The 71678-nt window shown below is 36.5% G+C and overlaps 6 protein-coding genes and 1 long non-coding RNA gene across 7 annotated transcripts in view; 4 read left to right on the top strand and 3 right to left on the bottom strand.

Moving 5' to 3' along the window:
- The window catches only part of LOC142634280 (glutamate receptor 2.5-like), a 4443-nt gene extending 2776 nt beyond the window's left edge, over window positions 1-1667 (bottom strand). Inside the window, exon 1 of the mRNA XM_075808603.1 lies at window positions 468-1667. Coding sequence (XP_075664718.1) covers window positions 468-1667 — 1200 coding nt within the window. The remainder of the gene's footprint in view (window positions 1-467) is intronic.
- A 10696-nt stretch (window positions 1668-12363) lies between these two features.
- On the top strand, window positions 12364-16408 carry LOC142621929 (uncharacterized). Its single transcript, XR_012841847.1, has 3 exons — window positions 12364-12751; window positions 14641-14729; window positions 16043-16408. It is a non-coding gene; the product is annotated as an uncharacterized LOC142621929 (long non-coding RNA).
- A 5493-nt stretch (window positions 16409-21901) lies between these two features.
- LOC142634108 (uncharacterized) lies at window positions 21902-22693 on the bottom strand. The gene is made up of 2 exons (XM_075808416.1): window positions 22454-22693; window positions 21902-22348 (listed from the first exon to the last, which is right to left on the bottom strand). Exons 1-2 carry the CDS (start codon window positions 22691-22693, stop codon window positions 21902-21904), a joined length of 687 nt encoding a protein of 228 aa, XP_075664531.1.
- Window positions 22694-29941: 7248 nt separating this feature from the next.
- Window positions 29942-33080, top strand: LOC142639956 (protein DCL, chloroplastic). The gene is made up of 3 exons (XM_075814080.1): window positions 29942-30534; window positions 31682-31796; window positions 32755-33080. Exons 1-3 carry the CDS (start codon window positions 30113-30115, stop codon window positions 32929-32931), a joined length of 714 nt encoding a protein of 237 aa, XP_075670195.1. The 5' UTR covers window positions 29942-30112; the 3' UTR covers window positions 32932-33080.
- Window positions 33081-33510: 430 nt separating this feature from the next.
- On the top strand, window positions 33511-34631 carry LOC142633928 (uncharacterized). The gene is made up of 2 exons (XM_075808220.1): window positions 33511-33991; window positions 34087-34631. The coding sequence occupies exons 1-2, from the start codon at window positions 33511-33513 to the stop codon at window positions 34629-34631; spliced, it is 1026 nt and encodes a 341-aa protein (XP_075664335.1).
- A 14724-nt stretch (window positions 34632-49355) lies between these two features.
- LOC142622591 (ABSCISIC ACID-INSENSITIVE 5-like protein 5) lies at window positions 49356-54237 on the top strand. The gene is made up of 6 exons (XM_075796106.1): window positions 49356-49526; window positions 49667-50905; window positions 51666-51737; window positions 51855-51884; window positions 53467-53537; window positions 53921-54237. Exons 2-6 carry the CDS (start codon window positions 49694-49696, stop codon window positions 53949-53951), a joined length of 1416 nt encoding a protein of 471 aa, XP_075652221.1. The 5' UTR covers window positions 49356-49526; window positions 49667-49693; the 3' UTR covers window positions 53952-54237.
- A 3465-nt stretch (window positions 54238-57702) lies between these two features.
- Window positions 57703-63330, bottom strand: LOC142622590 (THO complex subunit 5A-like). The gene is made up of 8 exons (XM_075796105.1): window positions 62975-63330; window positions 62597-62887; window positions 61127-61463; window positions 60410-60747; window positions 60037-60296; window positions 59109-59712; window positions 58893-59027; window positions 57703-58512 (listed from the first exon to the last, which is right to left on the bottom strand). Exons 1-8 carry the CDS (start codon window positions 63221-63223, stop codon window positions 58246-58248), a joined length of 2481 nt encoding a protein of 826 aa, XP_075652220.1. The 5' UTR covers window positions 63224-63330; the 3' UTR covers window positions 57703-58245.
- Between the last annotated feature and the right edge of the window lie 8348 nt (window positions 63331-71678).

Genomic DNA, 71678 nt, shown 5'->3' with positions numbered 1-71678 from the left:
AGTAAGTGCACACAATAATTGAGCACCATGTGGTCATTTTCTATCCATTAAAATTTAAAAGAAGTGGAAGTCTAATATAATGGTTAACCACAAGGATTTAAAAAGTAAGGTTTGCTTGACTTTAGCCAAAAAATTAAGTGTGGTTGATGATAATCCATATCAATTAATAGGATTTGTTTGCACAGTTGCACTTAAACCATTATGAAATTAGTCTGGATGAAACAATTAATATTCCATTTCACCCATTTTATGGAGCCATCTTCTTGTAACAAGTGTGTCGGTCCTATACTTGCATGTATGAGATGTAGAGATTCTATAAGATCATGTGATATTTAGTGTAATAAAAATATATAATATCTATCTCACACGAGAATATGTTTCACAATTGTGAGGTCCATTGTTATATGTACTTGTTACACAAAATAAAAATTCGTACTCAAATGGAGGGAAGGGGTGTAGGAACATACCTTGTAATAAACCTGTTGCACCATTTCATCATATGATCCATAGAATGGAACAAAAGTATAAGGCAATTCATAAGGGAGACGCTTCACAGTTGCTTCGAACACATCAATTGAAAACCCAGAGACAAATGTTCTATTCAATTCCTGATCATAACTCACTCTCACAAACTGATTAAAGGCACCCTTGGCAGGAACACCTATTTGCAATGGTTTATCCTCATCATTGCTAGCCCATCCCTTTGGAACTGTCAGTGATCCACCTGGCCAAAACATTGGGCCCAAAATTCCACTAGAATTAACAATTTTTACTTCCATGCTATCATGTTCGATGAAGTTCTCTGAGAAACCCAATTTTGGTGACCAAAATCCTATCTCTCTGTAGCTTTTGCCAACCACATTTATGATCCGAAATATTGGTAATTGTGACAATGTACCATTCTTGAAACTTATCTTCCCACTTAGACCATCAAAATTACTTTCTAGTAATTTTTCCGAAGTAACACTTCCTAATTTGTTAATGGTATGAGCGATAGCCCAAGTTGCATCATAGGCTCTAAGTGCAAAAACACTTGGGTTAGCATTCTCTTCTTCAGGGTACTCTGATCCATACTTATTTCGAAATTTGGTTTTAAACTGTTTGAAAGCTTCAGTGGAATACACAAAATTGGTTTTAAAACCAAGTACACCTTGCATGTTATAGTTGATAGAAGAATCAAGGGAATCGAGAAGGCTTGCAATCTCATCAGTTATAATCCAAACGTAACCTTTCTTCATCATACCCATTTGGTTTGCTTTCTGAAAAAGCAAAATAGCTAGCTCTAAAGAAGATTGTACAACTATGAAGACCCTGTTGTTTTTGCTCCTTAGCTTCTTGAGCTCTTCCTCGACAGTTGCTTTCGGGTCTGACACAGAAGATAACGAAGGTATAGTTGAGTGGTGTTCGATTCTTGAGCCAACAGCTTGAAGTGAATCGAAAAGGAGAGTCAATGTTGCTGATTCAGAGGAAACCCCATTGTTGTTTTCATATATAGTTGTCACCTTTTGCCACTTAAACTGACCTACAATGGCGGCAATACACTGCATGTGGAGGGTGACATCGTTTGCCATTTGAATGAAAAATGGTGGTTGAAATGGTACTAGTGCTGCTACTATTGCTGGTGAAGTTAAGGATATGATAGGGATATTCTTAGTGGTTTTGCTCATGTCAGAGGTTAGAGCAGCTTCTTGAATTGTCAGTGCTCCGATGATGGCTTGGACTTGTTTGCTGTCAATGAGATCAGTTGCTGCAATGAAAATCGTAAAACTTTCACTACGTAGTCTTGTTGTGGTGCAACAAAATATAGATGGATTTGGGGCTTTAGCTAGAGTTCAAAATGTTAAAGCTTACCGATTATTATTCACATTCCGGTTTACTTAAAGAGTTTGGCTTACTTTCAATACTTTTTTAATTGGATATGTTCTTTTGTTTTAAATATACAATAGCAAGTGGTAGTGTATTTTAATTTCCATATTTTATTTAATTTGTGTATAATGTGACAGTTTTTCACTAAAATAAAAGGAGATTTTAATTAAAAAATTACTGAAGGTAAGCCAAACTCTTACATAAAAACATCTATTTTTACTATCTAAAACATTACCTATTATACCATTTCACTTTATAATAAACCCAAGATCATAATTTCTATTTTTCACTACTTCATTTAAATATTCTTTTTTTATTCTTTACTTTTTTTTTTTTTTAATACAAGATAAAAATTCTACTATATCTTAATTTATGTGTATATGTGTGTGAAACTTCCTCTTAAAGACTTGAACCCCGACCCTTACCTCTCACGCTTCACAAACACTTATACTAATGGAGTGATCATCACATCAAGGGTGCACGATATTCTTTATCTACTATGTACTTAAGGGAGAGAGAGAGAGAGAGAGAGAGAGAGAGAGAGAGTAATAGAAAAGGTTAATAATTGTTTACCAGAAAAGAGAGACAATAAAATAAAATATATTAGTTTTACCATCTAGCTTCAATAATTTATATATATACACACTTACTATTCATAGATGCTAAAAAAATTTAACAATACACACCGAGGTAAAACTCAATTTGAACAAGTATATTGCTAAAATAGCAATTTGGAAGATTTTTCGTCCCAATGCTAATGCTTTCGTCCCGGAACTCATTAGCAACTTTAATGACCTCATCAAGAAGTGGATCAAGAGGATTTTTTTTTTTTTTTTCTTTTGCTGAATACGTCAGGAAACATTAATTCGTGAAAATATTTTTTAGGGTATGATATATATTATGGCCTCTCTAAGTTTGGATGCTTGGTCAAGTTGGTCTCTCAAGTTTCAATTTGGCCAATTTTTAGTCCTACAATTTCTATATGTTGTCAATATATTCCTTTTATCCAAAACCAAAACCCCTAACCTCCCATTGGTTTAATTTCTTAACACATGCAGTAGGAATGTAAAGATGGAGTTACGGAGAAATACACTCCATTTTTAGAAATTGGTGAATTTTTTATTTACAACGTACAGTTTTAATGTTTTGATTTAATAATGAAATTGACATTTTCCACAAATAAATAATTAAATAAACCTTTCAGTTGAATACCACACAAAACTCAAAACAATGTATTTTTTGAGAAAAACAAATTGGGAAACAAATAATTAATTATATTTGGTACTAATAAATCCAGATTGGCAACCCCAAAAAAATATAGTTTTAGGTTAATTTATTAGGAACAAAAAACAATATAAATTAAAAAATTATAAATTAAAAAATTATAAATTAAAAAATTGTTCTCTTAAACAATCCATTTTTTGCCGTGATAAGTTTTTACATTAAAATTATATAGCTTTTAACTTATGTTCCATTTAACTGACACGTGGTTAACAAAATTAAATCAAGTGGTTATATTATTGGTGGAAATCACATTTTCGTTCTTACATTTTTAGGCGATTCCCACTTTAGTCCCTAAATTAAGTTTGACATTCCCTAAACAAAATGTTTATAAATATTCTACAGACTAGTCGTTGCACTCAAGGGGAAAAGGGGGATTTGATTGTTATTCAATTCCCCTACCCCTCCATCTAAAAATATGTTTAAAATAAATAAATTAATAACAAAGAGTCATAGTAATAATAATAACAATAATAATAATAATAATAATAATAATAATAATAAGAGAATATCATTGTTAAACGTAAATTGGTAAAATAAAATGATAAAATAGAGACCAAATTCTTAATGTAATAATTTTTTTTAGGTTTCAGGGTTATTTTGGTCATTTTTTAGGTTTTAGGGTTGTAAGGTCACAATTCACACCCGAACCCAACAGTATGAAGGGTGAAGGCCCAAAAAGCCTTATACAATGAAATTTGTAGAGTGTGGACTTGAAACCTAGGTTCTATGGATATTAGATAATAAAATGATGGGCTAGATCCCCAATTTACGTGTGTCGAACTGATTATGAGATAGAAACTCTCCTCGGACGTAAGCTGAGGATGACTTGTATTGTCTTCCTTTCCTTTAAAAATAGATTACAACTGAAGGTGGTGTATACAGTATTTTCTCTTTTTTCTTCGATACCCTCGCTTGAATGCCTTTCTCTTCCTTTTATATCATCCTCCTTCTTCCCTCCATCTTCCACGTATGGTTCAGATCACCAACCTAGATACTTGTCCCATCTACCACCCTCTTGAAGTCTTCAAACAATATCTGTAAGACTGATCACTACTGTTCAGAGGTCATTTCCCCATTAATGCAGCCAGAGAGGTAGGTGCAAAGTCTTTAATGCGGTGGTAGCAGTTTTCTATAAGATATTTCTCATTCACTCTTTCTCTCTGTGTCCTTATGGAACAGATCTTCATACACCAAACCTCCTAAAATTTCCTTATAAACATCACGGCGTATAGTATAGTCTTCACTTCATATAGCCGAGGAAATGTCCTTCCTCGAACTATTTCCACCAACGTCCTTCGCAACAGTTTACTTATGGGTCTCTAAGTATAGTATCGTTACTACTCTTAAACCTTCCTCGGACAATTAATCTCCTCGGATCAGGCCCCCAAGACCCAAGAACATATCCGGGCCTTTTCACCCACAAGATAGCCCCTTAAAAATTCATTTTCTCCCATCCGAGGAGAAAAGTGAAGTTTTGACTCAACACCACAGCCTTCGTATTCCTCTCAAACTGTCACACGTGAGAATGTCATTTCACTCCTTTTGAAACCGCCTCTGATGCCTCGAAATTCATAATGCCTCTATTAATTGCTCCAAGTAACGCCCTGTCCTCCACTTCCAACAGTGAGATGCATATCTAACGGTCCGAGTTCTTTCTCAAAATTTGGCCGGGATAACTCCCATTTAATGCCACCTCCCATATATCAAAACGCCTAGGAAGTCGCGACTCAACTCATTATTCCAGAAATCAATCAAATCCTAAGACTCCCTCCTTTTCTCTCCTCACAAGAAGCTCGCGAATAATTGTCTACTCATTTTCCCGTAAGTTTTTACTCTTTTAAATTCTTTTTCTCCTTGGCTGCAGTCCTCGGCCACTAACTGTACCCATTACCTTTCTAAATTTCTATTTTTACTCCAACCAAATGGGTAGATTCAAATGTCTAGTAGATACTAACGCTGGTATGAAGGGTTTCCGAACCAAATATCGCATCCCTTCCTCAGACTATTTCCACCAATGTCCTTCGGAACAGTTTACTTATGGGCCTCTAAGTACAGTATCGTTACTACTCTTAAACCTTCCTAGGACAAATTAATCTCCTCGGATCAGGCCCAAGGCCCAAGAACATATCTAGGCCTTTTCACCCTCACAGGGGTATTTCGATCATTTTTTAGGTTTCAGGATATTTTGGTTATTTTTAGGTTTCGAGGGTATTTCAATCATTTTTTTAGGTTTCGAAGGTATTTCGGTCATTTTTTAGGTTTAGGGGGTATTTTGGTAATTTTTTAAGTTTAGGGTGTATTTTGGTTATTTTTAGGTTTCGGAGATATTTCGGTTATTTTTAAGGTATTGGGGGTATTTTGGTCATTTTATAGGTTTTGGGGAATATTTTAGTCATTTTTTAGGTTTCAGAGGTATATTGGTCATTTTATAGATTTTACCATATTTCAATCATTTTTTAAGTTTATGGGGGTATTTTGATAATTTTATGAATTTCGGGGGTATTTCAGACATTTTTTAGATTACGGGGTAATTTCGTAATTTTTACAGGTTTTAGGGGTATTTTGATCATTTTTTAGGTTTTGGGGGTATTTTTGGTAATTTTAAGTTTTCAGAGGTATTTCGGTCATTTTTAAGATGTAGGGGTATTTCAGTCATTTTCTAGGTTTAGGGGGTATTTTGGTCATTTTTGGGTTTTGGAGATATTTTGGAAATTTTATAGTTTTGGAGGGTATTTTGCTCATTTTAGAGATTTTGGAGGTATTTTGGCCATTTGTGGGTTTTGGGGGTATTTTGGTCATTTTTTGGATTCTGGGGTATTTTGATCATTATTAAGTTTCGGGGGGTATTTTGGTCTTTTTTTGGGTTTTCAGGGTATTTTGGTCATTTTTTTGGGTTTTGGGGGTATTTTTGTAAATTTTTAAGTTTCAGGGGTATTTTGTTCATTTTTTGGGTTTGGGGGTATTTTGGAAATTTTTAAATTTTGGAGATATTTTGGTCATTTTTTAGGTTTGGGGGTATTTTGGTCATTTTTTGGGTTTGGGGATATTTTGGAAATTTTTTGATTTTGGAGGTATTTTGGTCATTTTTTAAGTTTCAAAGGTATTTTGGTCATTTTCTAGAAATTTAATTTTTATGTTATTTATTTAAATTTTAGATGAGTTTTAGTGGGTATTAATAGGTTTATCCATTAAGACCCATATAATTAAATGACCAAAAATGCACTCTAAGACTAAAAAATGACCCAAATACCTCGTAAACGCAAAAAATAACCCAAATACCCCTGTAAACACAAAAAATGATGAAATACCCCTATGCAATAATAAAGTTTACACACATACATCATAAGCCTAAAAAAATTAATATTGGAAGACTCTTTGTATGTACCTAATGTTCGTAGAAATTTAATTTCTGCAACTTATTTAGGTAAGCATGGATACTATGGGTCTGTTTGGATAGAACTTATTGCTGAAAACTGAAAACTGAAAACTGAAAACACTGTAGTAAAATAATTTTTTAATGTGCAAAAAGTACTGTTCATGCCAAAAAGTATTGTTCATGCCAAAAAGTATTGTTCATTGGCCTAAAATCACTGTTCATGGCCAATGAACAGTGACAGATGCGCTTGGAAAAAAAAAAAAAAAAGGGCCAGACGTGGACGTGGACCCGCAAACGCGCTATCCAAACGTCCTCTATGTTATCCTCAAAGACAATGTTGTAATAAAGAATGATAAAATGTTTATCTGTTCTGGCAATATTGTGGATGATCTTTATATTTTAACTCCTGACAAGCATGAATTATACAATTCTAAATTGGATAGTAACTCTCATGTAAAATCATTAAAGAGAAAGTTTTCTTCTAATGATGTATATCTTTGGCATTTGTGTTTGGGTCATATTAATTCAAAGAGAATTTAAAGACTAATCAAAGATGGACTTTTACAACTCATGGACTTTGATGAATTTTCAGTATGTGAATCTTGTTTAGAGGGTAAAATGACAAAACGACCTTTTAATGCAAAAGGTAGAAGAGCCCAAGAGTTGCTTGAATTAGTTCACACAGATGTATGTGGTCCTATGTCAACCCAAGCAAAAAGAGGTTATGAGTACTTCATCACTTTCACAGATGATTACTCAAAATATGGTTATGTGTACCTAATGTGACGGAAGTCCGAAGCCTTTGAAAAGTTCAAAAAGTTTAGGGCTGAAATTGAGAATCAATTGGGTAAACACATAAAGGCCATTCGATTTGATCAAGGTGGTGAATACCTTCTTAGGGATTTCAAGGATTACTTAATTCAAAATGGGATTATATCCCAATTGACTGCACTTGGAACTCCTCAACAAAATGGTGTAGCAGAGAGAAGGAATAGGACTCTTTTAAAAATGGTTAGGTCCATGATAAATTATTCAACTTTACCAGTTTCTTTTTGGGGATATGCACTAAAAACTGCAATGCATATTTTGAATTTAGTTCCATCAAAATCTGTTCCTAATACACCCAAGGAATTGTGGAGTGGGCGCAAGCCTAGCATGAAATATCTCCACATTTGAGGATGTCCTGCACATGTGTTGAAAGGGAAGTCTGATAAGTTGGAAGCAAAAACGGAAGTATACATGTTTTTAGGGTATTCAAAGGAAACTAAGGGTTATTTATTCTATAATCATAAGGACAATAAAGTGTTTGTTAGTACCCATGCCAAATTTTTGGAAAATGATTATGTGAATAAGTTTAATCCTAGGAGTAAAGTTGTTTTGGCTAAAATAGATAAACTTGTAGTTGAACAACCAATGGATGAAACTAGGGATGATGTGACTGTATTAGATACACCACAAGATACTACTCATGAGATGTCTAGTACACAAGTGCCTCATTGTAGTGGGAGAATTGTTCGGCCTCCTATAAGATTTATAGGTTTCGAAGAAACTTATGTAGCTATCTCAAAAGAGGCTAAATCGGATCCCTACACTTATGAAGGGGCAATGAATGATTTAGATGCACATCATTGGGTCCAAGTTATGAAATCTGAATTAGATTCAATGTATTCCAATCAAATTTGGGATCTTGTAAAGGCGCCTAACAGCATTAAACCTATTGGTTGCAAATGGGTTTACAAGAGGAAGAGAGGGATAAATGGAAAGGTTGAAACCTTTAAAGCGAGACTAATGGTGAAAGGGTATACACAAAAAGAAGGTATTGACTATGATGAAACTTTTTCGCCAGTAAGCATGCTTTAGTCTATCAAAATTCTCTTATCCATTGCTGCTCATTATGATTATGAGATTTGGCAAATGGATGTCAAGACTACATTTTTTAATTGCAATCTTTAAAAAGAAATCTACATGTTACAACTGGAAGGTTTCATAGCAAAGAACCAAGAGCATATGGTATGCAAGTTGAAAATGTCCATTTATGGACTTAAGCAAGCATCTAGGTTATGGAATATTAGATTTAATCAAGCAATCAAGTCCTTTGGTTTTGAACAAAATCTAGATGAACCATGTGTGTACAAAAGACATCAAGATAAAGTAGTGATGTTCCTAGTGCTTTATGTTGATGATATCTATTCATTGGAAATGATGTACGAATAATGTCGTCAGTTAAAGTTTGGTTGTCAAGCTAATTTGATATGAAGGACTTGGGTGAAACTAACTATATTCTAGGGATCAAGCTTTGGGGAGATCGCAAGAATAAGATGTTAAGTTTGTCACAAGTTGAATATATAGATAAAGTTCTAGAACGATTTAGCATGCAAAACTCCAAGAAATGATTACTTCTTTTCAAACATGGAGTTCATCTATCTGATGATCAAAGGCCTAAGACTCTTGAGGAAGAAAACATAATGAGACAAGTTCCCTATACTTCTGCAGTGGGAAGTCTCATATATGTCATGCTATGTACTAAACCAAATATCTGTTATTCAGTTGGCATGGGTAGCCGATATCAATCAAATCCAGGACTTAAACATTGACAAGCTATAAAACATATTCTCAAGTATCTAAGGAGAACGAGAAATTATATGCTTGTTTACCATAGTGAGGATTTGATTTCCATTAGTTATACAGATTCAAATTTTCAATCAGATCTTAATTTCAGAAAGTCCACTTCAGATTGTGTTTTCACCTTGGGAGGTGAAGCCATAAGTTAGAGGAGTGTTAAGCAATCTTGTATTGCCGACTCCACCATGTAAGCTGAATATGTTGCTGCTTGTGAAGCAACAAAGGAAGCTGTTTGGTTCAAGAAATTCCTTTCTGATCTTGGTGTTGTAAGAATTAAGCAAGTTTCTATCACATTGTTCTGCGACAATAGTGGAGCGATTGCATAATCCTAAGAATCATAAGAAAGGAAAGCACATAGAGAGAAAGTATCACATCATTCGAGACATTATTGTTCAAGGAGATGTAGTAATAGTAAAGATTAATAGTGCAAAGAATCTAGCGAATCCTTTTACCAAAACCTTGCCCCAAAAGACTTTCGAGTCACATTTGGAGGAGATGGGAGTTAGATTAGTGCACAATAGTCTTTAAGGCAAGTGGGAGATTGTTAGGATGTGTGCCCTTAAATCTTATTGTATGATTCTATGTATGACATTATGAATGACTTAATGTTATGATTAATAAAGTTGTTTTATTATTATCTAAAATAATGGTGAAATGAATATTGAGATATTATCATATAGTCCATGAGATTCATAGTATGTTATTTAGTCACAGAAGATATAAATCACAAGTTCTTTGCAAACTCAGAATTTTAGTTCGTAGTCGGTGATGAAATTGGGCATTTCATTTGCGAAGACTATAACATATCAACTAAGATGATTTGTCTTGATCATGGAAATGGAAATTTCTGGTTAGTATGTTGATATGTTTTAAGAGTTAAAACATATTGAACTAGACCGCTGTGAGGTTTATTATTCTCCTAACAACTGTCAAATGAATAATAAACTCACGACTTCTATTTACATGAACGCTTAATCTTGAGAGAATAATGGACATGATCATGAGGTGTAGGTTACTTTGATATATCAGGAGTGAGATCTAAAGTCACGATCAAAACCTCAGCATGTTGGGCAATCATATTTAGTGTTGATGGAACATATATTCTCGCGATGGAATCCATAGTCTTTTAACGGAAATATAAAATATTCCCTTGAGATAAGTTTAATGAGTTTGGTTATTCAGAGTGCTAAGCTTGACCACTATAGTAAGGAGTTACTAAAGTATATCTTTATGGAATTGGATTTCATAAATATATGATGAATAACTTATAGGATTAAACCAAGTACTCAAGGAATTAAGATGTAGTAATTTACAAAATGGTAATCTATATTCATAACTTTGTATTAGTACGAATACTTTATGAAGGGTTGCATGTATAATAAAGTCTTGCGACATAATTTATAAATATGGCCTAAAGTGCAACTATATTTATATAGTAGTATTAAATATAGTTAATGATAACTTTGAACTTGTCAAGAGTTGACAGAAAAGCCCAAGGCTCATTAGAACTAGTGTCTTATTGGTCCCTTTTGGTCCAACTCCAAGCCACACACTTAAGCTCAATTGGAAAGGCCCAAAAGGCCAACACAATTAAATAATCAGTTAGATATTAAGGGAGAAACATACAGAATTTATGTCTGTAAGAGACATAATTGTGAGTGTATGTAAGAGTGTAAGTCACTCTATTCTTCTCCCTTGGAAACTGATTGAGAGACCACACTTCTTGTGCGTAAAGTGGAATTAGAGTGAAGATTAAAAGTATTTCCAAGTGCTTCCAAGTGCTTCCGATCTTTGTTTTGAAATTCACCACACCAAGGTATGCTCTCTTGTTCTTGAATTCTGAAATTTACATCGTGCATGTTATCAATTGTGAATGAAGTAAATCAGTTTATTTTCCGCTGCGTATGTTTTGTATGAGATACAAACCATGATTATTCCAACACCAACTCCCTCCCAATTTTTATTGAGTGGTGAGTTGTGTCAGTAGATTAAACCAAATATTTGGTCTACAACTAAATCATCACGACATCAATTTTATGTATAGTTTGTGCGCCAACATTTAGACCGATTACTATTTAAAAGTTATGGATGTGCGGGTATGACTTATATCATGCCTTCCCGACTCCAACAAAAACTCGGCGAGGGAATTCGTTAGGGTGAGCGGCAATTGGCTTGTCGATGAGCTCCCATGTCCGCTTTTGCCGCGTGATGTTGGTCGGTACTGAGTACTTTTACTTGTTTTAAAATTTGATACTTTTGCTCGGTTCACTTACGTAGGTACTAACCAGCCCATTTATTAATTCATTGCAGAAGGGAAAAGATTTAAACTGGACCTTAGAGTCATGCACATGAGGGACCTCAACTTTGTACTTAGGTCAGAGATCTTTGTGCACACAGACGGACAGATCCGAGCATCCCATCTAATACTCGGTTGCAACCCCGTGTACTCTACCTAGCAGCTATTCAGCCTAACTTTGCTAGTGGACAACCCACTTCTGTCATATATCGACGTCCGGCACACCAATTTTCTTCCGCCTTCCTTGACAGTTGGTGAAGCTCGGGACCTCGACCCCAGATATACTACAGCAGAGGATCTTGCACCGATGAGGGACGAATCAGCTGAACATGTGTCTCAAAGCCGTAAAGTCTACGTTCCTATTGAACAGCCCGACGCTCAAGTCCAAGCAGCTGAGCCGGAAGCAGCCGAGGCCGATCAAGATGCAGATATGGTGACCAGGCGAAAAATGATCGTTGACCGGTTCTTGCCTGGCACTCGTCCTACAGCTCAGCCTCAAGGCAAGGATCGATGTAACACCCCGACCCAATTTTATAGTTAACTATGTGTTTAAGTGGTTAATTATTATCTTAAGCGGTTAATTATTATCTTAAGCCACTTTCTTTCTATAATTAATATAAGAGTATTTTATAAATATATTATTTTATAATGTTTTTGGATAATAATTGTAAAGATTATAAATAATTGAATAGCTAATTGTATATTATATATATATATATATATATATATATATATATATATACACACACACTAAGTATGTACAAAACTATTTTAAGTGGTTTAAGTTATTACATACATAGGTGGTGTTTTAATTATGTGTGATGCATGAGTTGTTATGGTGGAAATTTCCACCCACACATGCAACCAATAGAAATTCAATACACATAAAGCTAAAGTATCATGCATATTGACAAGCCCCAAAGACCAAGACTTGGCCTTCCATGCAATCAACAAGCTCCACCTAGTTTCTTTGACTTTTCTCAAGACACTAGAATTTCCAAGAAGCCTTCTCTATTTCCCACGGATCCACACAAATCAGAAAATCACCTCACTTTACTCTCTTTTCTCTTAAAGAAAGAGCTAGAAGCTCTCTTAAGTCTTTTCTCTCAAACCCAAGGTCAACACCTCAAAAAGAAGGATAAGTTCCATGTAATTTCTTGTTCATACTCTCTCAAAGAAACTAGAAAATTAAAGACTCTTTCAAGCTCTCTACCTTTCATACTTTCGGGTCCAGCCACTAGGAAAGGAAAATCCTTTCATGCAAGAGTGATTCCACTTCTATTTTTCCCTTAAGAACCAGAAAATTGGTAAGGGTCTAGCTACTCTCACCTTAGAATCCATAGTTTCTTCATGGAATTTTTGGTAATGGTATTTGAAGAGGATCAAATATGAGACGAATCTTTCTTCAGTTAATCACGACGGAGCGGGGTTTACATAAGGAGGGTCAACGGGTAAAAGCTACAAGGACGTGTAGTGGACGGTTGTAGCATTTGGTCTCCGTCGGTGTTGATAAGGCTTCGTGCACTCCTAATCGGAATCGACTTGTGTCTCGCGATAAATCTGATATGGTTTTGCTTGACCTCCACACATACGCCATAAGGAGAATTCTTGAACTACACGTTTAGCCCTAATTGAGAAGATTCCTATAAGGAAAAGAACTCTAAGAGATACGCAAAACCCACAAATTACTTTCCTAGTAGGAAAGTACTTCTTCGCCAAGGTGTATATTTCAGCCCTACACTACTATAAATACCCCAAAGCCCTCATAAACCAAGGTACGCATAATTAACTGGACTCTAGCATTTTAGGGTTGTAACAAACAGACTCTAACTTGACCTTCGGAGGGTTTTTGGTCGGCACCACACCGATACTCTCTTTTAGGTCCTCTATTTTCTTTTTGCAGGTGTTGCTTTGGCTTGGGGAGTGCTTGCAACTTACTGGTGATTTTTTCGACATCATCAGTATTTGTGGTTTGTGAAATTAGGAAATCATGAACTTGTAAATTTATATTTATATGCTGTTTTAAGAAGCTTTGAAATCGTGTTGATGGTTTGTTGAAGATAAATTAGGGTTTTTACAAATTAATGATTGTATATGAGTAAGGAAGTAAGAAAAAGTTGGGATGAGTACTTTTGATGTTACTGCTGGGATTTTTGTTGCATTTGATTTTGCTCTAAATGGTTAAATGAATGTATATAAGTGTTTTATAACATGTCTAATGAGTGTATAAAAATCCCCATACGAAAATACCATCATTTGATAATTTTTTGTGAATTTATAAGAAAAACGTTTCAAAGCTGTCACTATGAAAGATTCTGTGTTTACATATGGTAAATTATGTATTAAATCATATACAGTGAATTTGGGTGCTAGGGATGATTCCTATGAATTCTAAGACACATATGGTTGTTATGGAAGTGGTCTCACAGAATTTGGATTAATATAAAATTAATGGTTTAATTTCTAAGTTGCATGAATTTCTGCCAGGACAGATTTGAGCATGTTTCCTTGTATGATTTTTAGTAAATTATGGTTTTATACTTTGACTCCGAAATTGATACAGTTTTTACTAGACATTCAGAGGAGTGGCTTTGTAAAATTACATGAGAATTGGATGTGTTTAGATGGCCCATTTGTAATTTACAAATGAGGCATATGCTGCTGGAATAAAAACAAGGAACAGTAAAGGACATGCCTAACTTTGAGGATTTAATTCTAAAGTTAGGGTGAATGATTTGAGCTATAATTTATTATGCTCATCATTTAGTATGTCTAGATCATAGATAAATTTTGTATAACTTGGTTCAAGGTTTGGTACTCAAAGGAGGGGTTCTAAACCATCCGATTGTTATTTTTATGAAGTTGTATTGTTCAATGGGTTGTATATTGCCATGTGAGTGTATATGGCTACATGACTATGCTTAAAGGATTTTATGTTTATGCATGCTTTATTACCCTATTCTCAAAGAACCTTTTAAAATGAAGTTGGCTCTTCTAGAGATATGATATTAATATGAGAATGTGGGTTTCTCTTTAGTTTAATACATTATGGTGTTGATGAATGTATCTTGTGTTTGGGGAACCTCCTTGAGGTGGGATTAGGACTTCCTTGATTTTAAAAGATAGACTTTGAGATGAATGTGTAAGTTTATTTTAAGGTATAATTGATAGTAATAAGTTTTGATATTTGGTTTAGGAGTTACCAGTACTCAAGTCTAAGCTCCTTCGACTGTAGGCTCTCGGTTCCTCTACTTGCAAGTAAGGGATAAGTTATATGGGCATTTGGTAAGTCATGAGATTATTTTAAAGTATACGATGCATTAAAAGGCTTTTGATTAGAAATATGGCATATAATCATGTTTTAGACAAAGATGTGTTTGTGGGCTTTCAAAACCTTATGTATTTGATTTAAGCATATTGATGTCATTACTAATTCCACGAACATGATGTTTAAAGAAAAGAATGGAAATGCTATTATTATGAAATGTGATGAAAAATAAGAATTTTCAGTATGATGTATAAGTATGAAATGTTTTCGGGTTATGTTCTCTAATGATCTGAACTCTGCCAGTAGGGGTTTAATTACTGGCTTTCTATGGAAAATGTATTTTGATTGGCCATTAAAAGTGGGACTGGCTCTACTGTACCCGCCTTTGTTGGTTACGGCCAACTTGTGGAGGAAGTCAACTTACCCCTATGGTTGAAAGATATGTATTATGATGTGATCCCGGGAATACCTGGCATTGTGGGGAATGCTGGATGCCTAGCACAGTGGTGCTAGAAGCCTTCCAAATAAGTACAGATTTATTAGATATGGACTAACCAATATGTTATGAACAACTATATTATTTTATTGATCATGAGAGAATGATTTGTTTAAATGCATTATGTAAAGTTAAAAGCTCTCATGAAAAGAAGTTTATGATGAAAAGAAAAGCTGTTCTTTAAAGAGAAAAGTTTCTAAAGTTTTGTTCTGTTTTAAAGATAAAGAATCTGATGAAAAGGTTTTAGCGTCCTATAAAGATAAAGCTTCTAATGAAAGTACAAGTTTACGTTAAAAAAATTATTAGATATCTGCTCTTTATAAAACGTTAAGTTTTATGACTATGAAAGTTATAATATTTTACGAGAAGAAGCTTATAAAGAAAAGTCTTTTTATTTTTTAAAATGTTTCTAGTTTAAGACAAAGTTACCAATTATCTGATTTAAGTTAAAATGATTATTCTGTAGCAAGAATATATATATATACACACACACACACACACACACACACACATGTATGTATATATATATATATGTATGTATGTAGATGATTTTTAAACAATCAATATTATATTTATTGACTGTGTAAGAAACGAAAAAAATTCAATCCGAAAGGTTTTGGTAATATTAATCTGATAAGAAAAAGGAGAACAATTATTTTCTATGAAAAACGCATACGTTATTATTATGAATAGTATAAAATACTATGCATGAAAAGATGTTCTCCTATCTGAACATTTATAAAATGAAATGATTTGATTTACATGCATTCTTATTAAATTCTTATATATCTTACACTTACTGAGCTGTGTAGCTCACCCCTTCCACCCTTTCAGTCACAGGTTTTATTTTGGAGCAAAGGGAGCCTTAGTCGAGTTTTGGAATGAGTTGGTTTTAGTTTTAAAAGTGTAGATCCCAAATTAGCTTTTGATGTTTAGCTTTGTAGTACTGCGTATTTTAGGATCTAATAAAAGTTGTGTACCTTAAAGTATTAAGAGATGTATTATGTGAAATTCAGAAATTGAGTAACATGTGGATTATGTTATTCTTTGAGTACAGTGTAGATGCTCAGAATGTCAAGTGAAAAGTTATATCTTTTAAGTAAAGAAACAAGAATGAAAAGAAAGAGGAAAGCTTTTATAAAAGTTTTTGTTAAACGTTAAGTTGGTTCTTGTTAATATCAGGTTTAAGCTTGATATTAGCATGCCCGTCATAGTCACAAATCCGAGTATCGGGTTTGGGTCATGACAATCAGACTCCTCCTTCTCCCCATACCGGTCATGCCAAAAAGAAGCAGCGGGTTGCCAATCAACCGACTGAGATTCCAAGTGGTGCTCCTTTGAAGACCTCTCCCCAAATATCGAGCGGGATCACTATCCGAGAGCCGACGGGTGATGTCCGGCCAACTCCCCATATTGGCACCGACATGGCGTCCTCATCTCGGCCCGAGGTGAGTTGGCAACCCACCTTCAAACTTGGCGACCAGCCTCTGCCAGCATCCACCAGCCTAAGGACCTAGGCCTAAGGCCAAGGGGGACGGGTGGCCTAGAGCTTGGTGCATGACCTTCTACTACCCAAAGACATTCACTTCTTCTCAGAAGGAGACGAAGAATCGCTTGCTAAGCGGTTACAGTTGCACACCATAGCGGTAATTTTCTATCTTTCACATTTATTTTAATGGATGCGTATTCTTTTAACCTTCATACTGACCGCTAGTACAATATCAGGCCGCACAACTGACCTACGTCCTCTACAAGAGGCTGAAAGAGCACGCCAAGGATGCTGAACAGGAAAAGGCCCTGAAGGACGTCACTGCTACCACTACAAAGGAAAAGGGCAAAGCTGCTGGGGCCACCGAGGAGAAGGCTCAGTCTTCGGAGAAAGCCCGGTTGGCAGCAGAGAGAAAATTGGCCGAGGCGGAGGACAAGCTGGGGGAGGTAGAGCTTAAATTGGCGAAGGCATCCAGCCTAAACTTGGCCCAAGCTGATGCAGTAGCTGATCTGAAGGCAGCCCTTGAAGCATGTGAGGATAAGTGGTACGACGAGGGCTTCGCGGATGTTGAGAACTCTGTGGAGCCTATTGTCCACCAAGCCCGGTCTCATGGGTTCGGGGAAGGGTGGCTGGCATCCCTTAAAGCAGTAGGAGTGCCTGAAGATTCCCCTCTGAGGAATCCAAAGCAGATCCCATACCCAGCTCCTACTCCCCCCGTTCAGAGTCAAGTTGGTGCTGCTGACGAAGAAGATACCCCCAGTATGAGGGAACTGGTCCAAGCAATTGACACCCATGTAGAGACTGTTGATCTCGAGGTCACCAGCAACCTTAACGTGGCCAAAGACGCACAAGTCCAGCAACCACCAACCGAGGATGTTCCAAATCGGCAAGCCGGTGACGTAGTCCATCTCCCGCCCACTGATCCATCTGTTTGATAATTATGCTTCTTGCCTGCTTTTATTTTTATTTTTATTTTTTATCTGTGTTTATTTTTTTCTTTTATTTGTTCGTTTTGCCTAAAGTCACCGAGCTGTGATGACAGAACAATGATTTGACTGTTATTTTCATAAGTTTTATTTTCCTACAGTCACCGGGTTGTTGTGACGAAACTTTGGTTTAATTTTTATTCATTTGCTTTATTTGATCCGGGTATGGTGACCAAACATTTTTTTACCCAGATTTACGAATGATTACGTCATTACTATTGAGTTGTTTGTTTGCCTCTGATCGGTGATTAGGACTAATTTGTTTCTAATAAGCTATATCGTTACATGCATAATGACTGGGACTAGTCTGGAAGAAGTTGTCTATACCTTAGGAGTTGACTCTCTAATAATAAGAACTGAATTTGATGTATGCTGACTTAACGAAGATGTACGTTCAGTGATTAAGCCTAGCCGAGGATAGGGTTTTCCTTCCTTAGGAGAATTTAGTGTAAGTTTTTTACCTCCCCTATGATTAAGGCTTGACCCAGGAGATCAATTTTTGTTCTTATAGCGATTGAGTGCAAGGTTTTCTCTCATCCATGATGGAGATCGAACCAGGAACAGGTTTCTGTCCTTAGATAAAATTTGAAATTAGGTTTCCACCTGTCTGGTGATGGAGATCGAACAGAGAACAGTTTTCGTCGTTAGATAAAATTCGAAATTAGGTTTCCACTTGTTCTGGTGATGGAGATCAAACCGGGAACAAGTTTCTGTCCTTTGATAAAATTTGAAATTTGGTTTCCACATGTCCGGTGATGGAGATCGAACTAGGAACAGGTTTATGTCCTTTGATAAAATTTGAAATTAGGTTTCCACCTGTCCGGTGATAGAGATCGAACCGGGAACAGATTTTTGTCCTTTGATAAAATTCAAAATTGGGTTTCACCTGTCTGGTGATGGAGATCGAACCAGGAATAGGTTTCTGTCCTTAGATAAAATTCGAAATTGGGTTTCCACCTGTCTGATGATGGAGACCGAACTAGGAACAGGTTTCCTTCCTTAGATAAAATTTGAAATTAGGTTTCCACCTGTTCGATGATGGAGATCGAACTGGGAACAGGTTATTGTCCTTAGATAAAATTTAAAATTAGGTTTCCACCTGTCTGGTGATGGAGATCGAATTGGGAACAAGTTTCTGTCCTTAAATAAAATTTGAAATTAGGTTTCCACCTGTCCAGTGATGGAGATCGAACCGGGAACAGGTTTATGTTTTTTGATAAAATTTGAAATTAGGTTTCCACCTGTCCGGTGATGGAGATCAAACCGAGAACAGATTTTTGTCCATAGATAAAATTTGAAATTAGGTTTCCACCTGGCCAATGATGGAGATTGAACTGGAAACAGGTTTCTATAAATTTAAAATTAGGTTTCCACATGTCCAGTAATGGAGATCGAACTAGAAACAAGTTTCTGTCCTTATGATAATACACCTGCATGGATAAACATCACCTTCGTATTAATTGATAATATACACATACAACATTATACTAAATCGATGCCCCCACGTACTGATAATCAGTGGTGAAATTTCTTTAAATTGTGGGCATTCCATGGCTGGGGAAGTGGTTTTTCGTCCAAATCTTCTAGATAATACGCCTTTGCACCCGCAATGGTGATGACTCTATAGGGTCCCTCCCAAGTCGGCGCTAACTTTCATACGTTGACATCTCACATATTCCCTATTGCCTTCCGAAGTTCCAGATCTCCTGCTCCAAATTCCCTTCTCCTCACATCCCTGTTGTATCTGTTTTTGTTGATATTCTGCCAGTCGTATAGTCATCGATTCCAGATGCTCTTCCAACAAGTTCAGCTACTTCAACATCATTCCCGAGTTCTTGGCGAGGTCGAATTTTGAAACCCGAGCACTGCACAAGTTTATCTTTGCCGGTATAACTGCTTCCGTTCCATATGCTAAAGAGAACGGAGTTTCTCCTATGGACCTCCTCGGAGTTGTTCGGTATGTCCATAAAACATTAGGTAACTCCTCTGCCCACCTGCCCTTAGCACCTTCTAATCTCCTCTTAAACCCGTTCACGATGGCCTTGTTGGTAACCTTGGCTTGGCCATTGCTCTGCGAATATGCCGGAGTGGAATACCGGTTTGTGATGCCGAGACTGCCGTAAAACTCACGGAAAGCTCTGCTGTCAAACTGCAACCCATTGTCTGATATTAGAGACTCTAGTACCTCGAACCTCGTCACTATATTTCTCCATACAAACTTCTTAACATCCATATCCCGGATGTTCGCCAACGCCTCGGCCTCCACCCACTTGGTGAAATAATCTGCGGCTACTAAAACGAACCTTCGGTTCCCTGTAGCTCGAGGGAATGGACCAACAATATCTAGCCCCCACTGCGCAAAGGGCCAAGGGCCACTGATGGGATTTAAGCTCCCTGCCAGTTGGTGGATCAACAAGGCATGCTTCTGACACCGCTCACATCTCTGTGCATACACGGTAGCATCCCTTAGCATTTGTGGCCACCAAAATCCCTGAGTCATTGCTCAGTGTGCTAACGAACGTCCTCCCACGTGACTGTAGCACATTCCTTCACGTAGCTCTACAAGGAGTTCTTCAATCTTGCTGAGGTGCAAACACTATAGGCAGGGCTCATCAAAAGATCTTCGACATAGCTTATGATTAGCTGACAACCAATACCGAGTAGCTGTCTAGCGTACTCTTTCTGCTTCCTTCTCATCAACAGGCAATCGATCCTCGGCTAAAAAGTCGGTGATCGGACTCATCCAACATGATTCAACTGTTGTCACCTATGAAACACCTACACCTGCATTGATGCTCGGTTTTGCTACTAACTCTACTTTTATTAATCGAGGAATTTTCTCAGTTGACGATGACGCCAATGTGGCCAAGGAGTCAGCGTGCCGATTCTGCCCCTGGCTACCTAAACCACTCTAACATTCAGGAAGCGGTCCATAGTTTGTCTCTCCATCCATAAGTACTCCATCATCAAGGAATCCTTGGCTTCAAAGATTCCCTGTACCTGATTGACTACCAACCGAGAGTCCGAGTAGACCTCTACTTCTTTAGCACCTAGATCTAATACAACTCTTAATCCGACCAGTTGGGCCTCATACTGGACTTTGTTATTAGATGCCTTAAAGCCTAACCTAAAGGAATGCTCCAATTTTATTCCTTCTGGAGTGATGACTACTATCCCAGCTCCGGCCCCTAGAGCGCTGGACACACCGTCTACAAATACCTTCCACGGAATTACTTCTATAGTGCAAATGATCTCCACCCTCCTTGGGGAAAACTCTGCAACGAAATCGGCGAGCACCTGACCCTTCACTAAGCTTCTAGGCCTATACCTAATGTCAAAAGAGCCCAGCTGAGTTCCCCACTTAGCTATTCTTCCCGTGAAATAAAATCTTTTCAATAACGACTGTAGAGGATACTCGGTCAATACATAAACGGTATGAGCCTAAAAGTAGTGGGGTAGCTTCCTCGTGGCATGGACTAATGCCAGCACTAACTTCTCCAAAGGAAAATATTTTGTCTCAACATCGACCAAGGTCTTGCTGATATAGTATATAGGCTGCACACCCTGATCTCTCAGTATCATGGCACTGAAAGCGTGCTCGGACACCAAGAGATACATGTATAAGTCCTTCCCAGGCTCTAGTTTGTCAGCATAGGGGCTTGCGTCAAATATTCCTTCAAGCCTTGGAAAGCCCTCTTACACTCTTTGTTCCATTGGAATCCCTTCCATTTTTTTAGAAGTTAATAGAATGGAAAGCATTGATCGGCAAATTTTGAAATGGAACCGGTTAAGGGCAGCTAACATACCGGTCAGTACTTGGACCTCCTTTGGATTGCTCGGTGGCTTGAGGCGTTTTATTGCATCAATCTGATCGGGGTTGACTTCTGTTTCTCAAATAATGATCAAATACCCTAGGAACTTGTCGGCCCCCACTCCGAAGGCACACTTGTTGGCATTGAGGCGCAGCTTGTGCTGTCGAAGTACTTTGAACACCTCTTTGAGGTCACCCATATGTTGCGTCTCCCGTTTGCTTTTTACCACCATATCATCAATGTAAACCTTGACTGTGTGCCCAATCTTGTCTCTGAACATTCTCATCATCATCCGTTGATATGTGGCCCCGGCATTCTTTAACCCAAATGGATTCATGGTATAATGGTAGTTAGCATCAAGGGAATTGAATGTCGTCTTCTCCTGATTCTCAGCAGCCAGGGTGATCTAATGATAACCCTGAAAAGCATCTAGAAAACTCATCCTCGTGTGTCCATAGGTGGCATCTACCAGTTGATCAATCTTCAGCATAGGAAACAGATCCTTTGGACATGCTCGGTTCAGGTCAGTGAAATCAACACAAACCCTCCATTTGCCATTCTTCTTTTTTACCACCATGGTATTCGCAAGCCACCCTGAAAAAAATATCTTCTTTATAGCCCCGGCTTCCTTCAATTTCTTAACTTCTTGCCTAACAACTTCGACGTGCTCCTTAGTTAACCTCCTTGGCTTCTGCTTCTTGAGAGGGCATAAAGGATCCATGTTGAGTTTGTGAACTATGAACTCGAGGTCCACCCCGGGCACCTCATACGGGCTCCAAGCAAACACGTCCACATTCTGCACAAGGAACAGCAGCATCCCCACCCTCTCCTCGTCCTTCATACTTGCTCCTATCTGGAAACTTTTATCATAGTCTAGCAATATGCTTACCTTTATTAGTTCATCGGCACCGTAAGCCCCCCTGTCCTCCTGGGGCCCTTGTAATTGCTATAATGAAACTTCCTTAACTAACTCCTTCAGCTTGATTTCCCTGTTAATAGCGACCACCAAGCACTGTTTGGCCACTTGTTGGCTTCCCCTTACTATGGTAATACCCTGCTCAGTGCGGAATTTGACTTTCATATGTAGGGTAGATGGAGCCGCCCCCATTGCATGAATCCATGGCCTTCCAAGAATTGCCGTGTACGGCGAAAATGAGGCGACCACTATGAACGTCACAGTTACCTCCTTGCCTTCCATGTTCATGGGAAGTGAAATCTACCCCTTTGGGATCACCATCCGGCCATTTAACCCCACCAGGGGTGTGTCGTATTTGGTGAGATCCTCATTTTTCAACCCTAGCCCCCTAAATAGATCAGGATACATCACTTCAGCACCACTCCCTTGATCTATCAATACCCTCTTCACTATGAAGCTATTTATCCGGGTGGTAAGTACTAGAGCATCGTCGTGTGGCTGGATCATTCCTTCCAGATCATCATCATTGAAGGCAATGGGCTCCCGAGTGAGTTTTAACTTCTTCTCGGATGGTTGTTTCCCGAGAATCCTTCTGCTGGGACCAAAGTCAATACCCCTCTCCTTCCAAGCACCACAGTACCCCTTGAAGCGGCATGAATGACCTCTACCACTCCCAATGGTGGTGGGAGAAGGTTTCCCTGAGGCCGAGCTCCTTGTCCAGCGTCCTGATTCCTCGAGTCTACCACAAACTCTTTCAAGTACCTTGCTTTCACCAGCTGCTCTAAATGGTCTTTTAGCACTCTACATTGCTCGGTGGTATGCCCCTTATCTTTATGGTAAGTACAGTATAGGTTTTGGTTTTTTCTCGACAGGTCACCTCCTATCTTATTCGACCACCGAAAGTATGGCTCATTTTTTATCCGATCTACAATTTTGTGCACCGGCTCTTTGAACGTCACATTTACCTCCCCAACTTGTGTGCCTGGCTCCCGAATCCTCAAATCTCTCCGAGGCCTTGATTGAAAACCCCCCTGCCGAGGCTGGCTCACGATCAAAGCTTTGCCCTTATTCTGCGGCCGGTAGTCCTCCAACCTCTTGTACTCTTCAATGCACCTTATCAGCCGCCTCATATCCTCGGGTGGCCTCCTTGTCAACGAGTCTCATAGTTCAGAATCCTCGGGCAACCCTAACCAAAAGGTACTCCCTATGATTTTCTCATTACCTCTGCCAATTTCGTTATACAGCTCCCAATATCGGTTAGCATAGCTGCGGAGGGTTTCTCTTGCCCCCATTTTCATCGATAGTAATGCATCTATGAGTTGCGGAACTCGGCTGCATGTCATAAACCAGACACCAAACTCTTGAATTAACTTGGAAAAACTGCGAATCAAGTCTTTCCTTAACCCATTGAACCACCTCAAAACAGTGGGACCAAGACTCGAAGGAAATACCTTACACATCAGTGCATCATTATGAGTGTGTAAAGACATCATTTGAATGTAATGACTTACATGTTCCACTGGGTCCATCTTCCCATCGTAAGAATTGAACGGCAACCATGTAAATTTGCTCAGCATAGGGGCTCGTTCAATGTTCCTTGAAAATGGTGATTGGGCAGCTCGGCGTAATGCGCGGCCCATAGCGTCCATGGCGGCATTTCGGGGTTGTCGTTCCTCCGGGGAAATCGAGTCCCAATCTGCATACTCCCACGAGTGAACCCGGTGTCGATGAGATCCGGACTGGTAGGACCCAACCCCATAGCGACCTCCCATACTAGCCGACCCTTCTCCTCGCTCCTCATGGTCCCTTCTCTGGCGCCTACCTCTCACTTTGAACTCCAAATCCCTCACTAACCCACGTAGATATTCAAGTTCCTCGTCCTTTCGCTCAAGCTCTTCATCCCTTCTGTCAAAACGATTGCGCCCTGAAGCACCAAACATTTTTCGGTGCATTTGAAACGAGCCTTCTCCGAGGCCAAACTGCCCTTCTTCATACTCCCTATCTTCGCGTCCCTTTTGCCTTCTTTCCCGCCAGGTGGATCCCCGAGAGGACCTCCCTGAGCCATTCTCTGCATAACTCCCTAATTGACCTCCAGACATTTTCTCGTTCACGTCCTGGCAGAACCACAACTTTGTAGGAGGGCCCCACGGTGGGCGCCAATTGTGCGTACCCAAAATATGATTATTGGGCTCAACCTCTACTTTGGCCTCATAATCTATTTGTATCATGGGCTTAGGATTTCCTACTATGGGTGGTCCTGTGCTCGATGACCCAAATGCTCTCCAGTTTCTGCAATCCCTCCTCTCACAAAGTTGTTTTCCTTTCTCTCTTAGTTTTGTCGCTCTTTTCTATCGGTTCTCTCTCCAATGTTTTCCGACCCCCTGACTTCTCATCCTAGTCTCTTATTTATAGTGTAAGGTCAGTGGGAATGTCATGATTATTCCTGATTATTAGTGGAGATGGGGGTCCAATTCCATTGTTTCGAAGTGGATGTTTCGTTGGGAGTGGTAGTAGTGGCATTGGAACTAGTTCCCACCTCCTATAGGCTGTCCGACAGCGATATTCCCTAAGGCCCTACCGGACAGCCAAGACATGTACCCTCGAGCAATCATGTTCCCATCTGAGACGCAATTGACCGAGATCACAAGCCCAATGTGCCTTCGGCCAAGCACCACGGCACGAGGCTTGGGCCTACGGCTTTGTGGGCCTAGGGCTTTACCCCATACAAGGGGTTGAGCCGGGGATCGTACCATAGGGCTGGGGTCGAAGGCCCAAAGGGCTCGGGGATCCCGAACCGTACACTAACCTATAACAGCGTTTATAAACACTACAATAGGGCTTCCTATACTAGCGTTTTTGGAAACCGCCGCTATAGGCCTCCTATTGTAGCGATTTATAAAGCTCCAATTTTGAGCTACCGTAATAGGGTTTCCTATACCAGCGGTTTCAAAAAACGCTAGTGCAAACTTCTCTATTACGGCTATTTTTAAAAGTGCCAGGGAAAAAAATGCTGCAATAGGACGATTTTTTTGTAGTGTTTAGTCCCTATCCTGAAAAATGCTTCTCGTTTTGGCCCCTGTCGTTACATCAAAGACGAAAAATGCACACGTGGCAAATGGCAAAATTAAAAAATATGAAAATAATGTCCACGTATCATTGCAAGCTCCACGTGACTTTCCCGCCCTTAGTTAGTCACGTGGCCCTCACGTGACATTCTTTCTAAACCAAAAAACCCCAAATTAGCAAGCACAATCCCTAATCTCTTACCCGTTGCTCATCACATGACCATAAACTTGCATAAAAAAAACCCTAAATCAACAAGCACAATCCCTAACCTCTTACCTAGATAGGTTTAGAGTGATTGTAGCTTTGGTTCCCATCTCGAAGCAGCTCCATATTTGTGAAAGGCAGATTGCAAAGGTTCTATCTCTATTTCTCTCTCTCTCTCTCTCTCTCTCTCTCTCTCTCTCTCTCTTCATAGTGGGTCGACCCCTTTCTCTCCCCACAAAAAGTTATTCTTTCTTACTCTTTTTTTTTTCTCACCTAAACTTCACTCCCACCCAGAAACTCAAAAGAAATTTCAAAACTTTACAAAGAGAGATCGTGTATGATTGGAAAAACGACAACTGAATGTTTTGATCTAGTTCGATTCATAATCGCATCTGCATTCGTTTTCCCGTGGGCCGACGCCCCCCCAATCCAAGCACTAAGAATAGTCCTAATATGAAAACCAAGTCTATGACCAAGAAAGAGAAAGCCAGATGTAGAGTTAGAGTTAGAGAGATAGATACTAACACCCGTAGAACCTTCTTCCAGGGTTCTCAGGTGTCCACGAAACAACTAAAATGGGTTTCTCAGAGCAAAAGTATTAGGTTGGGCCCCTTTTCCTCAAGCTTCCACTTGATGACATCGAGTTTGATTCCAAGAGAGTAGTTGAGTTGAAGATGTTTTTAGGCTGTGTTGTAAGCGAGGAGTTGAGTTCGTGGCAAGGAGCTTAATTTGGGGGTTAGGGATTTCTGAATTTGGCGAGAAGCTGATCTAGGTATTTAATGGGCAAATGATTATGAAGTCACATGAGGGCCACATGACCTCCTACAGGTGGGAATGGGACTAACTAAGGGCGGGAAAGCTATGTGGAGCTTGCAGTGACATGTGGACATTATTTTAATATTTTTTAATTTTTCTATTTGCCATGTGTGTATTTTCCATCTCTGATGTAACGGCAGGGACCAAAACGGGAAGCGTTTTTCGCGATAGGGACTAAAAGCGGTAAAAATAAAATCTAGGGACCCAAGTGGGAATCGCCTGAAAATGTGAGAACGAAAATGTGATTTTTGCTTATATTATTTTGAGATAGGTAGATAACAGGGGATATGAGGATCGAACTATAAACTTAGTGTACCATAATTAATGCTATTTCTATAAAGATATCACTTGAACCCCCACCAAATGGTTAAATTGGTAACAAATCCAAATTTAGAGCAAACAAAATTTAATTTATTTCACACTTTATACATATCAATTATTGAATTACCAACTACGTTAATATGTTGTTGAGATAAATGGGATTATTGCTGGTTTTAATTTTTGTCCTTAAAGTAAAAGAATTATTTATGGTGTGGGTTCCAGTTAGCTCAGCTGGTAAAGTCTCTGATGGTTATATAAGAGATCTATGGTTCAATCCCCGCCTACACAAAAAATTGATTGGTGTTTTGGTCTAATAATAAAGAGTTATTATCAAGAGTGGACGCCATAAATTAAAACTCTCTAAAAAAAATATATATTTATGGTGAGATAGAGATAGAGTGAATTAAGAGAGTAATTTACGCGGAGTTCTTAAAATTTTATCTATTTATTTTGAAATAAGTGGATTATATTTTACCACATCATCAATAACTCATACACAATATTTATTGTCGACCAACTCATACACAATATATAAGTCACACTATGTCAATTCCTATATTCTTGTTAATGGGGGAAAATCATACATATGTTATGTGAACTTTGAAGTAGTACAAGTACTTTGTGCACTACTAGTCTAATCCCTCCTTCCATTGTTGTAATTATTGAAAAAAAATATATATATACACATTAGGTGCAGCAGATCTACAGTTGGACTAGTAATGGGGATGTATGCATAAAACTTCAACCACTTGTGCATATTATCATATATATATGGAGAGGTATGCATAAAACTTCAAATACTTGTGCATTATTATCATATATATGTTATATATGTCCTAGTTTTATGTACCATCTGAGAAGATAGAGAGTTTACCATCAGAAGTTGCTTGAGCTGAATTTCCTTGGGAATCTTTGAGTTGCAAAACCAGCTTCGTGGAACAATTCAGGCTATGCAAATCTTGGATGGCAATATCCATGGCTACTTTTTGTTCCTTGCCCAAACGAGAGTTATAATAAAAAACTGCACCTATACTTGCAAATGTTTGCCTCATTGGACAGTTGTTGTTGTTGTCCCCTCCTTCACGGGCCATAATAGCTTTTGATTCAAACGTAAATAGCAGCACCATGAAGAAAAAGAGAGCACGAGACATTTTGCTTTCTATGAACTTTCTTTTTTTCAAGTATGAAGAAGATGGGGTGCTGAGATTTGCTTGCAAGAGTGAATTAATGACTTGACTTTGAGGAAGAGAGGAGACTTGCAGAAATTAAGGAGCACAACTTGTAGATTAAATAAACATGTTTTGTTAGCTGTCACGTCTTCGACGAGGGATCTTGAAACCTAAAGCGAATTTTTATTTCAAATTCTTCTATTTGTATGTGTGTGTGTATATATATATATATATTCCTTTTATTTTCTTTCCGATTGCTACGTAACTTTCCAAAGTCACTTCTTTGAATGGACCAAGAAAATAGAGAGATGAAATTGCATGTTAGATTTCTTATCTCTTAAGTGAGAGTGTGAAACTATGAAAGTCAAGTAAAACTGAAATTGCATGTTAGATTTCTTATCTCTTTAGTGAAAGTGTGAAACTATGAAAGTCAAGTAAAACAATCACACTTCAGTCTCAATATTTTTCTTTCCTTTCTCTCTCTCTCTCTCTCTCTCTTCTCACTGGCATTTATATTTCTCGCATTCTCTGCCTTTCTCCCTCTCTTTCGCTCATTCGCGTCATTTTCAGTAAGGAGGAGTGGTCAATCTCACGGGGGCAGGGAAGGAAAATTTTGCACGGCATAGATTAAAACCCAGAGACTCAGATACTGTAGATTATTTCCTCTAAGAGAGTGTTTGGATGTGACTAAACGCGTCCAGTGTTCAGCGTTCACGCACAGTGGCGCACTGTTCATCACTGTTTAAGCTAATTTTTTTATTAAAAATGAGACCCGCGATACTATTCACACATTTAAAAATTATTTTACTACAGTACTTTTCAGTTTTCAATTTTCAGCTACATCTAAACAGACTCTAAGGGTCCGTTTGGATAGAGCTTATTGCTGAAAACTGAAAACTGAAAACACTGTACCAAAATAATTTTTAAATGTGTAAATAGTACCGTGGGACCCATTTTTAATAAAAAAATTCTGTAAAGTGAAGTTTGTGGGTCCCGTGAACAGTACACGGGACCCACAAATGTGCTGAAAAATCAGCAAAATGAGGCTACTGTTCATGCACAGTAGCATGAACAGTAGCCTTTGTCCCTTCTGACCCGTGCAGCAGCCGAAGAAAAAAAAAAAAAAACGCACAGACGCGGACGCTATATATATAAGCTGTATCCAAACTCAGCTTAAGTGTGTATTTTATCAAAATTATTTTTACCAACTTATTTTACTATTAAGCTTATTTTTACTATTATTCATGAGTCTCACTGTACTTTTTGATACTATTCATGGGTCTCGCTATATTATTTCAGCTAACTTTTACCTTTATTTACAATACTTTTAACAAAAAAATTTCAATTTCAACAAAATAAACAAATCCCTAACAGAACTTAAATATAAGAAATAGTCAACATATGCTATCAAGAACCTTATAACTCTAACGACACCCCCTTGATATTTCCCATAAAAGACATTGAGGATATAAATATCTATTTTTCTATATGCTATTATTTTTATTAAAAAAATTAAAAAGTCAACATCCAATTGGATGAGTTTTTCTTATATTATTAGCAAAAAAATAACATTCCACTTGGAATGAACTGACTTTGAACTGGTATGAATTAGCCATCAAAAAGAAAATACGCTTCTAGGAGTCCGCTTAACATTGAGAGTTCATGTACCTAACATTTTCCCTCAAAAAAAAAAAAAAAAAAAGGCATTCCCATTTCTAAGGTCGTTGAATAATGCCTTTCAAAAAAAAAAAAAAAAGGTAGTTGAATAATGAATACTGATGGGTTTAGAAAACAGGGTCTTTTGGGCCACTCTGTTTAAGGCTTTAAGCCCAGTACCACACTCAGTCACAAAAGAAATGACCCACAATCACAACCACAACAAAACGGAGCCAGGTCCGAGATCCGTTTTCCTTTTTTCCTCTTTCTCTCAAATCTCAATATGTGACCAAAAACCGTTAACCTGTTACAACGAGGTCCATAGCCAAAAGCCACTGCCAAGTTCAAAGTTCAAACACCTTCACTTCAAAATGCAAAACGCAAAGTAGTATCAAACTTTTTACACTCACAGACAGTCACAGTAGTATCAAACTGTCTATCAGCTGAGCAAAGCAACAAGGCTCTGGCCATGGCTTTAATATCTAAAATACCGCCACGTGTCCACTTCCGCACAAACCCTATCCCTCTCCCCTTCTCACCCGTGGCGGTGATCCTATCATTCCCTCCTCCCTCCCCATTCAGAACGACGTCGCTCCATCATCTTCATCACCGCACTCGCCTCTGTGTCTGTGCTCTCAAAACCGGTCCCGACGGATACGGCTCCGATTTGCTTAGGAAACCTATTATCTCTCCGGACACGGACACGGACACCGACACGGACTTGGACACGGTTGGGGTTTCGGAAAAACACGAGGACAGTGAGGGAACGACAGAGTACGAGGAAAGTGACGAGGAGGACGAGGACGAGAAATTTGTTGATTGGGAGGACCGGATTTTGGAGGATACGGTTCCTCTCGTTGGGTTCGTTAGAATGATTCTTCATTCTGGAAAGTAAGCCTATTTTCAAAAATTGAATGATTTTATTTTTGTGTGTTTTTTTAAAACATTTTTTATTAGTGGGATTAGTCATACAACTTTTATCATATGATGTGGACTATTATGGTAACATTTGATCAATGAAACATATGGTTGAATTTAAATTGTGACAATGTTTGTGGTCCGTCGGTCAATACAATCATGTGTTTGAATTCAATTGTAACGGAAAATGCCACTGTTATATAACTATGGAAGTCTAGCTGGGTCGTGAATACAATTTCTTAAATTGTGGACAATGTGTTAACCGAGCGGAAAAAAATTGGTTGGAAGTTGGAACGCTTAATTTTAGTTGAGTTAATTGGATTTTGTGAATAGAGGAGTAGTTGATTGATTGAATTTAGAAAAAAAAATTAGTTGTATATCATGATAGGAGGGTGTGTTATCGCGGATACTTGTTGGATGGCCTTTAGGCTTGCTTTGTGATCAATGCTGTGTTTGTGACTGCTAAATATTGAGCTTGGTTGTACTAATTTATTGATGAACTATGAGAAAGTTTCTTATGTAAAATTATTGTGTTTTACATATTCATAAATTTTGATCAGTCAGTTTGTTATATGACATTTGCTTCATGCGATTTTTTATTTTTCACATTTGATTCTTCTTATATCTTTGTATGGGGCTCCTTTTGAATTTACTATGTACTTTTCTTGCTTGACCAAAGAGGGAGAGAGTTAGAGAATAAATAAATAAAAGAAATTAGTTTCAGTTCTATTAAGGGCATGTGTGGTTGAGAGAGAATCTGAAAAGCTATTAATGTTACCTCAATCTCAAAATGCTGCTCAGTCCTCTTGATATGCATTTGAGATCAATATTTTTGCAGTGAACTGGTTTTTCTTACTGTGGAAGTTATTTGGGTGCAAGGCAATGGATGGCTGCATATTGTCCCTCCTGTTGTGGGTCATGTTTCATGTCATGTTTAATTTTGATGTCATTCCCATGGCAAACATAATTTGCGTGGTCCAATTGGAATTAGTGTTGAAGTCATTGTTATCAGCATTCATAATCCTTATTATGAGAACACTCGATGTAATTAACTATAATTGAGTTAGCGTCCATTTATGTAGCTAATTTCATTATGTGCAAATTGGAAATCTTGATGCAGTTATCAAAGTGGAGATAGATTGATTCCAGAGCATGAGAAAACCATTATTGAGAGATTGCTTCCGTTTCATCCTGAGTTTGAAAAGAAGATTGGATGCGGCATTGATTATATCACAGTATAACTCTTTCTCTCTCTCTCTCTCTCTCTCTCTCTCTCTCTCTCACACACACACACACACACCCAAACACAAAAGCTTGGTTTGATTTGAAAAGGATATCTGTCATTCTCAGTGATACACTTTGTACAATGCATACCAAAATGATGCCTTTCTGATTTATCTGATGAAAAATTTGAGTTAATATTGATAGTTATACAACCTATATATGCAATTTGTTGCTGGATGGATGATCAATCTTAGCTTGACTATGTGCTTTTTACTTAACAAACATATGGATCTGGTTTTACATTGACACATGACTCACATATAGCTATCGCAGAATTCTTGGTGCCGTGTGTACAATTGGTAGGTATGGATGTTGACCCCATGAGTATCATCAGTTTGATTGATGCGATCTGTACTTCTACTTCCTTGTTTGACTTCTTTTTTGTTTATGTACTATGATTAGCTGCATGGGCTTGGATTGTATGATGTGTAGGCATGTGGTGTTCTAATGGTATTGGACTTCATGTGCAATAGTCACTTTTATATAAGGATAGCTCATTCATTACTTTCCGGTGTTTAGAGACATGAAAATTTGAATTTAATTGGCCAAAGAACACGCTAAAGTACAGTTTCCAAATCCAGAAAACTCCAAACAATTCATTGTTGTTTTTCCTTAAAACCCATGGTGATTCCTCTTCTTGATCAAGGCAAAACCACTCATGCTCCCAGACCTTGCTGCCAAGATGATGGCACTTGACCTTCAGGTGCATATAACAAGATTAGCAGGTCTCAAGGGTAGTGTCCTTTTTCTTTTTTAAGGTCTGAGGCTAGATCTCGGAGGCACTGTCATGCTTGTATCAAAACCTTTAAGGCTAAAAACAGTTTTGAAATCTAAGGAACTTGGATGATTATAATGTTTATTTTGCAGTTGATCTGGAAATGATGCATATATCTCTTTTTGGATTGACAGATTGGTTATCATCCTGAGTTTGAAAGGTCACGTTGTTTGTTCATAGTTCGAAAGGATGGACAGTTGGTTGACTTTTCATACTGGAAGTGCATAAAGGGCCTGATCAGGAAGAACTATCCTTTATATGCAGACAGTTTCATCCTTAGACATTTCCGAAAACAAAGGCGTAGTTTGTGAAGGTAGCTTTCTCAATTTGTCTGCCACCTGTATCATTGTATTGAAAGAATTTTGCTTTTTCTTTTTTATTTTATTTTTTCTTATTTATAACATGTTAAGTAGCATCTTAGAAATTAGGAGGTATTTAATTTTCTTGACTTCTTTAAGTTTGGGGCAATTGTTGGAAAAAGATGGGACTGAATGCTGTATGTAATTGACTGAATTATGTATAAGTATCCACTCCAGTAAGTCATATTGTCAAATAATTATGTACACTATCTTAGTAAAAAATATTTTATGTATTATCAATTTCAAATGATCCTGTTTCCGGCACAACACCTTTCCTGGTATCTCAGTTTTTTATATGGACGATTGAGAGACAGAATACTTTCTTTCTTTCTCCAATTGTTTCATATTGGTCTGCATGATGGTATTGGTATGAGAAGGTATTAGTTACAAACATGGAGTCCACTCCACCCTTTAGAGTGCAGACTATCCTTAAAGAGAGAACCGCATTTATTCTAGGACTTATTTCTCCATTAATTAGCCTTCTAATTTATTTTATATTCTTGTTTGGCACAACTCATAGGAAGAATTCCTATGAATTTGTTCAACTTTCAAGTACAAACATTTTTGAAGTTCAATATTGTAACTTGGGAGGATAAATTTCCAACAGTTTCTCAAAGGCGGCTGTCTAAATTGTGCTCAGATCATTTTCCAATTGTCCTTGAGGGTGGATCTTTTCAGAGAGGGAGTATGCCATTTAGATTTGAGAATATGTGGCTAAAGGATGAAGGTTTTGTGGATAGGGTACGGTCATGGTGGGATTCCTATCAGGTTCATGGTGCGCCGAGTTTTATTTTGGCTAATAAATTAAAGCTCCTTAAAAATGACTTGAAAAGATGGAATGTGGAGGGGTTTGGTCATGTGGATGTTCGGATTAGAAACTTGTGGAAGGAACTTAGTGTTCTAGAGAGTAGGGAGGAGAATCAGGGATTATCAGCGGAGGAAAGAGTGGATATGGGAAGAATTCGTGAAGACTTAGAGAAAGCTACCCTGTTGGAAGAAATTTGTTGGAGGCGTAAATCTAGAGTTCTTTGTGTTAGGGAAGGAGACAGAATACTAAGTTCTTCCATCGTATAGCTAATTCTCACAGAGGGTTAATTCTATTGATAGGCTTATGGTGGATGGGGTGTTGTTCGGACCCCGTCGCTATAGCAAATTGTATCTCTCAATTCTATAGGCACTTTACTTTGAGGATGTGGCTCACGAGACCGGTCTTAGATGATGTGGACTTTTCTAGCATCTCGGTGGAAGATGCGAGTTGGCTAGATAGGCCTTTTGAGGAAGATGAGGTGTTCGAGGTGATCCATGACTTTAATGGTGATAAGGCACTGCCCGATGGCTTTTCCATGGCATTCTTTCAATCTTGTTGGGGTGTCTTGAAAACCGAAATTATGGCCGTATTCCACAATTTCCATACTCGTGCAAGGTTTGAGAAGAGTCTTAATGCTTCATTCTTAGCCCTTATTCCTAAGAAAGTGGATCTTGTGGAGGTAAAGGATTATCGGCCTATCGCCTTAGTTGGTGGGGTGTATAAGATTATTTCTAAGGTTTTGGCTAATAGGCTTCGTAGGGTGGCGCATGGAATTATCTCGAGTTCACAAAATGCTTTTGTGAAGGGCGTACAAATTTTGGATTCCGTCTTGATTGCTTCGTAAATGTATTGATAGTAGATTGAAGTCGGGGAGTTCCGGTGTGCTTTGTAAGTTGGATGTGGAGAAGGCATATGATCATGTGAGTTGGGATTTTTTATTGTATATGCTACGGCGGTGTGGTTTCTCGAAAAATGGAGAAATTGGATAAGGTATTGCATTTCAACCGTAAAGTTTTCCATTTTAATCAATGGTAGCCCAACTCGATTTCTTTGGAAGTTCTAGTGGGCTTCGGCAAGGGGATCCTTTATCCCCATTGTTGTTTGATATTGTGATGGAGGCATTAAGTCGTATGTTGGATGTGGCCTCCTCCACCGGGCAATTCTCGGGCTTTTTCGTGGGCAATACGGCCGGTCCGTCGCTGATGGTGTCTCACCTTCTATTTGCAGATGACACTTTGATTTTTTGTGATGCCGAACCTTCTCGCATTGCTAATTTGAGGGCGATTCTTGCTAGATTTGAGGAGGTGTCTGGGCTTCGTATTAACTTAGGGAAATCCGAGCCGGTACCGTTGGTGGCGTATCCAATTTGGAGGATTTGGTTGGTTTGTTGGGGGTGTGGGCGCCTTCTCTCGCCCTTGAAATATTTGGGCCTTCCTTTAGGTGCAAAATTTAAGGATTTATCCGTTTGGAACCCGATTCTTGAGAGAATGGAGAGGAGATTAGCAGTGTGTTGAAGAGAATGTATTTATCTAAAGGGGGGTAAGGTGACACTCATTAAAAGCTCATTATCGTCTTTACCTACATACTTTCTTTCCTTACTTCCTTTACCGGGGAAGGTGGCCAAGCGTATGGAGAAATTACAGAGAGACTTTTTGTGGGATGGGATTGGTGGTGAACCTAAAAATGCATTTAGTTAATTGGGCCAAGGTTTGTAGGCCTTTGCAGGATGGGGGGTTGGGTATAAGCAAGCTTGGGTAATTTTAATTCTCGCCTTACTAGGTAAATGGTTGTGGAGGTATGGAACCGAGACCGATGCGTTTTGGAGGAGGGTTATAGAGGCAAAATATGGGAATATTTGGGGTGGTTGGTGTTCGAAGAAAGTGACAAGTCCCTATGGGGTAAGCTTGTGGAGATATATTAGAAGTGGCTGGTTGAACTTCTCTAAACTCCTGGTTTATGATGTGGGGGAAGGTACTAGAGTGAAATTTTGGAAGCATGTGTGGTGTGGGGATTGTACTCTCCAAGAGGCCTTCCGGAGCTTTATTGTATTAGTAGGTCCAAGGACTCCTCGCTGGCCGAAGTTATGGGGTGGTCTGTTGGGAGGTTTCACTGGAATGTGCTATTTCGTCGTCCTCCGCAAGATTGGGAAGAAGAAGCCTTTGATCGGTTTATGGGGCTACTCTACTCCTCGTCAGTGAGAGGGTTTGGACCAGATAAGGTTTGTTGGAAGTCTGCAAGGAATAACGGGATTTGAGGTTAGAGATTATTGCGCCTCCTTCTATCCTCATATTCCTCGTCTCCTTTCCATGGAAAATGATATGGCAATCGAAGGCTCCTCCAAGGGTAGCCTTCTTTTCTTGGTCTCGCTTCCTTAGGTAAGATCTTAACAACGAGACAATCTTCGTAAAAGACGAGTGATTGTGCTTGGATCGGTGCTTTATGTGTAAGAGGTGTGGGGAGTCATGGATCATCTTCTACTTCATTGCACCATAGCTTGGGAGCCGTGGTCTCGGTTTTCTCGCTTGTTTGGTATTCGGTGGGTTATGCCTCGTACTGTTCTTGAGGTGTTTGAGGCTTGGCAAGGAAAGTTTGCGAGACATCGTCACATTGATATTTGGAAGTTGGTACCTCACTGCTTGAGTTGGTGCATTTGGCGAGAGAGGAATGCTAGAAGTTTTGAGGGTTGCGAACGCTCTTTGTTGGAGATTAAGTCTTATTTCTTACACACTCTCTTCGAATGGAGTGTGGTTTTTTCTCATTTTTCCTTTTCTTCCTTCTCTATTTTTCTTGACCGTTGTTCTCTTGTTTCATGATTTCTGCATCATTAGTACATCCCCTATGTACTCGGTTTGGCAATTCCTTTATTATTATTAATAATACTCTTACGTTATTTATCAAAAAAAAAATATTGTAACTTGGGGCAAGGCTAGTGGAAGTGCATTCACAGTTTCACACAAATAAGAAAGAAAAAAATCCACACAAAACAACAATATTTAACGTGGTTAGGCCAACTCTAAACTTGCGTTCATGGGCAACACCAACCAAAATCCATTACCTTATGGGTTACAATTACTCAATCAAATCTCACAAACCAACCTCAAACTCTCACGAACACAAGCTAACTTACAAATCTTACACACAAACTCACAATTTCAAAACCTAGTGACACCAAATAACTCTCGCTCACTTACTCACGCAATAGACAAACTCACTATTTCTCACAAGCAAGTTATCTTTGAACCCCAAAAACACTACCACACTGCTTTTGTCACAAGATGATTACTTGGGACGAAATCCTCACCTAGGACTAAAGCAACCAAACTATTGTAACAATGGCTCTTTATACAGACTCCAATTGTATTCTTTAATGGACAGGGAATATCAATGCCTACAATCAAAATGTTTAAGGCACGAATATGACAATGCGCTCACATTCACATGTACATCAAACTTGTTATCTTATCAAAGTTTTTTGCGTTTCTAATAATATTTTTTTCCTTTTTGATCAACATCAATTATCACTTCTTAAACAAATTTTTTTAATAAAATCTATCCAGTTTAAATTTGTAAAAACATTGAGTAAAGTTCAATAATTGAGACACCATTTTTTCCTTTGTTCTTTTTCATGAAACTAAAGAATAATTGTTTCAAGTGATGACGGTGTTGTTCTGTGCTGGAACTAGAGTCGTTAAAACATAATTTATGCAGTCCACCAATCAGGGAGAAAAGGTGTTATTTATATAAAATTGAAGATGATCCTGAGAGCATCCACGTATACCTGCACTTTTCCCTTTTAGAACTCATAATAAATAAACAAAAAAAAACCAGCAAAGCTTAAACTTGCACATGGACTATAGGTCAGCTTTGCACATGGACAAAGATTAAGTGTCACATTCTTCTTGGTCCTTGAAACCTATGGATTAAAGAAAAAACGTACAGAAATATGGAAGAGATACTGGGATAAAGAGATAAGAGTCTAGAGAAGGAAACAAAACAATGATATTCACAACTGATCAGAGAAGAACAAAGTCTATAAAGTCTTGACCACGTGTGTGGACAAAGACTGAAATGTGTGTGAAAATAATTGGATGGGAGGTCACTTTTTTTAACCCATTTTAAAGGGAAAAGGAATACTGGGAAGTGGGAACATAGTTCAATAATGTGCGCACGGTACAATACAGAGAAAAGAATAAGTACGTATATATTGTATACGTTGAACTGTAATAAATAAATATAAATAAGGCTGTGTGTGGTAAAAAGAGAAAGTTTCAAGTATTCGAACATAGTAAAAATATGGTAAATTGAGGACTTTCCAAAGGCTGCCAATGCTTTTTACTACGAAAATGGGGATTTGTGGGCTGAGAGACACCGAAATGACAACTTTTTGTGTCTCTGTCCTCTTGAGAGACACCAAAATCTGTACCACCGGCCTAGAATCTAGATCCATAGTTCTTGGAATTTTTTTTTTTAGGTCAAAATGCAAAAATACCTCTTAAGATGTGTTAAGTTTCAGTTGCAAAAACACCTTTTTTAGGGTTTTTTATTCTTTTTTATGACTCTAAAGGCTTTTGTATCCACCGAATTAGCTCCTGGGACTAACTTTTGTTAGTTTTTATAAATGAAAAAATCATATAACTATCATATGAGCACATTAAAAAAAATTAACAATTAATTCACGCCATTAATTATGTAATAGTCTCTCTCTTTTTTTTTTTTTCTTTTTGTCTGTAAAGACTAACAAAAATTAGTCAGGTCAATTTGGTGGATATAGAAATCTCATAGAGACTATAAGGAAGATTTGCTTTCAACTCCGGTGGGTGTTTTTGCCACTAGCCCAAACATTCAGGATGTTCTTATGTTTAAGTATTTTATTTTTTAAATTAAGCTACAACTTTCTAAAGTCGGTTTGTTGTTGTTGTTGTTGTTATTATAAAATGTACAAGTAAACTGTAAGGACTGGATTTGGTTCCCAATCCTTAAGAGAAAAAGATTCAAGCCCAAAAAGTCCAACTTAATAAATTTGTAGAGAGCGAGCTAAACAAAATCAGGCTTTAATGAATCAGACAATAATTGTAGTGAGCCCAGATGAAAAGAAAACAATAATGAAACTGTTCTGCACCAAATAAATTGTCCTCGGCACAGTCTGAGGAGACTAAATCTTATATATGCTCCTTTTCAGTTTGGTTACAAGTCCAGTTCTTAATGCTACAATGGTTTTTCTTTCCCTAATTTCCAATCCCCCATGCAAGGGATTTTCTTCTTCATTATATACTTCTCTCCCTTTTATCTCCATCATCCACGTGTAGATCAAGTTGTTGGCCTTGATCTCTGTCCCATCAGCACCTTCCTAAAATCTTTGGAAGTAGCTGTAAGGTTGTTTCTCACTGTTCAGGCATCACCTCCGCATTAATGCGGCTAAAGAGTTAACTACAAAGCATTCAATGCGGTGGTGGTAGCAGTTTTCCCTCAGATATTTCTTAGTTTTCCTGTGTCCTACGTTTTCTTGATGTTTATCCTTACTAGGAGGACCCTTCAAGGTGTTGCTATTAAGGGCAAACCAATCTCTCTAACCTCAGTCTTGCCTAGCCGAGTCAGCACTCCTCCTCGGACCACCTCCCCAAGTTTATCCATCAGAAGATTGTTCGTGGCACTCTGATTTACACTTCTTCTCTGTTATCTTCCAATTCTCGGACTAATAGACGTTCTCGGATAAGGCCCACGGCCCAATATGCACTTATGAGCCACTTATCCCTACGTAAACAATTACTATATTTTTATCCAATTCAGCCAATAAAACAAGAGTAACAATTGTCGATATCTTTTGATTGAAAAGCCATCTATGTACTCCATCCTGGGTTTTTTTTTTTTTTTTAATATTATTCAGCAAAAATATTAGTGTTTTAAAATTTTTTTTTTTTTTGGCTAAATTAAGCTACAAACTTTATTGTTCCATTGTGTGGGCCCAAATTTCTTCCTAAAATAAATGGTTTCCACGTGTTAAATGTTCTTTAGACATAGAAAATGAGTGTACAAGCACAACTTGTCCACTTGCTTTACTTCCAATCTCGGATTGTCGGAAACCCTAAACTATATTTGACATTATAGATAAATCTTTGAAAAGCAATAAAATTTTCCTAGTTTGGATTCACACGTGCATGGAAAATCATGCACATTATGAACCTCACTTATGGACAATTTACTCCTATTTAACATAAGGTTTTTAGCACTATTTAACATAGTGCTTTTTTTTCATGCGGGGAAAGCAATTTGTTTCTCTATTAATTGCGAAAATGACCTTAGCTCACAATCAAAAACACCACCCTCATAATCACTAGGAAGAAAAATAATCCACTAAAGAAGATAAAGATTTGAGACGAATAATCCACTAAAGAAGATAAAGATTCGCGACTCTTATGTTACGTCCTATTTTTGGGCTTAGGAAAATGACTTGCCCCAAAATTAGAGTTTTCATTGGATTTGATGTGGCTTATCTAGTTTATCTGATAAAGTTAGAAATCAACCTATTAGCCTCTTATCTTTGACATAGCACATGAAGTGAAACAAGCAACCAAAAAAAAGAAAAACTAGTCGCACAATTTTTTGACCTCTTTTAATTATTGATTGTGACATATTTTTTAGGAGTGTCTCGTAAGCTTCTAATGGACTAACCAATTTACAATAACACATTTTCTGTTTTTTAGGATTTTGAACTAGGAATAAAATATGTGTGGATAGAATCATTTTAAAAGGGGGTCATTTTATTTTCCATATGATAACTAAAAACATTAGTCTATTAAGTGGTAGAATATTTTTTTTTTTTTTTAAACTTCAAAAAACTAATTTAAAAGTATCCAAAAAGTATGTTGCTACTTGTCTTTTGTTTGAAAATTTTTAAAATTTAGTTCAAGTTCAACTAGCAATATTGCTAAACAGAAAAAGACTCTCTTCGTATAATTAATTATATTTAATCATTAATTCCAAGTGTATAGTGATTTCTAAACTTGATGTGATTTCTGATTTTCTAGATTCAAGTCTCTTAATTAATATTTTGGGGTCACTAATTAAATTCATCCTTATAATTATTTATTATGTATAGAAAGAATGATTAAACACATATGGGGATTAATTGGCTGCCCCATGAATCCTAAACATCCATGTTAACAAAATAAAAATTAATTATATATTAAGGTATTCGCAGATTGTCATCTCATATGGTTTAATAATGCTTTTGTCTCTTTCTAAGGGAGTGAAGTTTGAGATGGGAATCTCCTAAAACTCCGCTTAAAGCAAAACATATTTATTTAAGTACATAAACGATTGAAAAATTAAGCATGATTCTATAAGATCACACACGAAAAAAGAGGGCGTAGAGAACCATGCAACCAACCAACACATGAAAAAGAGAGTAATTTTTTTTTTTTTTGCTTAAGGTAATCGATTGTGTTCAAATTAAGAGATTGTCTTAAGCCTGCTGATCATGTCGTATAGGTTTGGATTTTCAAGACAATTGTAGCCTCATGTTTTTGTTCTCTGAATAGTATAAGTAATACAATTTAGCAAGGGAAAATGCCAAAATTTTGTAGCCCTTTGACTTAGAAAAGTTGGGTATCCCATCTGTGGGGAGTAAAAGGACCCATATGGGCATATGGGCCTTTGGGCTGGAACATGGAGGGCCGACCTGCTCTAGGATTAAACTACATGAGTCGGCCATACGTTGAGTTAGAGGATACGAGAACGAGCTTCTCCTGAAAGGCTCTAGAGAATTCAAAATTTCATTATGAAGGTCAAAGCACAACCCTGGAAAGACCAGGTGGTTAAAAGGGACATCCCGAATCTTAGATGAGTTTAAAGAAAATATCAAGAATAAAGGTTGCCACCTCCGCATTAAAGGCTCGCACCTACCTCCTGGCCGCATTAATGGGGAGGTGACCGAACAGTGAGGAAACTTCTAGTCACTGTTCGAAAAGTATCAGGGAAGGAAGTATAAAAGGGGGTAAAGGCCAAAGAAAAGGGGGATCGAAAAACAAAGAAAGAAATTAAGAAATTGTAATCTTGAAAGAAGAAAGAGAAATAATAAAGAAGTAGTCCTCGGCTCAGATCCGAGGAGATTCATTTGCAACTATCATTTGTTTTTCACCTGTATTTACTTATAAAAGCCTGTTATCAAGCTCCTAGTACTTCTAACCTAGGTTCTAAGCCCACGCTCTACAAATTTTATTGTTCAAGGCTCATTGGGCCTGAGCCCATAATCTTCTTTGGGTCCAGGTGCAATTGTGCACTTACACCATCCTCTTCACACGTAAAAAATTAGGATTTGGGATTAGCTTTTGTAGAGAATATCGTGGTTTGAATATGATATACTGATCGTTTTTTTTTTTTTTTAACACAACACATTGAAAACAACTTAAAAACAGAAAATAATCCTTTTGACTTATACAAGTCGGGTATCCCTATCACCATTTTCTCCGCTACTTGGTCAAAATGACAGACAGCTTGTGTTGAAATTTCAAAAGGCTTCTCTATTTTATTTTATTTTTCCAAAAGGAAATCCAATGCAATCCAGTTACTTTTTATGGCGATTGAGTAACTTCCAATTAAAACGTTTTATTTTAATTAGAGAAATGATATGTCTATAATATATTTACAATTATTTTATAACAAATTTTAAGTGGCTGGTTGTTATTGGTTATTATTGTTGGGGCAAAAAAATAATCTCAGTATTAGGTTCAAATTTGAACCAATAACAACTAACTACCTGTGATTTGTTATAAAAATATTGTGAACGTCACATCTCTTTTTTAATTAACTATTACTCTTTTGTTCAAGGTTATTTATTAACAAAAGTCTCAACATTGTAAAATATGTTAATGTGTCATTGTTTAGAAGAATAAAACGAGTCTCATTTGTATCGGAAAGTAAAAAAAAAAAATTAATTAAAAAAATGACAAAGTTTAACTACGAAATTAATTGTAGCCTTAGACTACAATCTTACTTAATAATATAAACATTACTATATATTTTGAAAATCTAATCGTTGAATTGCATGTTTTTTACGTTTTTAATACGTATGTCAAATTTTGTATCAATCAAATATTATTTACTATATGATATATAAACTTATATTTTATGGCATAATTTTAAATTGCAAAAACTTGCAATTTAAACAATTTATTGATAACATAGCTATTGATCTTTAATTTTCTAAAAAGTTTGCAAGTATGGAGGATATAAGAAGAAATATATAATTCAATGGTAGATTTGTCGAAATTCACCTCTAATAAAAAGATATTAAGTAAAGTTTTAGTCTAAGGTTACAATAAATTTTGTAACTAAAATTTATTCATTAAAAAATTGGACTTATTTTACCTAAAAGTGATTTAATTGCCTAAAAGAGGTGATTTAAGTGCATTGAAAATTCTGTTTTAATCATTGCTCTTGCCCTTAGACATCCCATAACAAGAGCTCAAAAAGCCACACTCATTATATTAAATCATCATGATCTAATAAATCATATTTGCTAACAGTATTCATTTATAAATAAATAAAATTCATGTTCTTCAACTCTAAGCAGAGCTGAGTTTTGTGCGTTGAAACTACGTTTGCGTTTTTTGGCTGGTCCCATGGCAATGTTCATGAACCAGCCAAAGCACAAAAACGCGTGAACAATGTCCATAAACAATATTTTACCTTTTAAAAAATATTTTGTTACTGTGTTTTCAGCAAATAAACGGTACCAAAACAGATCCTAAGACTATCTTTAAGAGAAGAAAAAATGCTAGAATCACAACAATTTATATAACTGGCCATTTGAATTCATGTATGTTTATATTTTTGCTACTCACAATTCTCCACGTGACCAACCACAAAAATAATGCAAATTATTGTCATCCTAACAAATTCCTCTTCTTTAAGATAGTAGGCCGCGTAGGCAGCACGATGACGCACCAAATCGAAGAAAGTGAAGTTCACAGGCGATGCTCTAAGCCCATTTCCACGCCTCTTCATTGGTGGCAATAGACTACTTTGTCTGTATATACAGTTTATTTATTGCATTACTCAATTCACAATATTAAGGCATCTTAGAAGGAAAAACGAGTATATTTATATTTGCATAATAGATCCGTCTAGATTCTATATTTCTATTTTTAGTAACCCCTGTTTATTTAACACTCCCAAAGGTCAAGGATTCGATGCCCCACTAATTAAATTAAGATTCCCCAACTATTAAATAGAAGTGGATAAGGATAACTATGAAATGGTACTAATTAAAGTTGAAATTATCAAATTATGACAAAAGCAGCCGCGTTCCATTTTAGTTTTGGTTTGGTGTAGTCTTAATTAAATTTTTCTACTTAATTTGTGGTGTTCAACTACCTCCTCCCCAAAACTTTACTCAATCTTTTGGATAATAATAAATTAAATGAGTGTATCGTATACCATCCTCTTTGTTTATAGTTATACATTGTCATTTACGTAAGTCATAATTCGTGGACCAATGATGCAAGTTCAACCATCATAATTAATCTCTATTATTTTCATCTTTTTATTATTTAATGCTCCGTATCCTTTTTTTTATCATGCACGCCTTCATCTTATTCTTTTTATTTATTTGTTTATTTATTTTGTTGTTATTATTATTATTGTTATTATTATTATTATTATTTAATACATTAATAGTTGCAATGGGCTGGTTTGAATAATTGATATTATGGTTAAAATTCATGAAATATCAGTTGAATTGCAAGGATTTGACTCCTTCATCTTATTCTTATCTAAAAAAAAAATTAACTAAAAGAAATAACACAGTTTTTTTCTCAAGGCTCAAAGAAATAAATAAAGAAAAAATTTAGGAGCAAAATTGGGAGCTTTCAGGTTTCAACTAATCAATCAAGGAAAACAAAGTGGCTAAAAGATATAACACTGTTTTTAGATTTTCACTTTTATTTCAGCTTTTTAAAACTTTATTTTTTTTATTTTATCGAAATATAAGTATATTTTAGTATACTTTTACTAGAAAAATTTGAACAAAAAACTAAATAAGTTACTTCTAAACAAACGTCTTAAGATTTAACATTACACAAACAAGTCTACAACATTGCCTACTTTTTTTTTTCCTTTAGTTATGACACCACAATTATTAATAATTACTCTCTTATAATAATATACGACTTTTTGCTTATGACACCACAATTATTAATAATTACTCTTTTATAATAATATACAACTTTTTGCTCAGTAACTAATGTATTGTAATAAATTAGATATTTAAGGGTGTCCACAGTCACGTTAATATGAATTTTGGTGTGGGTGAAGATTGAAACCCAAATCTTTTATTTAATTATCAAAGACTTTAACAATTGAGCTAATTAGAACCCACAATGATATTTATTTTAAGAAATGCTATGTTTACAATATTTTTATAATACTTTTACAACAAATCATAAGTGGTAGTTTGTTACGTGTTGTTATTGGTGGAAAAAAAATAATTTCAATGATAAATTTTAATTAGAATCAATAATAATTTACTACGATTTAATATTTAACGTAGTGCTTTTCATTTATTTTTTATTTTATTATTTAATACTTTCCATATTCTACGCTTCAAGGACTGTTATTAAGTGTTAACTGAACTTTATCCTCATCTAAAAGAAATATCGCTGAGGCATGTTTGGCAATGGCACAGGAAAATTTAAAAACTTTCGGATTTTTGTTTGTTCGTTCTCATCAGAATCACAGAATGTTGTGTTATTTCACTTTATCAAAAATCTTGGACCAAAAAAAATAATAATAATAGTCGTCTAATTGCAAGGAGCAATAAAATCTTTTTTGTCAAACCTGCAGTACCAAACAGATCCTTGTCATTTCAACAAACATGGTAAGACAAACGTAGGGGCATTTATGTCCAAATCGAACCCGCTCCTCATGTTGGGGGTCTCGTGGATCCTACGGTAATAGGCGAAAAGATATGGACGCGTTCGTGCTGTCGGCAGTTGTTTTCACGTGCACTAAACAATAAACATGAGCGCCATCATTTCTTTGGACGAAAATGCCCTTCTGCCTCCCCATTTATTTTTACGCTGTCTCTCTCTGTGTCCTATTCTTTTTTAGGAACAAGGGCTTGATATTGCTAATATCCAATTTCTTTAATGAACAAAAAAAAACTCCTTTAATGACAAAATTATACAATACAAAATACAATCAATTATAAACACAAGTAGAATATAGAAAAACCATAGAAATGTAAAAGAGAATTTATTATATTTGTTGAACTTAATCATTTTACGAGGAATGACATTTTTTTTTTTTATTATTATGATTCATCCTATCAAAAAAATTATTATTACTGTTATCTATACATATATATATATATATATATTAATAGGCAAAGTTTTAAAAAAATCAAATTAAATTCTACAATTAAATTATAATTTTGCACCATATGTCTTAAATTATTTATTTTTAAAGAGTTTTATTTCTTAATTTTGAAGTCAAATATAAGACCACATCATAAATATCCATCCAAGTAAGTTATTATGTACAAAAACCAAAGAGTTTAGAGTTAATGAATATATAAAAAAATTAAATGGACAATTTACATTTTTTACCTAATTATATTCTTACATGGCTTTTTAAAAAGTTAAAAAAAATATAAGAAAACCTAATTAGATTCTACAATTGAATTCAAATTTTACGTCATGTGTCTTAAATTATTTATTTTAGAGAATTTTATTTCTTAATTAGAGTCAAATGTGAGACCACATCATAAATATCTATCCAATTGAGTTATTGCGTATAAAAACCAAAGAATTTAGAATTAATGAACATACTTTTTTTTTTTAAATGTACGATTTACATTTTCTACCTAATAATATTCTTAGAAGACTTTTTAAAGAGTTAAAAAATTTTAAGAATGACTATCAATAATATTTAAATTATGGAAAATACTAACAAATGCCCTTAGGGTATTGGTTGACAATCCATTTAAAGAAAATTTTTATGGAAAAAGAAAAAAAAACCATTAATGTTCTGACAACTTTTTTCATTTCCCATAAAAATTGTGTTAAAACTTTCCTAAAATAAATTATTAACCAATGCTCTAAGGGCACTCGTTAGCATGACCCTTAAATTATATATGTAATAATTATACTACACATCTTAATGTATATCTAGTTATTATAATTGAATAATTGAACCACTATATATATAGTTAAAGTGAGATGTGAGACTACAAAAACTAAAAAATCATGTATGAGAGTTCTCCCTATAGCTTAGATTGAGCATATCTACAAAGAAGCTAATCACTGTTTTTTCGCCGTTGTTAAACTTGGTTTAAGCCTTTTATGTACTTTTGTTTTATTTGATAACACTTAATCTATCGTGAAAAACTTGCTAGCCCTGGATTAGACAGCATATGTGTAACAAATTTTGTTCTACCTAATTTGATATGATCATTTTTCTACCACAAAAGAAAAGAAAAGAAAAACTAAAGAATCATGCATTAATTAAGTGGCATGAGTAAATAGTTACATAAATACACTTTAAAAAGGGTAAAAAATAGATGTCGGATACTTCTGAACGAACATGATGGTATTGGGCCGGTAGGCTGATAGAGGACGGGTCCCAGGTGCACGAACACACAGTGGACAGGTTTGAGGGCCACGTGGTATTCATCTAGCTTGACAAATCTCCAAGGACTCGTAAATGGAAGGAACTTGCACTTCACAATTAACTCTAAGAATCCCAATATGAACAGAATTCTAATCAAGAAAGATTCTGCAATATACGCCATTAATAATGACCTTCCCTACAAGGAAAAAAACTCTAGGAAATATGCAAAATCCAAGAGGTTCTCTCCTAGAAGGAAATAACATCTTGGTCAAGACATAGATGTCAACCCTACACTACTATAAATGCCCCAAAACCCTCACAAATCAAGGTATGCATAATTCACCCAAACTCTAGCACTCTAGAGTTGTGTAAAGTTCTAACTTGACCTTCGGAGAGTATTCGGTCGGCACCACACCGGTTCTCTCTGTTAGGTCATCCCTTTTTGTGTTGTGCAGGTATTGTTTTGAGCTCGTGAAAACCGTGTGGCTAACCGGTGGTTTTTCACCATCATCACACTTTATTAATGTTGCATTGAACAATTCTTTTAAAATTTTAAATGTTTTTTCGATTAAATTGCGATAGAATTAAATAAGATAATATATATAACAAATTATGGTTCCATCATACTATATCAAAATAATTTAACTTTTTTTTTGGAATATGGACTTTATGTAATAGGTTCACACATGATTTTGTCTAATGGGCAAGACTTAGGTATAATACTTAAGTGTTATTCCTTGGATTTCATTTTTAAAATTCTTCCATGTAATTTTTTTTTTCCTCATGGGATAGAAGTGTAGTTTTTTAATTAAGTAGCCACATGGTTGAATCTTAAGAGGGGAATTTAAGAAACAACACCTAAGGTATTGTATCTAAGTTTTCTCTTATCTAATTTATTAAACATCCATAACTAACTGAACAAAAAGTTGAAACTAAGGTTTAATTGTTGTGGCTATTATTGCAGTTGTAATTAATATGGTCACACATAGTAATAAAAATTTCACATTTACTAATAAAGCACTTCACAATTTCACATTAAATAGTGCTTCTTGTTTGGTACCACTCCAAAGAAAAAAAATCTCAATCTATCAAACAAAGAATAATAATTTATTTAAATAAAATATTATCATATTTATCTTTAAATTGAGATACAACATTTAAAAGTTTGTAACTAAATTTTACCCTTTATAACATACCTAACTCATACGTTTGATAGATCATTTTGCCATTCCAAACAAGGCAACAATTGCATTAACCTCAGGAGAAATTTGGGTATCCCTCCTAAGGGGCCCTTGATTACCAATTCTCTCGAGATATTAGAGTGAGGTCTATAGCTACCCTAAATCACAATAGTTATAACTCAATCTAACATTCTTTAATAAGGTACTCCTATGATCACATTGTGAGTCACAATGCTCACCCCGCCCCTTTTTTTATCATTAAAAAAAATTGCATTCACATCTATGATACAATCTTGTCCAAAAAAAATGAAAAGGAAGATAAACAATATATAATAATAAAAAATGTGTGGTATATATTATCTGAAAGTAAAATTTTAAATTAAAAAAAAAAAAAAGGGTTACTCCAATAAATAGGTACCGAAAAGAAGGACAAATTCACTTTTTTCATTGCGCGTATTCCTCTCGTCGTTATCCAACAACACAATTGACAATCCTCCAAAACCACATCATCCAACCGTTCCTTTCAGAAAACGTGGGCGGCCAAGATCACCCCCACATTGCTTAACCTCATTGGCTAAATGTCAAATCAATGCTTCCTACCCTATCATCACTGGTCCATGTGTTCACATCTAACTGGCCCTCTCAAAAATAATAATCAAAATAAATAACAATATAATATACATATATAGTATCTTTTTAAATCGAACCTCCCCCAGTGTCTTAAATATCAATCAAAAAGAAAACATTAACACACAAAAAGAATCACAGACACACATACACAAACCTCTCAAACAAAAAACGACACTTGGCGTTCACAACAAGCCTCTGTTTTTTTAAGCGAAGAACAAGGAAAAAAAACACACCAAAAAAAAAAAAAAAAAAAAAACACGCAGCCAAAAGAAGCTACCAGAAACAGAAATAGCAACAACAAAAAATATTTATAATATAAGGTAAAATATTTCTTTTCTTTTTTTGGAATTGTTTTTTTGTTTTTGTAAATGTTAATGTTTTTAAGTAGTCATATGGTTTCTGGGTGTGTATGAATTTTGGTTTCAGATTGTTGTTTTGTTTTGTTTTGTTTTGTTTTCAGACCAAGACCAAGAAAGAAAGAAGAAAAATGGGGACCAATTTGAATTTCAAGAACAGCTTTATTATGGGGGAGTCAGAAGCTGACGGTAACGGTAACGGAAGGCCGCCGGGGAATTTTCCGTTAACGCGGCAATCGTCGGTGTATTCGTTGACGTTCGACGAGTTTCAGAACACTATGGGTGGGAGTTTAGGGAAGGATTTTGGGTCTATGAATATGGATGAGTTGCTCAAGAATATTTGGAGTGCTGAGGAGACTCAGACTATGGCTATGGCTAATACTAATACTAATACTAATACTAATACTAATAGTAGTAGTAGTAATAATAATAGTAGCTCAGTGATTACTGGGTTTGAAGGGTCAGGTGCACCAAGTGGGTATTTGCAGAGACAAGGGTCACTGACTTTGCCGAGGACTTTGAGTCAGAAGACAGTGGATGAGGTTTGGAGAGATATATCGAAGGATGAGAGTGGAAATGGAAGTTCAAGTGTGCCACAGGCACAGAGGCAACAGACTTTAGGGGAAATGACTTTGGAGGAGTTTTTAGTGAGAGCTGGGGTTGTGAGAGAGGAAATTCAAGCTCAGAACCAGTTGGATATGGTTAATGTTAAGCCTAATACTACTGCTGCGTACTTTGGAAATTCTGGTTTTGGATATGGGTTTCAGCAAACTGGTGGTGGTGGGTATATGGAGAATCGGATTTCGGAGATTAGTAGCAATGGTAATGGTAATAGTAATGGTCAGTTTTCGATTCAGCGTTCGCAGAATTTGCCGTTGAATGTTAATGGGGTTAGATCGAATCAGACACAATTGTCAAGGCCACAACAGCAACAGCAACAGCAGCAGCAGCAGCAGCAGCAGAATTTGCAGCCACAGATACTGCCTAAGCAGGTTCCTCCTGTGGCTTATGCAATGCCTCAATTGGGGGGTCCTGGAATGATGGTTCAAAGCGCGGCCGCAGTGTTGCAGGGTGGAGGAGGAGGGATGGGGATGGTTGGATTAGGAGGTGGTGGTGGTGGTGGAGTGACTGTAGCAGCAGGGTCGCCTGCCAATCAGCTATCTTCGGATGGGCTTGGGAAAAGTAATGGTGATATGTCATCTGTTTCACCAGTTCCTTATGGGTATAATGGGGGTTTAAGGGGGAGAAGGTGTAGTGGAGCTGTGGAGAAGGTCGTTGAGAGGAGGCAGAGGAGGATGATCAAGAATAGGGAGTCAGCTGCAAGGTCACGAGCTCGAAAGCAGGTGAATTAATTTTTGTTTGATATATGTTCATTGAGTACTGCTTTGGATATGTATGTGGGTTCAGATTTAAGTAAATGTGTATTGCTAATTTGCTACTTTTGCTACTCTAGTTTGTCTTTGTTAATATATGCTAGGGAGATTTGGTATTGCTGTCTTATTGTTTTGTACTGATTTGAATCCAGGATAGTGGAGAAATATTGCTGGCTAATAGATGCACTTACAGTATAAAGATAAAAGCAAACCTCTTGTAACTGATTATTTTTGGGGTAGTCCCGAAGAAAATGTGTTCCATGAAACTTACTCTGAAGGAGATTTTAAAAAAATATATAGAATGGCACCATTAATTCAAAGGAATGTAATGACATCTTTCATCTTCTTGTCACTTTATAAATTTTGCTAGACATTAACCTTCTGCTTTCATCATCTTTGGCTGTGCTGTTTCCCAAAACTTCATGAAATATTATGCAGCAGAATGGTAATGTGATAGCGATCTGACATGACCAGAGATGAAAGGTTTTGAGAAGTTACGGTCATGAGCAGTTATAAGGACCAAGTTAAGTGCAAGGTAATTAGAAATTTGCTGTAAGGAACATGACGTCAAATTAGGTTTTTTAGTCTCAAAAACAATAAAAGCATCAAATGAGTTCAATACCTGTGTCCTTAATGCTGTTAGAATAATCGAATTGGGGAGATATGACTGCTAATGGTATTGTAACATTGTATCTCAATATGTGCTTGATATTTTTTGGGCTTCTTCCAGGCTTATACTATGGAATTGGAAGCTGAAGTTGCAAAGTTAAAAGAGGAAAATGAAGAGTTGCGGAAAAAGCAGGTATTATTAGTTGTTGCAGACACAGTTGGATGAAAATTAACAAACATGAATCTATTAGCTGCTCTAAACTTACATTCTTGCTGTAAACCCTCATTTACTGTACTTTGGTTGATGCAGGCCGAAATTATGGAAATGCAGAAGAATCAGGTAACTTGGATTTTCCTTTATTGTTCTTCTCCCCTCCCCCCTCCCCGTGATCGTTGAGATATGAATCTACAATGGAGAATCTAACCAAGACAGAATCTTCCTAGGTTCATGACTAATGAAAGATAAAATCATCCCATTCTGTTTTTGCTCTTCCTCTCTCTGAAGCATGATTAATAGCATTGCTGATGGCAAATTGTTTGTTAGTCATGTGTAGATTGGTCTGGCCGTGTTATTTTTCTGTTAGCATATCATATCAACTTGTACGGCATGTTTGGATGCTATAGTGTTATTATGAAATCTGTGTTTTGCATATGCTCTAAATTATCTAGATTAATGATTGCCATCTTTAAATGAATTAGACTAATTGGTTTGGGCACATATCTATAAATAACTGAAAATGGAGAATTGTACAAGGATTCAGAAAGTAAAAGATTGTATTCATTTAGGATACACAGAATCTAGAATATGCTATCTCACAATGTGCTCACTGATTTGTCTTAATTGTCTCCAACTCTCCCGTATGATCTGATTAGCTTGTAAAGTTGAGCATTTTTGAATGGTGTAATCAATCATTATAAAGAAAATGCTTCAAGTTGGGTACTAAAGTATTTTTTCATTTGAAAACCATGGTTGGAATGAGAATTGTGTGATTCTTAAACATTTGTTTGTGGAAAAAACTAAATAAATAAAATTTCGGAAGAAAGAATGAATTGTAAAGGCCTCCCCTGAGGTTTCTGAGTCTAAAGAGACCCCCTTTTGAAGTTTAGTGCATTTTGATTGTTGTCCTCAGTATACATCATTTTTTCTTCATGAAGTTTGAAGTGAAGCTGATAACTCAACTTTGCACAGCAAGGCTTATTTGGGAGTCATTTTTGGGTGAATCTGATCTCTTTGGGGGCGTTTCTTTTTTTAGTCTTTTTACTTTTAAATCACTATTTGTTTAAAAGGTCTCATAGATTTTCTTTATGCCTCTAGCCTTGTTCTTTTTGCCTTTGTCTTGTCTTTCTTCCAACTCCAAATGATTTGCTATTCTGCAGTTGCTTGTGTTTTTTGCTCATTACAAAACCATGTTAAACAAATATCTTATCATCTTGCACGCAAGAGTTGCTGATGAAACACTAATTAGAAGGTCAACCCCCCAATCCTATTATATTAAGATATTTTAAAATTATAAAGATGCTAGTTGTCCTGCTGGGCCAAGGTTTTACTCCTAACTGTACCATCCCTACTGATTGATGGAGAATTTTTTTTTAAACCCTGGCATATGGAATATGCCCCTCCAGTTCAAACTTGGAATGACATGACAATTTTTCACATGCATCTCAAGATTTTTATTCTGTTACAATAGTCCTAATACAAGAATGGAATAGTGTACATTGGCACACAGTTTAAATTCTTTGTTGTCTTCAGTTGTCATTTTATTGTTTTGGTATGCCCCTCCAATTCACACTGACATGCACAGACACACACTCTCTCTTTCTTTATGAAATTGCTGCTTTTCTTTTTCTTTTTTTAATGACTAGAAGAAAAAAAATTGAAGTTGAGTAAATCTTATAGAATTTGACATTTGGTGACGTCACAGGTCTTGGAGATCATGAATACGCCACGGGGAGTTAAGAAACAATGCTTGAGAAGAACACAGACTGGTCCATGGTAAAGTGTGAGAATGGGATTGTTAATTTGGTTGAAAATTTTATTATGGTGGGTGGCTGTACATATTTAAAGGCACGTGTGTCCTGTATATTGAGAAGAAGAGTTTTGGTGTGCTAGATAGACCTTCCCATATCTTCTTGGTTTGCATTTCTTCAAAACAAGGGTAGGTAGGGGAAGGATGGAGAACCAGTATATAGTCTGTTACATACCTTTTCGTATGTCTTAGAGCATGTCCAGTTTCCTACCATCACTAGTCCTACAAATTTTCTTGTGTTACCAGCCTTTTGATGCCTTTGACTCTGTCAAATTATATGTTTATTGTCCATCATTTTCACATTGCATGCGGATGTTTCAAGCAGTAGAGATGTTGAATGATGAAACAGGTTCTCTCAGCTGGACAACATGCCGTACTGATTGGAAAAGGCTCCATAGTCTTTGGTCTTCATGGACCTGACATAATCTCGGCATTGAAGCATGTTTTGGAAGGCCAGACTATGAGACTAGCCTGTAACTTTCCTCTTTACCTGTGGCCATCATCGCAGTTCCACATTGCAACATCTGCCTTATATGAAAGTTTCTCTTGTTTGTGATTTGATACTAACATGCATTTACATGACAGAGGTGCCTAATGTTATGTGATTTTCTTCCTCTTTTTGTTGTGGAAAAGAACTATAATGGGCTGCCCTTCTATGGTTGGCTTTTTCTCTATGAAGCACAGGTGCGTTTCGGGATTCGGGTGCGGGACTCGGCAATTTTTGAAAAAGTAGGGTGCGGGTGCGGGTGCGGGTCCGGTGGGGTGCGGCGATTAAAAAATTATTAAAAATATTTTTATTTATATTTTTAATATATTGCTAAACATACTTTTTTCACATTATATAAATATATACCAAATTTAAGAGCAATGGTAAATAATAACTAGAATACAGAGAATAGGAGAGAGCCTAGCTGAAGAGTGAAGGTAGAGAGTGGGAGAGAGGCTCAAGAAAAATGAAGAGTGAGTGGGTTGGGTCTTGGTTTTTTTCCAAACGGTGCGTTTGCACCTTTTTTTTTTTTTCAGCCATACGCACCTGTTGTTGTTGTTTTTTTTTTTTTTTTTTGAATTTCGGCCGGTATCGGCCGATTTCTCCGATATCGGCAGATTTCGGCCGGACCGATTTCACCCGATACGGACCGATTCGAGCCGAATCGGCGCGAATCGGCCAGATTTCGCGCGCGTCGGCCCGAATCGGCGCGATTCGTGCCGAAAAAAATGATTTTTTATTGCCGGACGCGGCACGGACGCGCAGGCAGCGGCGTCGCCTGCGCATCGCCGCGTCCGGCGCGGGTGCGGCGACCCAAACGCCGCACCCGTGCTTCATAGCTTTTTCTTGAGTTGTTACATTTAGGCAAGTTTTATTAGATATGTTTATCCTTTTCATCAACGTAAAAGACTTCGAGCATATTTCATGGCATTTGAAGCAAAAAATATTGTAGGTAGTGATTAGGGGAAAATGATAATATAGTCTGTTTCATATTGAAGATTTAATTTTTTATGAATATAGAAGTTAATACAATGTCACGTCATTCAAATGAACTATCATTCGTGATTTGATTTGATGAAAATCTAAATGACATGGCATTGGCATGAAGTTCATCTTTAGATTTAGGAAAATGAAATCATCATCATGAAATTGATCTTCTCCATTTCAAAACAAATGGAGAGGATTCTAATTCCAGTCCTTGGGGCCTGGACATGTGTGTTTCTCAATTAATTTGGTGTAATGCATGGAATGGTGGGTGTGCATATATAGACCTTTGGTGAGTTCATATTACATTGAGAATAAAGTTTAGCTACAAAATTAGTTGTAGCTGAAAGCTACAATCTTACTCAATAAAACATATATTACTACATATTTTGAAAATCTAACTATTGAATTACGTGTTTTTTACGCTCTTTAATAAATATGTCAAATCTTGTCCCTACATTATTGTCTTCTTATTTATTTATTTATTTTTAAACCACTCAACGATTTTCTCTTCAAAGAAATGCAGTAATGTGACGTGTATAAACTCACCAAAAATCATCTCTTACTTTTATTATTAATATTTTATTGGTCATGTTGGACTCAAGTGTGCTAATAGACACCGTTTGGGTCAATAACATAACATAAATCAAATTGACTCTCGTCAAAATGTAAAAATCAAATTAATTTTGACCCCAAAATTATACTTTGGTGAAAAATATATGTTCTCGCAAGAATGGCATGTCTCTCTCCTAATAGGTTAATGGGGTCACGGGTACCCATAAAATTCCTATCTTGTGAGGATTGGTTTTATTTTCTTGAATAGGATTGTAGAGCAAGGTTTGAACGTTGTAGTATGTATGGTGGGTTGAGGGGTGGTTTAATTACGTGCCAACCATCAACTGTTTTCTTATTTTATTTCTTTTTATTTTTCAACTTGAAAGGAAACTTTTTCATTTTTTTTTTTGGGTCTAAATTACCATAGCTAAAATTAAGTCTCTTCCTAAAAAATGAAAAGAGGTGTAGAAAGGAAAACAATGTTAAATGTGTGTGGAGAGATATTAGAAACAATTGAATAATTAAATGGAGCTTATAAATAAAGCAAATATAAAGCATAAATGTAAACTATACTACGGCAAAGAATTATAATTGCAAGAAGAAAAAAAGAAGGACAAATGAAGATAGAAAGAAATATTTTCCACAGAAAATCTTTATAATTGCAAGAAGACAAAATAAGGATATAAAGAATATGAAAAGAAGAAAGGCAAGAAAGAAGTATCATCTACGGCATAGAACAAAACAAAATGTCACTATTCATGAAAAGTTTAAATTATTCATTGTATTTTCATCCACATATTAATCGAGTTTACTATTCATTAAATTTAAAATACTTACGGTGCAAACTGGGAACTAATTAAATTTGAAGGCTATAAAGAGATGAGAAAGACAGAAAGAAGTAGAGTTCAAGAAGAAAGGCTACAAGAGATAGATAGACATATACGGTGGTGTCTTGTTCTAAAGTGAAATTTATTTCTTTTAAATCACGGGATTTTGTCATTGTCTCTTTTAGTCTTCATTGTCTTTGATTAACTTGTTGACTTCTTTGATTTTAAATGTTACCATTTGATCTTTGATATACTTTTGATCTCCCATGTCATTGTTGGCTTTTTGAATCACTTAAATATTTTTTGAGATGAATATACACTTTGTTTTGCATTAATTTTATTTACTTTTTTTCTACCATGCCATTATTGTCTTTTTGAAACATTTTTAAAAATTTTGACAAAGAACACACATCTTGCTTTACATTTTGGATTTTGCTCGATTCCTTTATTTTATTGCTTTTGTTTTGTATAAGTGAAAATGAATTTCTCACTACTCTGTTTTGCTCGTTTGCTTTTGTTAAAGGATTGGAGCATGAATTTCTAAAAAAACCATCCTCATCGTCTTATAAAAGATATGTGGATGATTCTAAAGATCAGTTTCTCTTTGGGCTTCCATTTCATCATCACTATCACATAATTTTGATAATAATTCTCGAATTTTTTTTTCTTATATTCTCTTTTTGGTCCTATTTTGGAAAAGATTTGCGTCTATTTATGTCTTTCAAGGAGGAATTTTGATTGTTAGATCTCCTCTTATTTTAGAAATCTTGGATTTTGTTGAAACCGTGAAAAATCTCTATTTGGTCAAAGTTATCAGCTGTTACTTGTTCCCACCATTTGATACAAAATTGTTCTCCCAAAGGAGCCCGGATGTGGTGAAGAGAAAAGTTTAATGAAAAACCCAATTGCAGTATGTACCAAATTGGACCCAAAAAAAATTAATAATGTTGAGAATTTAAGATTTCTTGTTGATAAGATAAATATATTTTTTATCATAAATTTGAAATATAGGTTGAGTTACGAGCCAATTGGCTGGACTCAGGAGAATTTTCTTTTCTTCTTTTTTATAAAAAGACGGGTCGCCATGAGGAGATACTTTGGAACAAGACTACAATCCATGAGCATGGGCTGGACCAAATGTCCCCGCTATCAAAATAATCATACAAAGTGCTAGATGGTGAAAATGGGATGGGATCCGCAGGACAATTCGAGTTTATTTCTATGCATAGAACGCAAAATAACTGGAAACACCACCACATTCAACGATACCATCTCACCTAATTTGAATCCTTCAAAGTAAATAATGATTAAAATACCAAAAACAACACATTCAACCCGTTACTTTTAAGTCCATGAGGTTCTCAGGTCTCCAAAATTCAGGACTTGACAATAAACTAAAAGATCTACATCTGGATGGCTAACCATATTGAGTCAGACATATAACACATCCCAGAATTTCTACCATTCTTCTTTGTAAGAACCAGAATTCCTACCAGGGTAACCCAAAGTTGACAAAACGCAGAATATAACTTACGGCCAATAAGAACCCCTCCAGACTTAAGACCTCCATGGTTTTACAATTCATATCCGAAATTATGTGCTCCAAGCAGCCTGTCAATTCTTTTCTTCTTCTTTTTGATAAGTAGCATCCTGTCAAATTATTTGTATCGCATCAATGTTTACGCTTATGGTACATCTACTACTAAAAAAAGCTACAAAACCTATCATTCATCCTTCCTATGATTTCTTTCCATCCCTGGCTTGCAGGCTGCTGCAGGGGATGCACTGGTTTCATCACCTTCAGATCCCAAATCAACACGTTTAGTTAGGATAGCCAGAAGTGCATTCCATGTCCTTCCATGATATCATCTTCCTATGATCCCTTCCTCTAAATGATCTGGCAAGAAGCCTACCACTGACGGGCTTAGACAAACCAACATCAACCACAGATGTACTCTTTCTCTTTTCTGAGGATGGGGATGCCTCATCCATGAAATAGTCAAACAACATTGCAAGGCAACACACTTGATGAGATAAAATATAGTTTTCCTGATCCAGAGGTAGCATCTTTAATATGTGAAGATTGACCTACAAGATGCAAAAGCAAAAGATAAGTAATTATCAGAAATCTATTATTAAGGTAGGCAAGAAGTTATGGGAATACACTCATTAAGCTGTGTTTATCTTGAGAAGATATCGGGAAGTTTGTACCAATCAACTTTTAGAGAGATCAAAACAGCATTCCCGTCACAAGCTACAGAACAGAAAATCTTCCCCAAAAAAAGTTAATCTAATACATGTCCTTGATACACGAGGGCTGTGATCTATAATGTTTAGTGGAGAGTAGTAAATTTGCAATGAAGTTATGATAAATTCCAATATGTTTCCATGTTTTGAAAAATAGTCCAATAAGCCACAGTATATTTATAGAACTAAAAATAGCTATTCCAAAGATACCAATTGCTTACCTCTGCTTCGATTGCACGAAGTTCATTGTACCACTCAGAACCATCGCTCTCAGAATTATTTCCTCCAGAAGATATAGTGTAAAGACCCAATACAAAATGAGGAGGTCTAAGAGGATATTCCATGCTGATCTTGATCTGCCATAATAGAATTTGATGTCAGCTACCCAGAAAATAATGAATGAACAAAATTCAAGAGAGTAACAGAATTTTAGCTACCTTGGCTTCCAACTTCCAAATTCTCTTGTCAGTATCCATGTTCCTAGTTAAAACAAGACAAAACTCCCTGACCCCATAATCCACCCATAACTTCTCTCCCACCTCATTATATTGAGCAGAAGCGGAATTTTCTCCCTCGACCTCAATATATGCAGGCCCATCCTGATCACTATCAGTATCCAGCATCAGTTCAGAATCCTCATCAAACTTCTTAAAACTTTGTGATTTTGCCTTAGTGAATGGAGGTACAAGGCTTTTTGTGATCAAAGTCAGCTGCCTGGAATGCTCAAGATTAGACCCTTTTGAGCGGTTAAATTTAACATCACTCGTGACAGATGCAGAAGGAAGCAACAATGGAAGCTCCCCGTCTTCCCTTGCACTCTCTAGCTCTTCCTTTGAAGTACCAGGTCTTCCAATCATATCATCATCTATAGGTTCCTGAACTTGGTCCGTATCAATAACAGGCAAAGATAAAGCCTGAATAGGTGGGGGCCCTACAGGTGACCAACCATGCAAATTGCACAAAGGATCATGCAAAGCCCACGGAACACTTTGACAAGTTAGAGCAGGCCATTTAAGCTTCGTAAGCAAATCAAGCTGTGCCCTGTAAGCCAATAAGAATTCCAAATTTTCAACATAAAGCACATCTTGCAATGCTAACAAACAAGACAAAGAGCCCAAGAAAAAGAAGTTTCCTCTAATAAAAGGCAGTAAGCACACAAGTCACACACATGCAGAACAGATTGAAATTCCTTAAAACAACCATAATATAAGCCACTACATATTATAAAAGATGCGAAGAAGAGTCTCAACAAAGTTTGAGAAAACCATAGTTCTAAATTCAGATTGAGCACATTGATCTCTCCCCTATTGATTTCTAGTTTGTCCTTGGGATCCAGGTTTCCAAACATACAAAGCAATGACTCACACAAGAGCCATCTGAGCCTTTTTCCGAGAGCGAATTCTTTGCACAACTGTCTGAACCCGGTTCTGCTGGCGATACAAGGAAAGACCAGATATAACGGCATCACTTTTAGCTGTTTCACCATTTGGAGTTTCATGGAAAGCAAGCAAGGGTGACACGTCTGGCAAAAAATCAATTCCTGCCAAATGCTGGGCCCACTTATATGGGCGCGATGCTCTCTTTTCATCAAATGCAAGGGCATCACCAACAAAGAGCTTGGCTGACTGCATCATCCAGTCAATTATCATTACTATAATAACGGAAAACGGAAAGTGGGAAATGAGAGAAACAGGCAGAAAGTGTGAATCACCAACAAGACTGAAATGAACATTCATACCTGGTGAGGAAGCTCAACACCAGTGTCATCAGGGAATAAGTTGCATAAGATGTTAGTCTCAGGTCGGTCATGGGACCCTTCAATCCCAACACATACCACATTCAACTTTAACAAGTATTCAAACTTCAGAGTTATAAGTTTTGCAGACTTCGGATCAGAAACCTCTTCATCATAAATATGAAGAATAATTTTAAGTGGATGAACTTGATACACTCCCTCCTGGTCAAGGCTCTCCTTGCTTGGAACCCTCTTTGGCCGCTTTCTCCTCCTCTGGCCATCATCTTCCTCATCGGCTGCATCATCCTCCAATCTGGAACTCTCTACATTGGTAGATATGCCTGAGCCATAAACCACATCAGTATTCATTCTCCTTTTTTTTTCTTTTTTTTCTTTTGGGTGGGGGGAGGGGAGATATCCAAACTTAAAACAGATGCAATCAGTGTGTGATGTTAGTTTCGACCATTTCAGATTGAAACATTATCTCGAAATTGAAAAGATCCATCTTAAAAATAACTGAATTATCTAACAATCAATCAACTTAATTTGTATCTATCACACCTGAGTCAAAGACTCAACTAAGCACAAGCATACATGGACTTGCATTAATTTATAAATAAAAAATTAAAAAGCTTCCAACCATGATATAGGTTGTCAAGACAGCACACTATTAATCACTATCCATCAAGTAGTTACAGAGTATGAATAAACATAAATTACCAGTGTCCTTATTTGCTTGCTGACGGGCAAAAGTTTGAGCATCCTTCACACTTCCTACTATCTCCAAATCGATATTTTCACCAAATGCTTCCTTTTGTGCTATGAACTGTGAGTATACCACATAAAGAGGAGGTGGAAGCAACTCTGCCAAATGGTGCTGCTTTAATTTCTTTGTATGCTGAATCCCTAACTGGCTCTGTACTGGCAAGGATGCTTTCTTAAGAGACTTAAGGTGTGAAGGGAGACTTGACAAGAATTTCTTTCGGTCTGCAATTATATCCAAAAGACCCTTCTTCTGTTGTTCTAGTTTCCCATGAAGTTTGCATAGCTCTTTACGCTGATAGAGATATGAATAAATCAGTAACCCCAATACTTACTCAACAAAAAAAAAAAAGATGACAATAATAACCAAAAATAGCAAACACCACAATGAATCCAAATTTAGTATGAATGTATCACAAACTTGACATATATGGGGGTGAAGGAAAACAAATTTTTAAATCAAGCATAATTTTTTTGTTATGGATAAATCAAGCAGAAAAATACTTGACTAATTCAAATATACCAAACATCCATAAAAAAGGGATAATTCCTACACATTTCCTATCCTTTTTTTATTCATAAGACACAAACACTAAATCCACATCATACCCCCCACTCCTTTCTTATGGAGGGAGGAGATGCCATTTGAGCTAAAGCTCATTGCCCTTTACCACAGCCAATTCTTTGTACATATATGTGTGTTCACCGCCATTATCTACTGGCTAATTGACCATACCCTCCACCCCCATTCTTAAAGAAGATTCCTACACATATCCTATCTACAAGATACTACCTATGTACCCTTGCCACAGCCAAGTACAGTATCAGATGTGAGTGCTCAAATCTGTTACCATGTTGGTAAAAAGAAAGCACATACACACATACTAGGAAATTTCATCAGTCTAGATGAAGAATTTCCATATTTCTTTGCTAAAGTCTTCAAATATTTAGTCACACTGAATTCTTCCTTCCTTATTCCCTAACTCAAAGCTTCTCCCACATCAAATGTTAATCCCCTATCAATCATACAACAACAATAACCAACCCTCAGTCCAAAAACTTTGGAGTCAGCTATGAATCCCCAATAGACTAATCAAGTTTCAAGTTCAGACGCGCGTATTCTTTTTGGTCATTCTATCGTATTCAATCCAAGTCATACTATTCTTTTTCGTAACATTACATTAGGTTCTCCGATTAAATTCAAATAACATTGTTAGCGTTTTATTGGTCATTGCATCTAAAATCATAAGTTTTGCCCAAAATGTTACATTCTTCTAAAGCTCCAATTACTTCTCTCTTATATTCTTAACCAAAAAAATCATATGACATTGTGAAAATCACTTACAAAAACATATTCTTAACAACACCAACAACATATGTATGTACTAATGAATGTATATAACAAGGCCAAAGTAGCATTGTAAAAACCTGGAAGAGCTCAAAATGGAGCCTCTTCATCATGAGATCATGCGCGGCGTCATTCGACAACTTCTTGGCTTTAATATCTTGAGGCGCATCGCGAAAGAACTCTTCCTCGGCTACCAAGTCGATATCGGGATACTTCGACTTGAAATCCTTGCAAGCCTTAATGGCTTTCACGTAGTGACTCTTCTCGTACATCAAATTGTGAAGCTGAAGCGACGTGAAATCCACTGGCGCCTTTGCTCGCTCCGTCTCTGCCTTCACTCGATCCTCTTCTAGCAATATCGATCGGTTCGCCTATTAAAAAACAAACCAAAAAAATTAGCGATACTTGATTTGAAATTGTGATAAAAAAAAAAAAATTAGTGGTTGTGAAACCCTAACCTGGCGGAGAGTGATGAAGTGGAGGAGCATTTGAGTGACGAGGTCTCGGAGAAGAGGTTTAGGTTTGGAGTCTCTTTTGATGGAGAGCATTTTGGAAACGATGTCTTCAACCGAGGCTTTGCTCTCTTGAAGCAGTTCGTATGGCGACTTTGAATCTATCTTTCGCGACGCCGGAGGAGGCGGCGGCGGCGGCGCGTCTTCCTCTTCCAGAATAATCACGCCTTCCTCGTCTATCTCTCCGTCTTCCATTCTTTATTTTTTTTTTTCTACTACTACGCTTACCGCTGCTCACTGCTCACTTTCGCGTCTCAACTCTCAACTGTGTTTTTGTGCTAATCTGAACTCTGAAGTTTGAAATATGCTTTGTAAAAAAACAATTTCGGAAAACATTATTACAGGTTTTTTTTTTTTATAAAATTATTAGTTGTTATAAACTTATTTTGTTTTATTTACAACGTTTTAGAGCCCGTGGATTTCAAAAATTGTGGTTTAAAATCATTAAAAAAAAAAAAAAGAATTGTGCATTACAAAGTGTTATTGAAATATGTGTTTTTAAGGTTTATAAACAACAAAAATAAAATGTGTTTGGTATCATGGTTTAAAAAATATGTTTCAGTATTCAAAAAATATAAATATGTATTTGATATGTATGTGTTTGATTTAAAAAAAAAAAAAGAAGCTTACACTTGTAAGAAATAAACTTTTTTTAATTCAAGAGAGAGAATACATTTTATATTTCCGTTGCTCTTCTTTGTGTTTGTTCCTTTTTTTTCCAGAGAGCAGAAAACCAAACCCACGCACAGTCCTCATCTCCATCAACATAACAAAAGATCCACGGATAGGCTCCATGTTCCACAAATCTCATCTCCACTGTCAGCACTCCAAGGCCCCAGCAACGAATCGAGCTTTTGTTGCCGCCAACCCATCACTCCAAGATCCAAGTTCGAATCTCACTTTCACCTTGCTTGTCAATGGGTTTTTGTCTAAAAACTGAACAATTCCTTCTACACTCACAGATTTCAAAAGCTGTGGCATAAGTAGCTAGAGGGGTTTTCTAATTCATATTTGTTTTGTTTTTGGTTTCGATTTTAAATGTGGTGTGCGAGAGAATGTTGGAAGCGGTTGGTAGTTAGCCAAAGGTCAGAGTTGTGTCCGACGATAAATAGCAATGTCCCAATGGCCTCCTCCACTAAAACAATACAAGTATCCTCCTCTAATAAGTGCAATTGCTTCAACTCATTACACAAGTGCCTAAAAGATGTTCTTGTCCATGCGAAAGATATCATAACACACTTAGGGATTTCCTTCTAGTACTTCTTGGACATACAATCTCCCACTCAGGACACTAGTGCATATAGGTCGCTTCATGTAGTACTTTTGAACGTACTCTATACATAGTTGAACATAGATTGTGGCAATCTTGAGCTCGACATCACTATCGTACTCATCTGAATCGGAGTCGGCCATGACTGAATCATGGTCTGAATCGGTGTCCACTTAGGACACTAGTGCATATAGGTCGCTTCATGTAGTACTTTTGAACGTACTCTATACATAGCTGAACGTAGGTTGTGGCTATCTCGAGCTCGACATCACTATCGTACTCATCTGAATCGGAGTTGGCCATGACTGAATCATGATCTGAATCGGCGTCGACCATAGCTAAATCACACCTGTGGGCAGCCAACAAGTTCACATGAGCCACTATAAAGAAGTACATACATACATACATATATATATATATATATATATATATATATATTGTTGTGTGTGTGTGTGTGTACTGCTATATGTATATTTAAGTGAGTATATATTTATATATATATATATATATATATATATATATATATATAAGTGAGTATATATAATTCTGCACAAGAAAGAATATATTGTTGTATGTATATTTAAGTGAGTATATATATAAGTAAGTATATATTGTTGTATGTATATATAAGTGAATATTTATAATTCTGCATAAGTGAGTATTTATAATTCTGCACAAGTGAGTATTTATAATTCTGCATAAGTGAGTTTGTGTGTGTGTGTGTGTGTGTATATATGTATGTATGTATATATAGATGTTACTGTGTGTACCAAAGAAAGAAGTATAGAACACATCAGATTTTCTAAAATGTCACCAAACAAAGAAATTCATAGATGAGAAGACAACCACAAAACATATTTCTGCCAAAATAAGAGTACTAATTGTTGCCACGGCTATCTAAATGGCCCACACCATCAACCAACCCCACCACTACTGCAGTCCACCCCTAATAAACTCAATCCAAGCCCTTCTTTTATCTACTGCCATAGCAAAGAAAGCAGCTCTACTCTTGGGGTTATGAAGCTCCGTTACGACCTTACAATATGTGACATGATCCACATCGGTGTGCTCATTGAGTAGTGTTATAGTTTGCGTGATTGACTCAATGTTCCCCCCCCACATAAGACTCTACGGTGTCGGTGGACTTTTTCCTCCTCCAGTTCCTCATGTCAGTAAACCCCCAAATTGCCTCAGTCATGGTTTCAAGGGAGCCTCCTTTCTTCCTTTTTCTGCTTGAGTGAGACGATTCAGCTGGCTGCTTTTCAGGTCGCCTCTGGCTTTGCCCTTCACTCGGTGTGGGCAGCTCCTCCACGTCGTCCACACTATTGGCGGCGACATTGACATGTACCATCGATGATTGGAAGGCTACATCCAACTCTCTCTCTCTCTCTCTTCGGAACTGTTTGGAGTTGGTTAGGCAGATGATATTTGGAGGAAACTCATGGCTGTGTTTGCATTGAAAGACCTGCTCAACAACTCGTAGTGTTGCAGCCCCTTTTTGCGAAACTCCTTGCATCAATGGTTGGCCTATTAACAACCATATATATTGGGTTAAATGACTAATTTATATAAAACCCAACACAAATTAGATGGGCAATTATAATAACCCTATAACTTTGTGTGGTGATTTGAAACCTTGCCTACCATCCACTCTTAGATACCAAAAAAATAAAGAGTAACAACATTTCATCAAAATTTAACTTTATACCAAAATCACACATATATATGATTACCACTAGATTTGGATTTAATTTGTAATTAAGGAAAATTGATTTTTTTTTTCTCTAGTCGTGTGTGAGGCTCAAAATCAGAAACAGTGAAATTTCCACACTTGAGTTGATTCAGGTGAGGCATCAGAATAGTACTCCACAACTAAAACTGCTTTTCTGATATGTATACACTCCACAACATTTTTTTTTCTTCTCTTTTTTATTTGTGAATACATTCAGTGTTTAAAAGTTGGGCCATGCTATTATGAACACAAGGTAGATTTCAGCATCATTTTAATTAGAACCATAAACCATGCATATAGCTAATTGTAATAAATTTTGTTTGGAGTATGTTAAAGGACTTACTACAATTGCACTAGCCCATGTTGCCTCACTTCCTGTCACCGTATTTGCAATGGGGTCCTATCCCATTTTTGTATGTCTGATGACCTGGGAGAATGCACGGTGTCGAAGTTTCAATTGTTGATATTTTTGCAATAGTTGTGTCTTGTTGTAATTTTTATTCGTGTGTAAGTTAAACTCCTTCATAATGGCTATCCAAACTCCAGTCTTGTATTGTCCTTGGGGCATATTCCCTTTGACTTTCTCCTCTAACAATATAACAATGAAATGCTTCTCCACTAGGGGAGGCCACAACTTCCTATCCTCGGCATTAGTTGTGGCATTTTCCATCTAAATAAATTTTGGTATACTGACATAGATTCATCATTTGAAATTTCATGATACGGATTAAAAAACATTAACTTCCTACTCACTAAAACTACCAAGCTGCAGGCATATAAAAGAAACTAAGGACTAAATCTGAAAATTTTAAGACAGATTTTTTGAATTTTCATATAAGCAAGTCCAAGGACCATAAATGATCATATATAGTAGTGATGATATGAGAACCCAACAATTTAAGTGGCTGCAAAGTTGCTAACAAAGAGGATTAACAGGAATTTGCACATTTGAAGAACATATAAAAAGTCTTGTAATTATAATGGAGTAGTACAGACATAAATTACATATCAACAACAATCATTTCTCAATAACTCATATCAACAACAATCGTTATTATAATTACTTGGCAAGACTCATATTATTTAATCTTATAGTAAACAAAAGCTAAGATTATTCACTCCAAAGTTTCAACTTACAGATAGTTAGTGTATTATTAGTATAATAAATAAGAAATTCTTATGACTACATAAAAAAAAGGAAGTCTTTAATCTTTGTTGGGATAATGGCCAGCCTTACTGTTTTTTATTCAGAAAAAAAAAAAAAAAAAAGGGAGGGGGGAGGTAACAAGGATAAAAATGATCTAATTAGATTATTTTAAAGTAGGAAAGCCAAAGAGCAGTAATCAGTTACATGTGGACATTCCTATTTGGGCATGGAAGCAAGCAGTACTCAACATAGTTGCAAGCTAAATTGGGATTATTTCATTTTCTTTTGTTTATTTTGCTTAAAAAATAAATTTGATCTAAGTACAATTAATTTTTAAAATATTGCATTCCATCATATCTTAAAAAATTTACTTATATAGTGCATCAGTTACAAATTTAGAAGTACTATAAGAAACATGAATTATTCCTTTCAACCAGTAGGTAATGGAGAATGGCCTACTGATCTAACTTTATACCCTTCATTCTTTTGAAAGCAAAAGATACATGTTTACAGTTTATAGTTACACTTACACCTACTGATTTCAAGGATTTAAAGGCAACAACACAGATGCCACAAAATGAAGACAAAATGCATGACTTGGGTACAAAATTATAACAAAACAAGAAACAAATGATTCACTACCTACGAAATTATAACAGTTTACATTGAGACAGACCTTCCAGTAAGGGAACACGGTGAGAGGAGGAAGCAAATGAGGACATTGATGCTTTGTATAGTATGAGAGAGGTGAAGGAGGATGAGGATGAGGATGAGGCTTTCATTTGAATGAAGATGTGGGACTACAAATAAGCCCTAAGCTGGATTAATGTGAACTAATCTGAGTTAGATTCGGATGTGAAAGAAAGCTGCAACAAGAAATTAAGAAAATTAAAAAAATTGACTTGACCAAGCGCTTGGCACTATGTGAGTTTGACTTAGAGCGGAGGGGATGGGTGGACTCCAATCCATGTCGGTGAAGGTGGGATCTCTACAAAGATTAGGGGCAGTTGGGCATAGAATTATGATTCTGAGCAAGGGGTTAATGTGATTGACTGAGGTTGGTGATGCGATGCAAGGGACAGCATGTAGAAGATGCTTTTGGATGGGTCGGTGAGGATTTTAATGGCGTTGGGTTAAGTAATCAATGGCGTGGTGATCCGCTGTGAGGGAGAGACCTTTGACTACGGTGAGATGGGTTGGTGAGGAAAGTTATAGCGGTGGATAAGATTAATGCCGCTGGGTTAAAGCTCTGACTGTGTGGGTGAGTTCTTATCTTGGTAGGGTAGAGGATATCTATGAGAGGAAGAGATGAGACAATAAACAGATATGTCTGACCAGGTGGGCCCATACAATGTTCAAAATAATTACCCAATTGCCACTGAGAAACGTTGTTTTGTTGTTTTAAAATAGGCCGGAGGTGATTTCAAAACCATCATTTTGAAAACCAGATTTTGAATAATGTTTTTCAAACAACCCTGAACACAAATGGATGACCAAATGGGCTCTTAAACTTTAGGGGGGGTTTTTTGGGGTTAAAATGATTATATTGCATAAATTAATTACCCAACGTGGGCTGAGAGTTGGGTAAAAGCCTTAAGGAGTACATGCCAACAACATCTGCATTTAACAAAATACATAGATCATTTGACAGATAATTATCTAGAACCACAAAATCATCATCTAAGCAACACCCTTCCCTACCAAGCTTATCTACACATCTGTTCCCTTCCCTATACACATGATTGATCCTAATGCATTAGAACCGTGTGAGCAAGGACCTGCAGTCATTCAAGAGAGAAGTATAAAATCTATTAGGGGTGTTGTTAGAGTGAACCAGATCAATAACAATTTTTGCATCAAGTTCCACAATAAGGTTGCGAATACCCATCTGAGAGGCCAAGATCAGCCCATCTCTCAAAGCTTAGAATTCTGCGGTCACAGTAGTTGCCATATCTATTTTCCTCATGTAACATTTTACCTAATTCCCATGAATCAATCTGCCACCCCCTACCTTCCCCGGATTCCCCAGTGACACCCCATCAACAGTTTGTACCATCCCTTTGGTTGTTTTCACCAGCATATCGAAGTGGCAATAATATGTTTTTCTTTGGGAGGTTTACTGACACAGAAGAAGTATTATGTTGCAAGTCTAATGCATGTGTAGTGGAGATTTGGGTTAAGGCGGGCATTATCAAAAATTACACTGTTCCTATGCTTCCAAAGTTCCCAAACAGTAAAGAGGAACAAAGTGCTCCAGGGAATTCCATTGACATGTATTTGGTTGCTGTAGAGACAATTCCTTTTTAGCCATTCCAGAAAGCCCAAATGACATGTATTGGTTAGCGTTTGGGGAACTCCAACCCTTTCCCATAGGCTAATCGCAAAAGGACATTCTCTAAGATATGAGAAATCGGTTCATTTTGACTTTTGCATATTGGGTAGCTAGGGTCACAGTTGATACCTTTGTTGGCAATGACTTGTTTCACAGGCACACTATCGTAGTGACACAACCAGATGAAGGAAATGATCTTGAGCCAAATGTCAAGCTTCCAAATCCAATTTCCCATGAAAGTTTGAGAAATTTCTTCTTTGGGTCTGAGCAAAGCATATGTCGAAGTAGTGATGAACTCTCCATCTCGTGTGAACTTCCACATCAAGGTGTCTTCCTTGTCGCCCTACAATTGCATAGGAATGACACATATCTTCTCTTTAATCTCCCTTGGCAACTCATAGGATATGATTTCCCAGTTCCAATTCCCTTCTTGGAATACTTCTGTAATAGTTAAATTATTTTCCCCTGCCCGTAAGGGTCCTGCCATCATCTCCCTCAATAAGTCACCCTTCACCCACTTGTCTCCCTAGAATTTTAGGTTGGAGTTCCTTCCCACACTCCAACACACTCCCTCCACGAAAGTGGGGAATCCTTTCTTCACTGTTGTCCAGCAAGGAGAACAAGGAAGCTAGTCTAGTTTCTGGGACTTCCTTCGAGACTGGGAGCAATACTTATTTAGCATTACCTTTGCCCATAAGGAGTCTTTTTCATTGTACAATCTCTAGTTAAGCTTCGCCAATAATGCGATATTCTTTGCTCTTGCTGCCTGTATACCCAAGCCCCCTTCATCTTTTGATTTAACTATTTTACTCCACCTTACTAGGTGTATACTTTTTTTTTTTTTTTGGTTGAAGATCCCCATAGGAAATCTCTACTGAATTTTTCAAGCTTATCACAAAGATGAGTGGGAAGAGTCATCCCTTGCATAACATAGTTTGGGGTGGCATTCATTACTGACTTAACAAGGATAGTTCTCCCAACAAAAGATAAGAATTTGGTCTTCCACCCTGCTAGCTTTGTGAGCACCCTTACCGAGACAAAATTGAATTGACCCCTAGATGCCCCTTTATGCCTCAAAGGAAACCCCAAGTATTTTCCAAGATTGGAGGTAGCTTGGATGCCCATATTCTCACAAACTTTCTCCTTAAGATTGGCTGGAACATTTGGGGAGAAATATACACAGGATTTCTTGTAACTTACCATTTGTCCTGGTTCCTCACAAAACTTTTCTAGAACATCTTTTATAGCCTCGCTCACTTTGGGGTTGTAAATGAATCAATTGTTTATAATTAGCTCAATTTGGGAAAAAAATACTTATTTAGAAATAAAGCCAAATTCAAGTACTGTCTTGTTATAGATATATATTTAGAAATCAAGTCAAATTCAAGTAATGTCTTGTTTGGTATATTGAATAAAGATTACATTAAAAGTGGTAATCTTTATTACTAATTTTTTAAGGAATCAATGGAATTAATTAATTTTTAATGGGAATGGAATTACTATTCTTATTTATTTGATTGAAAAATATAAATAATAAATGAAATATCTTATTTATATAATTATTTTTTAAAATAATATTTTATAAATTTAACATCATTGCTTGTTAACCAATAGTTTTAAAAAAACATATATTTTTGATGATTTTTTATAATTATATATGAAAATAAAAATTTTGTATTTTTAAAAATGTATTAAGTTTAAAAATTATTGCTATAGTGAATAACTATTAGAAGTTGGATATTCTATCATTTCAATAAGCCAAAAAAAAAGTAGTTTTAGATATGAATAATTATGCCTCAATTTAAGCAATAGGTATTTCACTATTCCTAAAGAATAACAATTCCTTTTTATTAAGATGCAACCTAATAACTGAATAACTATTCCACGATCCAAGACTAATCATTCCATTGTAGTATTTATTACAACATATCAAATATGCCCTAAGTTTAGGCTTGACTATAATAATATGTTCGTGAAGAAGCTCGTAAATGAAATGCTCGATTTAACTATATATATAATATTTTAATTTTATATATATACTTGTCTAAAAATACATTTATATAGACTTTAGATTGAATTGTATACGTTTGTAAGTAGATACATATGATACCAAATTATTAATTGTAATTTCTCGATAATATAAACAATCCATTTGTAAAAGAATAATCT

This window comes from Castanea sativa, chromosome 1 (genome assembly GCF_040712315.1).
Source record: "Castanea sativa cultivar Marrone di Chiusa Pesio chromosome 1, ASM4071231v1".
NCBI classification, from domain to species: domain Eukaryota; kingdom Viridiplantae; phylum Streptophyta; class Magnoliopsida; order Fagales; family Fagaceae; genus Castanea; species Castanea sativa.
The sequence above is the reverse complement of the archived record's forward strand: the minus strand, read 5'-3'. Positions and strand labels throughout refer to the sequence as shown.

Excerpts from the sequence above, each read along its gene's own strand:
- LOC142634108 (XM_075808416.1), bottom strand. The coding sequence starts at position 22,693 with ATGGAAGGCAAGGAGGTAACTGTGACGTTCATAGTGGTCGCCTCATTT. Across the intron at positions 22,349-22,453 it reads TGAAGGAGTTAGTTAAGGAA|ATAGGAGCAAGTATGAAGGA; the intron begins GTTTCATTATAG and ends AAAAGTTTCCAG.
- LOC142639956 (XM_075814080.1), top strand. The coding sequence starts at position 30,113 with ATGGCTTTAATATCTAAAATACCGCCACGTGTCCACTTCCGCACAAAC. Across the intron at positions 30,535-31,681 it reads ATGATTCTTCATTCTGGAAA|TTATCAAAGTGGAGATAGAT; the intron begins GTAAGCCTATTT and ends ATCTTGATGCAG. Across the intron at positions 31,797-32,754 it reads GCGGCATTGATTATATCACA|ATTGGTTATCATCCTGAGTT; the intron begins GTATAACTCTTT and ends TTGGATTGACAG.
- LOC142633928 (XM_075808220.1), top strand. The coding sequence starts at position 33,511 with ATGAATTTGTTCAACTTTCAAGTACAAACATTTTTGAAGTTCAATATT. Across the intron at positions 33,992-34,086 it reads GGAAGAAATTTGTTGGAGGC|GCTTATGGTGGATGGGGTGT; the intron begins GTAAATCTAGAG and ends TTCTATTGATAG.
- LOC142622591 (XM_075796106.1), top strand. The coding sequence starts at position 49,694 with ATGGGGACCAATTTGAATTTCAAGAACAGCTTTATTATGGGGGAGTCA. Across the intron at positions 51,738-51,854 it reads AAGAGTTGCGGAAAAAGCAG|GCCGAAATTATGGAAATGCA; the intron begins GTATTATTAGTT and ends TGGTTGATGCAG. Across the intron at positions 51,885-53,466 it reads TGGAAATGCAGAAGAATCAG|GTCTTGGAGATCATGAATAC; the intron begins GTAACTTGGATT and ends GTGACGTCACAG.
- LOC142622590 (XM_075796105.1), bottom strand. The coding sequence starts at position 63,223 with ATGGAAGACGGAGAGATAGACGAGGAAGGCGTGATTATTCTGGAAGAG. Across the intron at positions 59,028-59,108 it reads TTTGGAAGTTGGAAGCCAAG|ATCAAGATCAGCATGGAATA; the intron begins GTAGCTAAAATT and ends CTATTATGGCAG. Across the intron at positions 58,513-58,892 it reads TTCGTGCAATCGAAGCAGAG|GTCAATCTTCACATATTAAA; the intron begins GTAAGCAATTGG and ends TGCATCTTGTAG.